Raw genomic sequence first — 60,948 nt, 5'->3', positions numbered from 1 at the left:
TCATCGTCGTGCAGGATGAGGGCTGAGTAGACGCAGGCGAGTTCCGAGACAGAGGCCAAGCTTCGGGCAAGTGTCCAGTGGGAGCTGCCAGGAGCCTGTACTAGTCGCCGGATTAAGTGAAGGCCTCATCCCAACATGGCCTGGCTTCGTCGGAAGGACGGAGAATCTTAGAGGCAACTGAGCAAAGGGCGACATAAACTTTTTTGTTTGTTTGTTTTACAATTGTGGGGGCAGGCTGGAATGCAGTTCAGAGAAGCCCCGTCGCAAACGCATCCGGGAGCAATTACACAAGTTGCAACACCGGGAAGAGACCGGGGAACACCTCTCTAAATGACAGCTCGGCTCCTTCCGGGGCCTTTTCCTATAGGCGGTTCCAGTCACGTGGCGGCATGGCCCCGCCCACACCTCCCAGAGGCCCGCGCGCGGGGCCGGCTGTTCTGCCGCTTCTTTCTGGCGGGACGGGTGCGGCCATGGAGGGCGAGCCGCCTCCTGTGGAGGAGCGGCGGCGGCTGCAGCTGGAGCTTAGCGAGTTCGTGGAGAGCTGCTGCCGGACGCTGGAGGAGGTGACGGCGTCCCTGGGCTGGAGCCTGGATCGGCTGGACCCCGGGGAGGAGGGGGCGGCAGAGGTGAGGGCGGCTTGCGCGCAGGGTCCTTTTGGGGGCTCTCCGCCTGCGGTCTTTTCTGGCGGGGGAGGACTCCGCGTGGGAGCCCCCGCCCGTCTGCAGCGCCGTGGTGGGCGCCCGGGACCCGGCCTGGTGCGCCTCGTCGCCGGCGGGCCTCGGGTGGGGCGCGCGGGAGCCGCCGGAACGACGCGCACCCGCCACCTGTGCGGCGCTCCTAGCGCGGAGCTTGGGTTTGAGGAGGTGAAAATGCGGTGGGTGGGGAGGGGTGGCAGGTCTGGGGTTTACCTAGAAAATAGGGGAGTCGGAGTGCTGCTAGCAGACGTGTTGGCCGTTTGCTTTGTCATCTGTCACATGGATGCCGCAGTTGCACCAGATTCGGCGTCGGGAGAGAGCTTGGGAGTTCAGCTGTCTCTGCCTTAAAGTTGTACGCTTCCGCCTGGGACAGCACCAATTCTAGGATTATTAGAGGATGTCACTAAGAGATGGTGACTAGCAACTCTTTTGAACGTTAAAATTGTTTTTAAAAATGTAGGCACGTGTATGAGAGTGAACAGTCCTGATTTTTGGTTATTTTTCATGGGATGGGAGGAACGGAAGCGCTTCACTGGGATAATTCATGATCTCTAATACTCTTTCTGGGTTTATCGAGCTCTATTAATTTCTCCCAGGTTTAAATTACATGACTGACTCCCCAAAGGCAGTTAGAGTATATTTAGTTTACACACAATTCACGTTTCTTAAAGTCCTGGTGGAAATTTTTAAAAGATTTTTTTTTTTTTTAAAGTTTATATAATTGAGAGAGACAGACAGAGCGAATGGGGGAGGGGCAGAGAGGGAGAAAGAGAATCCCAAGCAAGCTCCCCTCTGCCAGTGCAGAGCCCTAAGTGGGGTTAGAACTCACTAAACTCTGAGATCATGACCTGAGCGGAAACCAGTTGGATGCTTAACTGTCTGAGCCACCCAGGTGCCCCTAAAAAGATCTTTGTTGTTTGTTTAGAGGGGTGTTTGAAGCTGTGAATTCCATTGAGTGGATCCTACCATGCCTTTCCTTACCACTGAAATTTCTAATAACACTTAAATAGCACTTTGCTTATGCTATGTATTATATAGGTTAGTTACCTCGTTTAATGCTTCTAATTACCCTATTAGCCACATGTTATAGATGAGAAAACAAAGCCAGAGAGGTGGTAACTTGTTGCCTAGGACACACTGCTAGTAAAGGGCGATTGGGATTTTGAACCCAGGCATTCTGGCTCCCGAGAGTCTGTGTGTTTAATTGCCATGCTGCCTCTCTAAAACTTCTTTGTAAAATTCCAAAATTATGACAATTAGCTGTGAGTGTACATCTAAATTTTACCGAGCCAAGGTCTGCTATTCAAGACAGTGACTGGTTTAAAAATCCTGGTACGTGATAGTCATCATTCCTGGAATAGGTGCAGTCCAGATAGTTAATGAAGCCTCACTTTTCTGCAGGAGTGTTTTAATGCTGAAGTACAGTGAGCAGTAGTCACAGGTCCTGTCGCAGAGCTTACTGTCTGGGTGTGGTGACGGGGAGTGCAGAGAAATCAGCCTACATTATCGTGTGACTCAGTCTATGACTAGCTGTAGTACAGGTTATTGGAGGCTGTCGTAGGACTGTGGAGGTTTCCTGGATAAGGTGAATTCTCAGCTGATAAAAGTATGCTAAATTAGCTGGGTGAAGCACAGGGGAAGCATCAGCAGCAGGGGAAAAGGATGTGACCAGATCAGGAAACCTAAGGTGGTTAAGGATAGGTAAGCATAGGCTATAGAGAAAGAGGGGGATGATGGTGGGAAGGGTCCAGATCTTAAAGGTCCTTGTGTCAGCCATAGTAAAGAATCTGGATTTTTTTTTTTTTTATGAGCTATGGAAGTATTTTAAGCCATACTATAACATCATATTTGCCATTTAATAAAATAATAATTGCTTACATTTATTGACACTTGCTATGTTCCAGGCTCTGTTTGAATTGTTTTATGTGTATAAACTCGTGTATAACTTATTTAATCTTCACAATAGATCTGTGACAGAAGTCCTGTTTTACCCATTTTTTAGATGAGGAAACTTAGGCAAAGAAAGGTTAAGTACCTGAACCAAGTTCATGTAATCAGTAAGTAGCAGACCTGGAATTCAAAGTAGCTGCATTGTGGAGAGTGGAAGGGACAACAGATCTGGAAGCAGAGCAGTTAGGCAATGGCTGTTGTAATCCAGAAGAGAGATGATGATGTCCTGAAGTGGGGAAGTGGCAGAGAGGATGGATTATGTGGTAGGATTTCAGAGTTATTTAGTGAAAAGGACTAGGTGATTGATTAGATGTGAGTGATGAGGGAGAAGAGACGGTTTTCTACTTGAGGAAGTGGGACCTTTCACTGAAACTGGGAAACCCAAGAGGAATAGGTTTGGGGGTCAGGAGACCATGAATGTAATGAATTTATTTTTGTTATAGTGGATTGTTAGTGTTTTTAGTATAAGGTACTCAGGAGAGAATCCAGATCTAAAGATTTAGATTTTGGGAGTCCTTAGTATATAGTAGAAATTGAAGCCATGAGATCTTCTAGTAAGTGTATATCAAACGGCACAAAGTCACTGGTTTGACTTATATAAAACATCAGCATTTATAGGGGTACAGGTAGAACAAGGAAGGCATCTTTTTTTTTTTTTTTTTTTTTAAATATTTTAATGTTTATTTATTTTTGAGAGAGAGACGGAGGGAGGGAGGGAGGGAGACATAGAATCTGAATCAGGCTCCAGGCTCTGAGCTGTCAGCACAGAGCCCAATGCGGGGCTCAAACCGAAGAACTGTGAGATCCTGACCTGAGCCGAAGTCGGATGTTTAACCGACTGGAGCCACCCAGGTGCCCCAAGGAAGACGTCTTTAGAGGAGACCAAGTAGAAGGAACCAGAGAGGTAGGACATGAAGACTGTATGAGGATGACAGAAATGAACAGTTGGATTGTAACCTTCTAAGAGTTCACATATTTTAAAGAGTCTGACATGTGCTTTGGCTATAGTAGTAAGATGATTGTTAGTAACCTCCTGACTGGTAGTTTGTCTGTAAACAAATCTTTCAAAGAGTTGGTCTTTGAAGGAGTGGAGAAGGGGCTATAAAGGAGAGAGAGATTGAAGGAGGGAGGTTTTTGTTTTTGTTTTTGTTTTTAATGGGCCCATACATCACACAGGGGGTTGGGAAAGAGGCCTCCAGAAGAGATGAATGGATAGTACCACTTAATCGAGTAGTAAACTTTTAATGGTATAATCATTTATTTAAATATTATGTACCCCTTTTTTTGCTTCTGTTTCTTTTTTATAGGATGACGTTGTGATATGCCCCTATGATTCCAATCATCACATGCCTAAATCATCTTTAGCAAAGCACATGGTATCTTGTAGATTGAGGAAACTGGGCTATACCAAAGAAGAAGAGGTACCCTATATTTATTATGTATATATGTCATGTAATTCCTACATTAATAAATTTACAGTATTCGAAAGATATAGTGTGAGGTTTTCTGTCAAAATAATAGTCAGTTGTGGGGTGGAATGGTACTTGCCTAATTTCGCAAACTTTATTAAGAAATATTTAAATGATATAATCTTTTGTTCATGTCAAATCTTAAAATAGTCAATTATCTGTTACTCAACAATACTAACTTTTTTTTTTGTTTTTACCATTTAGGATAAAATGTATAATTCTGATTTTTTCTATGAGAATGTGAAGATACCTTCAATTACTTTGAGTAAGTATTAATTTCATTATAATTTAAATTTTTTTTTTTTTTAACGTTTATTTATTTTTGAGACAGAGAGAGACACAGCATGAACGGGGCAGGGGCAGAGAGAGAGCATGAACGGGGGAGGGGCAGAGAGAGAGCATGAACGGGGGAGGGGCAGAGAGAGAGGGAGACACAGAATCAGAAGCAGGCTCCAGGCTCTGAGCCATCAGCCCAGAGCCTGACGCGGGGCTCGAACTCGCAGACAGCGAGATTGTGACCTGAGCTGAAGTCGGACGCTTAACCAACTGAGCCACCCAGGCGCCCCAAATTTAATTATAATTTAAAAATATCTTACTATAGGCATTGATATTTCATTTTTGAATTATCAAAAGAATCGACTTTTTAGTAGGCTTGTGATTAAGAAGGACATTTTGTACCTTGAGAGAATGTAGGATTAATTAATGTACAGTGAAAGTAGTTTGCTTAATCTGAAATTTAGAGATGAGGCTTTTATTAATAGGTCATGGAAAGCTTTGTACAGTAAGACAGATACTTTCTTTCTTGGTTATAACAAAAATCTGGCCACACAACACAGTTTGCAGACTGAGTATGGAAGTGTGTTCCAGGTGTTAACAGCATAGATAGAGGTTAAAATTTCAGGCTGTAGAATCAGAATGCCCTGATTCAACTCCTGGTTTTGTCACTAATAGATTTGTGACTTTCAGAAAGGTAATTTAACATTTTTGTTGCCTAAATTTCTTCATAAAATGGGGGATGATGATAATAGCACCTTTGGGAGGATTAAATGATATATATGTAAAATGCTTAGAAGAGTGCTTGACACTTAGCTAGAGTCAAGAAATGGTAGCTATTATTGGTTGCTAAAATTTGCAACACCCACTGCAGTATGCCTGATGGTAATGTTTTCTGAACCGCTTGAAGTCTTGTTACTTACTGGGTTCTGGCTAGATCTGAAAGAATTCTGCGTTCAGATTACGTGGGGAGTGATGTGGGTGTTTTGTTCTTAAGATTCTGGAAGATTTGTCAATGTGCCCAAAGAGCTTGGATTAGAAACCAATTAGTTAATTTAGTTGTGGACACTGATGATTCATTCTGTGTTTATGGGTGCTTTTTTGACAGATAAGGACTTACAATTCCAGATAATTAAACAAGCTAGAACTGCAGTTGGAAAAGAGGGTGATTGTTATAATCAAAGTAAGTAGCATCTTAGTTTGAGCTAATTAATGATTCAAACTATTTTTTAAGAACATGTTACTAATTTTTAAGAAAAATCTTGTGCAAACAGTTACATGGGAAAAATTAAGTTTTACATTTAACATTAGGCCAATGTGTTTGGTGTCAGCTTCATTTGTTAGATATTTTCTGCTCAAATATAGCAGAATCTCACTGGGTTGCTGTCTTAGCTAGGGTTTCATGCCTTGGAATCACCTAATAGGTGAGATTATCTTGTAGATCATTTTTATTCTAGTTATTTGGTAACTAAATCCCATTGAGATTGTCTACCCCTGAGATTTCTTTCCTTTCTTGAGAATTAGCCCATTGTTAAATGTAAGGATATTGAAACACAATGTAAAAGGAAAGGCTTAGGCTGAAAGAGAACTTGAGAATAAAGCCCAAACACAAGGTTTTCCATACAGGTTCAGAAAGTTTGTGGACCCCTTCATGCCGAGTCCCTTCTTCCAGGGACTTAACTTAGCAGAGACTAAGTTAGAATTTTTAAGTATGAGCTTTTAGGAAATGAAAACGAAATCCATCCAAAACATAGAAGTAAATGAGTAGATAGAGTTAATAGATTTCTGAACCTAGATATAACATGTAGCCAAAGCATTACTGGCTCCTTCTTATAAGGGTTTCTGAGTTGTCTTTGAACCTTCTAAAGATAGATTTCTCTGGGCATCTTACCTTTTTTTTCCCTCCCCTCATTTTTCTTTCTAGCTCAATTATATTCATTAGCCCGTAGTTAGGATTTGTTTCTCCCTTCCTGAAGTTCAGTCTTTACCCTTTGTTCTAAGCCAATATCTGGACTTGATTTTTTCTTAAGCTTCACTGTGGCTTCAGGAGGAGGAACTCTCTTACCGGTGGTGTATATTACATTGGTTCCATGCAACAGCCAGAAGCACATTTCTTGTATTTCCTGTTTTAAAGCTCCCATTTTTATGTACTTTTTGCCAAATTCTAGGGTTTTTTTTCTTTGAGGGAGACATTTGACTCTTACTTGAAGAGATTACTGAGCTCTGATCAATCAAGCCTTTTTTTGGCCCTTATTATTGATTCTGTCTCTTACCCCCAGTTTAGTTAACAAACCAATAAAAATGTAGAGGATTTTGCTATTGTCTTTTTGGAGGGGTTAATAGTTAAAGGCTTTTTTGACTTTAACTAGTCAGATAGATTTGCTGAATTTATTTAGAGTTGAAAGAGAACTGGAAAATCATCTAATCTGGCATCTGATTTACAGATAAGGAAACAAACCCTATCTGAGAGTAATGATAAGGTTCTGGTGTGTTTGTTCTGAAGGCTCTCAATATTTTATTTTTTTTTAAAGAGATTCTTTTTTAAAGCTGTTTTATGTATTTTGTTTCTCTTTCATAACTAACTTGAGATAATCTGGACAAATATTTTCCCCTCCATATCAGGTGAAGAAATTAGAGACACACAGAAATGGGTTAACACTCCTTCGTTAGATAATAGCAAGTCTTGGTAATAGCAAAGCTGGATTGAGGGCCAAGTTCTGAATTTTGGTACACACTCTGAACTGAGTTACTCTGTTTTCTGTTAGGAAATTTCATTTAGTGAAATTTATGGACTAAGATTCTAGCTGTTGCTCAAATATATTCATTATTTATTGTGTCTATTATAAGTAAGTACAAGGTAATCACAGACTTCAAATCTGTACCTGCTCACTGCTATTAGTAATGTTCATTGTTTGTTCTAGTTTGTAAGCCTATTTTAAGGAAAGAAACTAGTTGCTTGGCCTGGTACAAATGACAGTTTTCCTGAGGTTTTGTTTCCTTTTCTGTAGTATAAAACTATCTTACAATGTTGTTTAAAACAATGGAGATAATGAATGCTAAACTAGCACTAGCTCTAATATATGGTAATTTCTATTGTCTAAGCAATTTAATTTCTAAGCACATTAATGTATAGAAAGCCATATTAAGATAATGAAATGGGTGAGAATTTTATATATGTGGGTAATTTAATGTTCTCAAGTTTTTTAATTTATATTAACTAAGTAATAAGGTGGATTAGACATTGAATTTAGTTCTGTACAGAAGCAAAGAATTACTTTGAATAGTTCTTTCAGTAGAAAAGTTAAGAGGAACTTTTATTTTGTTTTCACACTCCATTAAATTAAACTGTTAAGAATTTTTTCTTAAATGATCTGTAACCCTCTTTTTAAAACTTTTTTCATCTTGTGTAGAGCTCTGCAGTTTCTCAATAGACATTATTTTTGTGACCCACTTATGTCTTAGACATTTTTAAATCTTACAGCCTAGAACAAGAATCTTTTTTAATATGTTACTGATTTATTTACTTTGAAGGAAGAATGACTAACATAAGCAAATTTACATTTTCCCATTTAATTAATATTTTGTGTATCTTGTACTAAGTTGTAAGTTTTTGATAAGTTATATTTATGTTTCCATTTTGTCAGTCGTACCAGGTCTCCACTCAGTGTATAGAATTCTCAATTCATGAACTTGTGAAAGCTTGATGCAACCATGAGATGTACTTACCTATTATCAACCATGAGGTGTTAATTTTATAAACAAGATGCTAATTTTAATCATAAACAATCATTTTACATTTAGTGGCGTATCTTTTTCAGTATTATTTGCTGTATATCAATTTCATGACTATATTTGAATCATGGCCATGATTTGAAGATCAGTGTATTATACTAAACCCTTGAGAGACCCTAGTAGATTGGTTCTAGGCCTAATCTGTTCTTACCACTTGTGTGACTTGGGCAAGTCATTTTACCTCTATGGGCCTTAATTTCTTTATCTCTGATGTTGGAAATTGACTCTGTATGTATTCTTCCTAAAATTCTGAATTTGTATCTTTGAGCCAGTACCTTCTGTTAATGTTTAATATTATATATGTCATACGTTTAAGATGCTCTGTGATGGCAAAAGTGACTAAAAAGAAAGAATTAGAATTACTAAAAAGGTAGATTAGAGTTTCAGTTTGGGTGAAGAAAAACTTCTGGAGACGGACAGAAGTTATGGTTGCAAAACAGTGTAATATACTTAATGCCTCTGAGCTGTACACTTAAAAATGGTTAGATGGTAAATTTTATGTTATATATATTTTGCTACAGCTTTTAAAAGGCTACTACAAAAAAAAGTAGAGGATCATGGAATTTAATGATTACAGCACATCTAGGTGTATTTCTAAATCCTGTAGAAGCTTGTGTTTGAAAAGTTACATTTTATGGAAATGTAAGCTTATTTGTGTTTATCCTTTTTTTTTTTTGTCAGAAATATCTGTGTTCTGAATGATTTGAATGCAGTTTGTTGTTTAACTTTTCCTGTACTTTTTCTTTTTCAGTAATTGGGGTGAGTATAAAGAGGAATTAGGAACCTGAATGTACTCCTTATTTAAAGATATGCAGTATCCTTTTTGCAAATGATATCCTTTTAAAAGTATCACTCAAATTTCTAAACTTGATCTTAACCACTGTCACAGTATTAGAGTCTTTGGAATTTTCGTTGAATTTCAAGGAATTTAAGTATCCATCATCACCATACAGAAATTTAAGATGAATGAAGACAACTCAGAATAATTTAAGGAGGAAATTATATTTCTTTGTCTAAAAATAATAGGCAAAGGTTTATGTGGATCTTGTTTGTAATATATCAGTGTTTTCTAATCTTTGTATTTTTCTCCCAGATTTTTATAAAAGCCTATATTCAAAGGAATTAGGCTTATCAAAGCTAATTCATTTTTATGGTACAAAATTAAATGTTTTCACATCTGCCTTCATAAAAAAGCTTTTCATAGTGTCTACCACAATTATAGTAAAATTGATTGACTTGAAAGGAAACCCTTCAATACTAATTCAAAACCCTTCGACTAATACAAATGACCCTGTATTGTTATCCGTATCTGTTCATGGACTCATATTCAGTGTAGCCCTCCTCCTAATGTAGACAAATGTAAAGTCATCTCTTTTTTTGTGTTGTAGTGCTTAGTTGGTAGTTTGCTCTTACTTGAATTTTTCTTTTGCCTCTTTATCTGGGAAGTTAAGGCTAGACTTTATCAAATAAAAGTATCTGGGAAGAGCTACTGATCTTACTTGTTCTGTGAACCAAAGTTATTACTTTAGGGTAGTAGCTCCTATTTATTGTTTGCATTAGTAAATAATGAAGGCTAGAAAGAATTGTGTTAAAACAATTGCTTTATTTACAGTTACCATAAATTTTTATTTCTTTGAGAAAATTTGAATCTCAAAACAAAAATTTTCTTCAATGTTTAATACATCATATCAAGGTATTGTATTTACTTTCTTTCATTAATGAGCAGATTTTAGAAAGTTCTGTGACTGTTGGGGGGGCAGTGCTCTTAACTCTTTTAAATTAATTTGGTTGTGTCAATATGCTTCCTCTTCCGAAAATTAAAACAAATTTAGTTTCAGTTTTATCTTTCTCTGGTCTGAGGAAGTTTGGGATTTCTGCTACCTAATTAATTGTGTTTTGGTCCCTGGCTCTGAGTCATTGCACAAGTGGGGTATATGTTGAATACAGAGCATCTAACTTGATGTCTCATATAAAAAAGACATTTTTTACACATTTTTCATATTTCTATAATATATTTTCAGAGGGACTACAACGTGTATTACCTATTAAAAGCATTTTTTTCCCCAGCTCTTATGGGAAAAAGCATATAAACAGAAAGGAAGTTACTATTATCATATGGGTAGCCTTTTAAAAATTGTTACCCAGAAGGTTTCCTTATGAGCAAATTATCTCATGGTTATTATTGCTTGCCTTCATGGGATGTGTCTTAATGTTTTTGGAGAGAATAGCAAACATCCACAGTACATGCTTTCTGTGGGTATGGCTTTGAGGATAAAGTCACTGTTTATTATTTATCACACAGACGGATATTTTTCGTATTTTAGGGATTACTGTGAAAACAATTGTGTTAATGTTGCATTATTACAGCGCATGTTTAAAGATAAGGAGTAAATTTTAAGTCCACAATGCTTCATGTATTGTTTATTCTTGTGGTTTTATTTTTACTAGGGATTTATTCTTCATTACCTGTTGAAGTTCCTCTGAATCACAAACGGTTTGTTTGTGATCTAACACAAGCTGATCGTCTTGCCCTCTATGATTTTGTAATGGAGGAGACGAAGAAACAGCGCTCGGATTCTCAAATTATTGAAAATGACAGTGATCTCTTTGTAGACTTGGCTGCCAAAGTCAATCAAGGTTTGAGATGAATATAATAGTTTTATATTTCTTAATTGTCATTTCGCTCTTTGAGTGTTACAAAGATTTAGTTGTTAGGCCATTTTGAGTTGAAAGAGGATGGTTTTGCATTATCCGATATTCACATATATGTTAAGATATTTACTCAGGGCATGAAATTTTGCTCTCTGTCCTTTGTATTAAGCATATTCTCCTTCTATGAGAATGTCACTTATAGCTGTGCTGGTCTTTTAATCTTTGTACCTTAACAATCTTAGGTTCAACTAATGGAGAAAAGGAATGATATAAAACTTAGTCTATTTGTATAATACGGAGTTTTTAGGATGTTTTTGTATGCATGGAAACATGTTGAAATATTGGATGATTGCGGTCTTTCTTCCTGCTAATTAGTAAGAATTTAAAAGCTTCCAAGGATATAATAATTTTGTTTTATTCTTTTATTAGATAATAGTCGAAAAAGTCCAAAGTCTTACCTTGAAATCCTAGCAGAAGTGAGAGATTATAAAAGAAGACGCCAGTCCTATAGAGCTAAGAATGTTCACATAACCAAGAAATCATATACTGAGGTAAGCTTTACATAATCTCTTAGAGCTTTGTTGAGAACAGAATGTCCCTTTGATAGTTTTCTAAGTCTGTTCTATGGATTTCCACAGTTCATAGAGGTTTTTTGAAAGAAAATAGCTTCAAGGTGGCCACCTTGAAATACAAATACCTGATTTGTATTTGCTCCATTACTTTCAGATCCACTGTACCAGGCAAATAAGGCCTTTTCAAGGTACAAAAATCTTTTGTAAAGAGGCCGTACAATCTTAAAAAATACCTACTTTTGAGAAAGCATTGTATCATGATAAGAGCATAGATTTTGGCCTTAGACCTGGTTTTGAGTGTTGTTGTACTCTTTATCATTCGCTATTTGACTTGCACAAATTCTTTGAGCTTTTTAAGTTGCAACTTTTTCATTTTATACATTTTATGTAGATTTTGTGGGGGTGTTATAAGAATTGATTGAGATAATGCATGTGGACACAGAAGTTGGTCAACAAACAGCCGTTGTCTTTTCCTTACAGAAATTTTAGCATGCTTTTATGTACTCTTCTAAATGTTTGGGCTTAAGAAATGTCTGGTATAAATTATTTCTGTATTAATCTCTTGATGTATATCCAAAGTTATTTTCAGATGTCCTTTAGTGGATAGTCAGAGTTGATGAATTTTTTGGTACATGAATTACCTTGCCCAGACTCTACAAATAATCTCCTTATTGAATCTCTAAATTCTTCCCACATTATTTCTTCTCTCTATGATTTCTAAGACCTTCCATAATCTGACCTTATTTTACCAAGCATTTTCTTTTGCTTTAGTCAAGCATGTCTCTTAAACTGTATCTGATTACACACATTTATTCTTATCTACATGTCCAAATAACATGTTTTCTCACCTGAAATGCTCTTTATTGTTGTTTTAAATCTTGATATAAATTTTAAGGCCCATTGTTTCCATGAAGTGCTAGTTGACTCAGTCATTTGTTGATTTATTGTTTTAATGCTTGCTGTACCACATAGCTTAGCATTTAATCTTATGCTGTTCTTATATAATTAAAGTATATGTTTCAGTTTTATCTCTTCCAGTAGAGATCTGGGACCTCGTCATATTACCTAAGTATTTGTACAGTCCCCTCAAATACTTGGTGGTTCGTCAGTTGTTTCTTCTCTGGTCTCAGTACCTTGTAACCAAGGGTTAGTGTTGCTGCTAGTGTTCTTCATAATTTTATGGTTAACCTTTTTTTTTTTGTTTTTTTTGTTTAAAGTTTATTTATATAAGTAATCTCTGTACCCAACATGGCCCTCAAACTTATGACCCAAAGACCAAGAGCCAGCCACACACTTTTGGGACTAAGCTAGATAGGCGCCCTTGTGGTTAACTTTTTATTATGGAAATATTCAAGCATATGCTAAAGTGGGTGGAATAGTCTAATGAACTCTTTTGTCCCTGTCACTCAGCTTCAACAATTATCAACATTATGACCTTGTCCTCACTTGCTACCTCCTTCCTCCACATTGGTAATTTTGGAAGCAGATCCCAAATACCTTTCATCTGTAAAAACTTCAGTGTTTACAAATCTTTCAGTGATTTATCATATTCCTGGTCATGAATTTTCCAACATTTTATCTATTTCTAGCTTCATTCATGTCCTCTATAATTTTTGTTTGGACTAAACCTGAACTTTGTCAAATTTCAGAAAAAAGTTACCTACTGTAGTTACTGTGCATAACACACTGCTGTTGGGTAGGTAAAGATAAATGGCACACAGACACCACCCTTAAGGAGCTTAGAATAGCTTATACAAGTGGAACAGAGCTTTCAAAATACAGCTTGCATTCAGTACTAAAATAAAGTGAGATCAAAGCATATGAGAGAAAAGAGCGATTATTTTTAAAAGATAAGATTGGTATGGGCTTCATAGAGAAGATAGCATTTGAAGGAAAGGGAGAAGCAGGAAGGATAAAGAATGTCTGTTCATCAGCTCTTTCCTATGGCGAATCTGTGCAAGGTTAGGTCTGTGGAAACTGTGTCCAGTAATACTTGGGCTTCACGGAGTTCATGTAGAGCTAGTCAGGGAGTCATGGAGGGCTACTCGGGAAGTGCTGGAGCTAGAATTGGAATTCAGGTGTCTATGACTCATGTCACTCTCTGGATTGTACTTGGACACATCTAAGATTTTCTCAGGAGAATATGGTGGAGGAGGGGAAGTGGTGGATGAGGATATTCCAGGTGGAAGGGTTAGTGTTCCTAAAAATAAATAGAGGTATAGTTTTTGAGATACCCATTAGTAGTCCAAGATGGCTAGCATTTAGGGTTTCTGAACCTCCAGTAGGAGATAAGGCTGGTTTCTGCTATGTGATGTAGTAAAATCATGAAAGGCTTCAAAGGCTCTATTAAGGAATTTGGACATTGTTCCATTTTACTTTGGGAGCCATTGAAAGTTTCCTTGAAGTAGGGAGAAACTCAGTCAGAACTGAACTTTTTAGTGTTTGTCTTTGAGAGTGCCCCTTGTCCCCTGTACCTTCTTAAAACATTTTCTAATTAGGCATGAGGGAAATGTAACCTTCTATTTTAGTTTCATCTGTGCTTCTCAGTTCACTAGCCCTGTGCTTGATGGCATGGATAAATAGGAAAGAAAGAAACTTCCAAATGGTTCTTACAGGTAAGGGGTTTATATTAATCTTATAGGAAAGTATCTGTGAAGTGACTATAATGTTTCATATTTTGTCTCTCATCTTAATTACAAGATTTTAAAAAAGCTTTATTTGTAAATAATCTCAAACATACAAATAAGTTGCAAAACTAAAAATAGTACAAAGAACTCCTAAATATCCTTTACCCTGATCACCTGTTAACATTTTGTCCCATTTGCTTGTCATTTGCACTCTCTCTTAATTTGTATATTTTTCTCTCTTGATCTCTGTCTATGCATTATTTTTTTTTCTAAACTATTTAAGTTTCATAACCCATGATTTTTTTGTCACTAAATACTTAGCATGTATTTCTTAAAAATAGGGATAATTTTCTTAATCATAAGATAGCAATCAACTAGCAAGTTTAGCAACGATTACAGTACTTTCCTTTTTCTTTTTTAACATTTATTTTTGAGAGAGAGAGTGGGGGAAGGGCAAAGAGACAGGAGACACAGGATCTGAAGCAGGCTCTAGGCTCTGAGCTATCAGCACAGAGCCCGATATGGGGCTTGAACTCACAAACAGTGAGATCATGACCTGAGCCAAAGCCAGCCGCTTAACCGACTGAGCCACCCAGGTGCCCCTGTAGTATTTTCATCTACCATTCATGTTGTAATTTGGCCACAGAATTTTTAATATTCTCTAAACTCATATCCCACAGTTCATTCTGTCATAACTCTTAGTAAATATTTGGATGATTGTTAGCAGTGCTTTTTCTAGCTTAATTTTTTGAAAAAACTTTCTTATCTGAGACTGGGTGCTTATCTCTCCTAAGGTGATTCGGGATGTCATAAATGTGCACATGGAAGAACTCAGTAGTCATTGGCAGGAAGAGCAGGAAAGACCAGAGGATGATGCTGAAAAGTATGTCATGGTGTTTAGTGGTAAAATATTCTCTTTTTAATCTGTTACTTTATAATCATTTGACTACATTTTAGCATTTCCAAGACCATTAATAACACACTGTAGTTAATTAATATGCTTAAATTGTTCCATGTTGTCCTTCCTCAAGATTATTATACCAGGGTTTCTCTGTGACATTGCCCTTTGACAGTTTTGGAGAAACAAATATATTGATGAAATATTAAAACAGTAAAATATTTAAGAGCTATATTTCTTTAACTGTCTTCTCATATGGAATATAAGGTTATACCTATTTTTTTTTAATGTTTGTTTATTATTTGAGAGAAAGAGAGAGTGAGAACGAGCAGGGGAGGGGCAGAGATCAAAGGAGGCACAGAATCTGAAGCAGGCTCCAGGCTCTGAGCTGTCAGCATAGAGCCCGATGTGGGGCTCAAACTCACAAACCGTGAGGTCATGACTTGAGCCAAAGTTGGATGCTTAACCCACTGAGCCATCCAGGTGCCTCAGCTTATACCTATTTATATCGATTCTGTTGTTGTTCTGATATAGAATATTCAACTTTAAGCTGGTGTGTCTGTGTGTGTTTGGTGGAGACCAGTGTTTAACTGTTCTGGGGCACCTGGGTGGCTCAGTTGGTTAAGCATCCAACTTTGGCTCAGATCATGATCCCAAGGGTCGTGAGTTTGAGCCCTGTGTCAGGCTTTGTGTTGACAGCTCAGAGCCTGGGGCCTGCTTCAGATTCTATCTCCCTCTCTTTTGTACCCCCCATGCTCATGCTCTGTCTCTGTCTCTCTCAAAAATAAACATTAAAAAAAATTAAAGAATAAAACTGAACTTTCTGTTTTTCAGGAATGAAGAAAGGCGATCAGCTTCAGTAGATTCACGGCAGTCTGGTGGAAGCTATTTGGATGCTGAGTGTTCACGACATAGAAGGGATCGGAGTAGGAGTCCACATAAAAGAAAAAGAAATAAAGATAAGGATAAAAACTGGGACTCAAGAAGAAGGAAAGAGAGGTGAGTCTAACACTGCATCACCTGATGTTGAACTGTTTACTTTTGAAAAGTAAATAGATCTGTCTGTTGTAGAGTATGTTGAGAAAATGGATTATAAGAGTAAATTACAGTACAGAGAGTAAGTAATTGATGAGAATTCATATCATTTGTCTTACGTTAGTTCAAATAACCACAGCTCTGGTGGCATAGTTCTCTATATGCCTGATTGGATGTGGGTTTCCCTCTTTTACTCCTAGTCAGTTTCCTAGTCATGACATATGGAAGTAATGTCTAGGTAGGAGGTTAACTGTCAACAAGGTGTTTGCCTAGATCTCTTTTTTCTGCTCCATCCTCCCTCCTCCCTCCTTTTTCTTATTATTTCTTTCTGCTAATTCTTGAGTTAAAGGGTATATATAGGGTCAGAGAGAAGATCCAAACTTTAATGTCAAGTCAATTTTGCCCTTGTTAATAACCCTCATAGAATTTGATGGCTAGAAAAATATGAACTAATACTAAAATAATAAATGTAAGTCATTTGTGGTCTATTCCTATATTCCACCTGCCTCTGGACATCTTCCTGGATCTCACTTTCATCAGGTCTCTAATTGAACATACTTTTTCTCATTCTGCCCCTCTTTTCCCAGCATTCCATATTCTGATTAATGGGATCATCATCTATTCACCTAAGCAGAAGTCAAGGATTTATTTTAGTGGCTTCTATTTTATTCCTACCATTTAGTTCCTAATTGCTGTCAGTTTTACCTGAAGATACTTTACATGCACCTCCTTGTCTCTGTCCTTACTGCTGTCCATCTGGAAAATGATAGTTTTTCCTAATTGTTCTATCTGCTTGTAAGCTTGTCTTATATGGAGACATCCCTACTCTACTGCCAGAGTGAACTTTCACTCTTAAACTTTTCAGTGTCAAAATTCACATTGTTTAGAATGGCTCTTAAACCCTCCAGGATAAGGGCTCCGCCTACCCATCATTGTATTTTGCCAAAACCCCATGAAATGCCAAAATTATGCTGTAGCCAGCCTGAATTACTTAGAGTTCCTCATCTATACTGTGCCACATTTATATCTTTCTCTGTGAGGTTCTGCTGCCTAATTTTTATTTTTAAAGCCTGCTTGGTGAGCTCTTCCGTGTCCTTTAAGACCCAGCTTAGTCATTTCCATGAAACCTGTTCTCACTGAGGCAGAGCTGATCTCTCCCATTGTGTCAGCACTCTGCTTAGCATGTTCTTTTTATTGAACTTATGTTATTACTCTCCCTACTAGACTGAGCTCCTTGAAGGCAGGTCGATGTCTTACTTAGTAACGTATGCCCAGTGTTTGTCTAATAATGGCCTCTCAAATGATATCTTTTTTCTCTTCAGGGCCAATAGTGATCAGGAATTAGTAATGCTTATTGGTTCAATAATTTTGCTCATCTCACTGTCATTCATTTCATAGGTTTCAAGCTAGCTCTGATTTTATCCTTTTCTTATAAATATGAAGTATTTGCTTAGTAATCCCTTTTGATTCACATAATGAATGGTATTTTATAATAATTATACACAAATTAACTCTTAGTTATCAGAGTTATTCTTTTACTTCCTTATGGTTTGTTCATGCTTCTTCCATTTGAGTAATTCTTGGCATCTCTGGTCAGTTTTTATTGACTTAAATACATTAGCCTCAAATATAAACATGAAATAATTTTCCTTTAGAGAGGATATATTTAGAGTTTAAATATAAACTGAGTATCAGTAGGAAATACATCCTTCTCAGTAGTGTAGGACTAATCTTTGATATCCACACTTGAGGTGGAATGAATTGTAGGGAGCTGAGATAGGAGCCAGCATAAGGATATCAGGCCATTTCTGACTTCAATATTTTATTTGAAATGAATTCTCCCCTTCTCATGAGTGTATATTCAAAATCACCTTTAAAGTGGAACTCCAAAATGCAACTTAAAAAAATCTCATTTTGCTTGTCCCCATGTCAATTTTGTCCCTTGGTTTTAACGTTTAATTTTCTACATTTACTCTTAAACAACTGTTTAGGGGCATCTTGCTGGCTCAGTTGGTAAAGCATGTGAGTCTAGATCTCAGGATCATGAGTTCAAGTTATGTTGAGTGTATAGCTTACTTAATAAAAACAATTACTGTTTAGTTCTAAATGCATGTTATAACTTGTTCTGAAGTATATTACTAGTGAGTTATCGTTTTAACATTGATATTAAAATGTCCATCATTTGTAATATTTTTTTTTCTACTCCTGTCATTTCAGGGATGGGGAAAGACACCATAGTCATAAAAGAAGAAAGCAAAAAATATAAATGAGGTATTTGTGCATGTATTAATTATGCTTATGCCATGATAACCAATATGCCAATATTTTAATTACAATTGCTTTGAGTAAAAGAATGTGTTTCTATGACTTGTTTAGTGCTCAGATTATTGATTTTCAGTAAGTACTTATGTTTCTAACCATGAGTACACTATCATGCCCTATAATTTTGTTTTACTTATATTTTAATAGATGATTGCTTCCTATTACTGATTTTGTTTCATTCTTTGTGATAGTTTATGTATCAGAAAATTCTTTAATTAAAGTCCGTACTTAAGCAATATAAATAATACACAAATACATTTGCATTAAAAAAAAAATTAAACCTTTCAGTTAGGTTAATGTCCCCTTGGAACACCACCTATAAGCCCTGTGGCCACCCCAGGAACTACTATTTACCACTATACTGGTAAATTGTAATAGGGAAAGACGACTTACATATCTGTCAGAAGGGAAATGGCCTGGTTAAATAAAATATGGAATAGTCGTGTGATTACTATATTGGACCTAAAAGAAATAAACTTTATCTAGATTAACATGGATAGATCTCAGAAATATAATGCTGAGTGAAAATAACAAGCTGAAGAAAGATAGATACAAGTTATACTTATGTACAATACAATACTATACATTTTCTGTGACCATATATGTATGTATATACATTTTTAAGGGTTTAGAAGAACCCATACCAAATTCATAATAGTGATTATTTGGGGGAGGAGTTATAGATGGGAGAGGTTGGGAGTGAAAACCAGGATTGAGAAGGTGGTCGAAGAAGATTTTAGCTTTTATCCATAATACATTAATTTTTAAAAATCAGATGCTTATGTTTCACTTGTTAATTAAAATTAGATTTTAATTAAAATTAAAAATACACTGTATTTTCTTTCATGTAAATCATTTTTATTGAGGTTTACTGCTTCTATAAAATAAAATACATCCATTTTAAGTGTTTCATTGACTTTTGACAAACTTTTACCCCTGCCAACAAAATCACCTTAATCAAGATAGAGAACATTTCCATCATCCCCAAAAGTGCCCCTTTTACCAGGCAGTTTCTCTGCCCCCCCCTCTAGGCAACCACAGACTGGTTCTTGTTGCTGTTGATTAGATGTATCTTTTTTAGAATTCATATAAACAGAATCCTACCATACATACCTTCTTCTACTTCACGTGTTTTTAGATCAATCCATGTTGTATGCATCAGTCGTCCCTTTCTTTTTCTTAGTATATTCTGTTGTTATGATGGATCACCCAGGTGAGACTTAAGCATTAAATGTTAATCATCTCATGTCTAATAGCAACATCGTGATTCTTGGATACCCAGGATAAAGACTCCAAGGTGGGTTCCAAATAGAAATGAAACTTTAATTATTTCAATAAGTGACTGATAATGACACAAAGGTTGACTGGATTTAGATCAGATTGGCTGTTAGGCTTCAGGTATGAGAAACAACTCTCAGATTTATAAGTTGGAAATCAACTGTTCACTTGCCAATTTGAAGTCTTATTACTGCTGTTGTACTTAATTTCTAAATATATAAAATTCAGATTTAAAAATCTTAAGGATTTTGGCATTATAATGTTGAACCATGTAAAATTGCTGCTTTTGTGGGTCAAAACCATTTCAATTACCAGCAATTTTATATATTGTAACTTAATTTATCATTTTGTTTTTCAATATGATTTCATTGATTTTGCTGAGTGGAAGAAACTGAAGAGTAAGATTGAAAGGCATACTTGGGTTTCTAGTAGAAGAGAGAAATAAGTGGAAAGGAGAAGTGGGGTGGTGGGATTGGGGAAAAGTAGGATAGTATGGAAAAATGTAACCAGAGTGCCCATTTTAGCAGCACATATGCTAAAATTGAAATAATACAGAGAATAATACAGAGAAGATTAGTATGGTTCCTGGGCAAGAAGGACACGTAAAATGTAACCAGGGTTCTTTACAGATTTTTAAGTATAATATCAACTACTGCGAACTATCCATTAAAATATAGATGTAGATGATAAGAGGCTTTGTTTGATCCTTGCATGTTTTAATTTTCCATGCTTGCCTCTTTATGTTTCAGACTCCTTCACTGGATTATGGCTCCTTGAGAGCAGGTTTTACATTTTTATCAATATAACCCCCCACAGTGGTTGTCAATTTATTATCTTAAATTTTGACAAAAGCATTTGCAAGCCCCTGTCATTTAATATCTAATTTTTGATTCATAAAGTACTGATATTAATAATTACTATAACTGTTACCCATTTTACCTGTTTATTTAATCCTATTTCTGATGGTACCTTCTTGCCTACATTTATGATCTACTGCCTATAACAATATTCTCTCCTGAAGTCTTTTAAAAGCACTAAGGATAGCTAACATTTATTGAGCACTCACTATGTAGCAGACTCTGTTTTGTACATACACACACACACACACACACACACGGTGTACGTAACATAAAATTGATCATTTTAGCCAATTTTTTATGTTTATTTATTTTGAGAGGGAGAGAGAGAGAGAGAGTGTGTGTGTGTGTGTGTGTGTGTATGAGTGGAAAGAGAGAGAGAGAGAGAGAGAGTGTGTGTGTGTGAGTGGAGGAGAGGCAGAGGGAGAATCCCAAGCAGTCTCTGACAGCCTGTGCGAATGGACCCTACGAACTGTGAGACCATGACTTGAGGCAAAATCAAAGGTCTGACGCTTAACCAACTAAGCCACCCAGTCTCCTCTACCATTTTAGCCATTTTCAAGTGTATAGTTCAGTGGCATTAACATTCATGTTGTTGTACAACTGTCACTGCCATACGTTTCCAGAATGTTTTCATCATCCCAAACTGAAAATCTCTACTCATTAAACAGCAACTCTCCGTTTACCCCTTCTCCCAGCCCTTGGTAACCACCACACCACTTTTTGTCTCTAGGAATTTTATTATTCTAGGGAAGTCATGTAAGTGGAATAATAGAATATTTGTTTTTTTGGTGTCTGGCTTATTTTACTTAGTGTTTTCAGGGTTCATCCATGTTGTAGCATGTATCAGCATTTCATTTCTTTCAAGGCTAACTAATATTCCATTGCGTGTATATTCCATATTTGTTCGTCATTCATCTGTTGGTGGATGTTTGGGTTATTTCCAACTTTTGGCTGCTGTGAACATGGGTGTACAAAGATCTGTTTGAGTCCCTGCTTTCACTTCTTGTAAATGTGTACCTAGAATTAGAATTGCTGGGTCATAAGGTAACTGTGTTTAATTTTTTGAGAAACCACTACACTGTTTTCCACAGGGTCTGTGCATTTTACATTCTGACCAGCAATGCTCCAGAGATCCAGTTTCTCCACATCTTTGGCAACAGTTGGTATTTTCTGGTGGTTTTTTGTTTTTTGGTAATAGCCATTCCAATGGGTGTGAAGTGGTATTTCGTTGTGGTTTTGATGAGCTCTTTATATTAAACATATTTAGTTCTCAGAAAACACTCTGACACACCATTAAATACTGATATTATCACCATTTTAGAAATGAGGAAACTGAAGCTGAAGGAACTCAGTAACTTTCTCTCATTCTCAAAGACAGTGGTGGAGCTGGAGTTCTAGTCTAGGCAGTCTTGCCCCAGGGTCCGTGCTCTTTCAGTATTTCTCTCTCATAATTACTCATGCACTGCTTCTGTCTCCGATTAGGTTTTAAAATTTTTTGAAAGTAAAATACATAATGCTTATCTTTGAATCCCCAAAGTGCTTCGTATGATTCCTTGAATAATGTAGGTAATAAATGTTTGTGGATGAGAAAATTTAGGCATAGAGATGCTTAATTATTTTCCCAACATCATACAAACAACACAACAAAGACTGGAACTAGAGCCCCTGCTCTTAACCACTATATAAACTTTTATTTATTTATTTTTTTTATTTTTATTTTTTAAGTAATCTCTACACTCAACATGGGGCCCGAACTCACAACCCCAAGATCAAGAGTTGCATGTTCCATCAACCGAGCCAGCCAGGCACCCCTATACAAACTTTTATTAACTGTGGATAATTTCTAATGGATTCTCATCATGTTAATGTCTGCCATTTCATAGCAGTCTCTGTATATCCACCAAGTTCTCTGAACTCCTTTATAAAGTCCAAAAAAAATGAACATTTTGCCGCCTGCCATTTTGTTAAATTCAAGCTGATCCATAAATGAACTTGCTTTGTATCTTGATACCCTTTAATTGTGCACCAAAGTTCATTGCATCAATCAGCTTTACATTTCACATGAACTCATAAAAATCAAAATCTCACAGCACCTCCCCAAATTAAGACTGCTTGATAGTTAAATGATAGATTCTTAGAGAAATCTTAGCCAACATAAGGAAATTGGAAACAACTGAGGAAAAACTCAGACCTGCTTAATCCCCTGTCTGCTGCTTCCCATTTCCTGCTTATCTTGAGGAGGAGGATGTGGGTATGGTTTTTCAATCTATCATAGGATAATGGTGCTAATGCTGAAACTCAAGAGAGAAGGGATCTGTGAGCAGAAAGAAATTAAGGAAGCTTCTCAAATATTTAGACTTGGTTGCTTTAATGTACTTGTTGTCAAGGTGGCTGCTGTGCAGAGCCCAGGACACTGATTACATTCAATAGGAAACTTAACTCATCACTCAGAATTTAATTAGATCAATGATCTCCAGGTATTGGCCACTTTTGAGTAAGGCTGATTGGATAATCTCAGGCCTTTTAGTGAAAATTAGTTGTCAAATGGTAAATTTTACATAAGATGTTTTAAATTGGCTTTGAAAAATATTTTCTAATCACCTATATATTCTATCACACAGAAATATTAATACTATAAAAGTGTGTGTAGGGTTTTTACCCATGTCTTTGAGGATGCTTTCTTTTAATGTTTAGTGAGTTCATAAAGGTCCAAGAGGTCTGATGTAAAGCTTTGTTGCGTTGAGTATAAAAAAAACAAAATCTACTTGTAGTTGTTTGAGTATATTTATAAAGCTAATTTCTTTTTATGTAGCTTGCTTTTGAGTTGTTACAATTGAGCCAGCAGGTGTGTTAATTACTAAACTAAACCTGACTTATTTGTTACATTAATGATTGTACTTCCTACTCTGGTCACAAATTTGGGAATTTGGTGTAATTGAAAGTCCTCACAGCTTTTGGATATTTAGATTGGGACCAGGATTTGTATTTCTGTCTTTCAGGAAAGAAAAAAGTAAGATTTGTCGGATGTAAGGGGCTGCATGCTAGATTCATCTGTACTGAGTAAGTTGAGTCAGTTTCCCATTCAAAAAACCAGTATGGCCACCTAAGAGAAAGGATGCTGCCATAAAATAGAATGTAAACTTCTAAGCTTATTTTTAGTTCTTTGGTTTAGTAATAAAAGGCAGGAGGCACTTCCACTTTAAAAAGTTGCTGCACATAACATCTGGACACTATTAAATTAAGGAAGGCTGCAGGCTCCAGAGAGTCCTGCCTTCTGAGGATCATACCTTGTGGCACCAATTAAGGGATTTGGGGTTGGGTTGCTTGAGTACTGTGTTTATGAGGCTCATTTCCCATAATCATGGCGCTTTGGTAACCCAAGTTGTTCTTCCAGCTCGAAGTCATGATTCCTCTTTTAGAATGAGAAAGCTAATTAAGGGGAGATATAGGGAATACAGAGAGATGGGCTTTATTTGCTGTTGCTGACACTAATATAAATGAAACACTTTTAAATAACAAATTCTTCACATAATGGAAGGAATACCCTATCAAAGGGACCACTGTGATGAGTCAGATGGATACAGTATAGGTCTGCCTCTTTCTTCACTGTGACCCTGGGTGAATTAATCTTTCCATGCCTTCTATTCCTCATCTGTAGATTGAGAGTAACAGTATGCTCTCAAGGGTAGCTCTGAGGTTTCAAGATAATGAATGTGATTTGCTTCACCTGGTGTCTGATAGATGTTAAGTACTAAGTACCTGCCATTATTATTTGTAGCATACTTGTGAATATTTTCTTTCTGCTCTGCCTCATATGTCTTGCTTGGCTTAGAGACCAACCTCTCTTAGGCCTTCAGAATTCTGTCTGACTATAATATTGGCACATAAGCCAATACATCATTGAAGACTCTGTAAAGAAGTGTATATAGGGAGGTGCTTCACATTACCTACCTCCAGGGTATATATACAGCTGGTACGCACCTGAATGGCTGACCAGTGTAAAAATACTGAAATGCTTCTAAACTGCCTAGTAAATAACTGCTGTCTCCCATTTCACCCTCTTGCCACAGAGTTTCCTGACTCTCTCCTAGGCACCGCCATGATCCAACAAATAAGGGCTGATGTCTAGCACAGCTGTCGGCTTCAGCGTACCCTGCTCCAGAGCTAAAGCTGGTTGGTGGCTGTTCTGATTAATTGTGACTATGCAGTCAGCCTCTCCCCCAAATAGAGATACCATTGTTAGCATGGAATGTATTATTCCATTTCTCACTTTTTCCTATATAGTATGCTCTGTATGTAGGTTGTGGTATTGTGGGAATACCGATCGTGGACATGGTTACACATGCTTGAATCAGCCACAGCTGTCTGTAGACAACAGTAGCACAAGTGTGGAAGGGGGAATTGGAAGTATATTGTTGTAAGGGTTTCACACTGTACATGTATAATAGTATTTGAATACAGACTGTGGTAAGTAAATATATATAATAAACCCCAGAGAAGCTGCTAAATAAATAAGACACAGAGGAATAGCTAATAAACCATAGTGGGGAGGAAACAGAATCATTAAAAACAATCTAAAAGAAGATACAAGGAAGAAGAAGAAAAGAACAAATAAGACAAATAGAAAACAAATAGCAAGAGGGTAGATTTAAACCCACTCATACTGACCTTATTAAACATTAAGTGTAAATATTCTAAATACTCAAAAGACAGAGATCATCAAATTAGATAAAAAGGCAATACCTAGCCATATGTTGTCTATAAGAAACCCATTTTAAATATAAGGATACAAGTAGGTTAAAAATAAAAAGATAGGGAAAATGTGTCCTAACACTAATCAAAAGAAAGTATATTACAATCAAAGTAGACTTAGAACAATGAATGCTACCACAGATGAAAAGGAACATTTCAAAATGTCAAAGAATTCAGCTTATCAAGAGTATGTCACAATCCTAAATATATGTGCACCTCATAAGAGAGGTTCAAAATACCTGCAACAAAGATCGGCAGGACTGAGGGAGAACCAGGCAAATTCACAATTACAGTGGAGATTTCGACTCTCCTCCCTCAGTAATTCATAGCACGGGCAGACAGCACATGAGTGAAGAGAAGAAGAGAAGAGTTGCACAACACTGTCAACCAACCTGACCTGACATTTGTAGAACACTCCATCTGGACAACCAGCAGAATATTCTTTTCAGACACACTTGTGATAGTGACCAAGATCATATTCTGGGCCATAAAACAACTCTCAGTACATTTGAAAGGATTGAAATCATACAAAATATGTGCTCACATAGGACCACAACAGAATTAAACTAGAAATCCATAACAGATATCTGAAGAATCCTCAAACATCTAGAAACGAAACAGCCTACTTCTAAGTAACTAATGGGTCAAAAATTATAAGGCAAATCAGAATGTATTTTAAACTGAATCATTGAAGTTTATGGGAAGGACATTTATGGCATTAAATGCTTAACTAAGAAAAGATGAAATCTCACATTAATGATCTAAACTTCCACCTGGAAACAGTAGAAAAAGATCAAATTAAACAGAAGGAAGGAGACAATAAAGAACAGATGTCAGTGAACTAGAAAACTGAAAAGCAGTAAGGAAAGTAAATGAAACCAAAAGCAGATTTCAGGAAAATGTTGAAAAAAATTGTCAAGCCTCTAGACAGATGGATCTAACCAGATTCTAGCCAAGAGGAAAAACAAAACAAAACAAAAAAACACAAATTACTGATACCAAGAGTGAACATGGAAATGTTGCTATAGATTCTATAGACTTTAAAATGATAAAAAGGAATGGGTACCTGGGTGGCTCAGTTGGTTAAGTGTCCGACTCTTGATCTCCGCTCAGGTCATGATCTCACAGTTTGGTTTATGAGATCAAGCCCTGTGTTGTGCTTTGCTCTGACAGCACAGAGCCTGCTTGGGATTTTCTTCCCTCTTTCTCTACTCCTCCCCCACTTGAACTCTCTCTCTCTGAAAATAAACACTTAAAAAATGATAAAAAAAAAAAAAAAGTATTAATAATATGCTAATAAATTCAACACCTTAGATGGATAAATTCCTTGAAATATACAAATCACTTAGGCCCACTTGAGAAGAAACATCATTTGAAATCATCTTATATCTATTCAGTAACTACATTGAATTCAGTTAAAAACTTTCCAACAAAGAAAACTTTAGTCCCAACTTTCCAACAAAGAAAAGTTCAGTCCCAGGTGGCTTCACTGGTAAATCCTACCAAATATCTGAGGAGGAATAATATCAATTCTTCACAAACCCAGATAATGGAAGAAGGAAACTCCCAGCTGTCCCCCTGATAACAAAATCAGACAAAGATCTTACAGGTAAACTGTTGACCAACAGATCTCATGAGCTTAGACACCTTAACAAAAAGTTGGCAAAGTTTTGCAAACAAATGAATCCAGCAACACATTAAAAAAAAAAAAAAAAAAAAAAGTATGATCAAGTGAGTTTTATTCCAGGAATTTAAGGATGGTATATTGAACATCATTGAACATAAAGGTAATTCGCTATATTGACAGACTAAAAAAGGAAAATCCTATTATCCTCTCTAGATGCAGGAAAAGCAGATAATAAAATTCAGTACCTATTCATGGTTTTAAAAAACAAAACAAAATATTGTCAGCAAACTAGAAATAGAGGAGAACCTCCTCAACCTGATAAGGGACATCTACAAAAACCCTGGATTTAACATCATAATTAATGGTTAAAGAATGAATAATCTCTTAAGATTGGGAGCGAGACAAAGGCATCTGCTCTGCCCTTTCTCCTCAATGTTGTACCAAGGTCCTAATTGGTGCAATAATGCAGTAAAAAGAAAGAAAGTGTATAGATTAGGAAAGATGAAGTAATGTATTTATTCACAGGTGACATAATCATCTATGTAGAATCCTGTAAGGTATTTATTAAAAAAAATCTACTAGAGCTTATTTAGCAAGGCTATATAGTCAATATACAAAAATCTTATAATTTTTGTATGCTAGTAATGAAAATTAGAAATAGCATAAAAAAACATAAAATATATGTAGAGAGGTAAAATGTGTGTAAGACCTGTACACTGAAAACTATAAATCTTGCTTAGAGAAATTAAAGAAAATTTAAATAAATGAAGAGAGATGCCATGCTCATAAATCAGAACACTCTAAATGTAACATACCAATTCTCATTAGATTGAACAATAGATTCAATGCAAGTGCAATGAATTCCCAGCAGGCCCTTTTTAGAAAAAGCATAATGTATTTTTTATTATAAAGTATACATAACATATACCATTCTAACCATTTTTATTTTATATGTTTATTTGAGAGCGAGCACATGCACATGCAAGCAGGAGAGGGGCAGAGAGAGAACCTCAAGTAGGCTCTGCCCTGTGAGTGCCAAGCCCAAAGTGGGGTTCCATCTCAGGAACCTGTGAGATCATGACCTGAGCCGAAATCATGAGTCAGACACATAACCAACTGAGCTACCCAGTCCCCAAACCACTTTTAAATATACAGTTCAGTGGCATTAAGTACATTTACATTGCTGTGCCACCATTATCGCCATCCGTCTCCAGAACTTTTTCATTTTCCCACACCAAAATTCTTGTACCATTAAATAGCTCCCTATTTCCCCTCCCCCAGCATCTGGCAACCACCATTTCACTTTATGTCTCTGACTTTGCTACTCTAGGAATCTCATTTATGTAGAATCATGGAGTATTTGTCCTTTTGTGTTTGGCTTATTGCACTTAGCATAATGCCCTGAACGTTCATCTATGTTGTAGCATGCTAGCAGACTGGCTGGCCTGCTTTGTTTCTTTGTTCCTTTCCTTTTCTCATTCTTCCTTTCTTTCTTCCTTTCCCTCCATTCTTTCTTTCCATTCTTTCATTGAAAGACTGATTTAAAAATTATATGGAAGGGGTGCTTGGGTGACTCAGTCGATTAAGCATTCAGCTCTTGATTTCAGCCCAGGTCATGATCTCACAGTTTGTGAGATCAAGCCCTGCATTGGGCTCTGTGCTGACAGCATGGAGCCTGCTTGGGATTCTCTCTCCCTCTCTCTCTGACTCTCCCCCTGTTCACTCTCTCTCTCTTAAAAAAACAAAAAAAAACAAAAAAAACAAATATATATGTGTGTGTGTGTATGTGTGTGTGTGTATGGAAATGCAGTGGACCTAAAAGAATCAGAACATTTTAGAAGGAAAAAGGATAAAGTTGGAAGACTTATATTACCCAGTTTCAAGATTTATTATGAAGTTACAGTAACTAAGACAGAGTGGTATTGGCATAAGGATAGACATGAGTAGAACAGAAGAGCAAATCCAGAATTAGATGCACAGAGATGTGACCAGTTGATTTTTCAGAACCTACTGAGATTCAGTGAGGAAAGGATAATACTTTCACCAAAATATGCTGGAACAACATGATATCCATATGAAATGTAATGAACCTCAATTTTTATCTCATACCACATCAACCTGAAGTTTATCATAAACTTACATATAAGAGCTGAAATATAAAACTTCTAAAAGGAAACATAGCAGAAGTTATTTGTGACCTTGGGTTAGGCAAAGATTTATTAAATAGGACACATAAAAGATAACAGAGAAAGCCATTAAGTTGGATTTCATCAAATTAAACGTTTGCACTTGAAAAGGCAAACTGTAGAATGGGACTAAGCATTCACAAAACATGTAGCAAAGGACATAGCTAGACTATGTAAAAAACTCTTTAGAAACAACCTCCCAAAAATGGACAAAAGATTTGAGTAGACACTTGACAAAGGAAGATACATGAAAAATAAGCACATGAAAAGATGCTGAACGTCATTACTAAGGGAAATGCAAACTAAAACCACAATAAAACAACACTACACACCCAAGAATGGCTGAAATTAAAAGACTGATAATATCAAGTGTTGCTGAGAATGTGGAACAACTACAATTCTCGTTTAATGCTGGCAGGACTGTATAACTGTACAGTCATTTTAGAAGACTTAGAGTGTTTTTTTCTTCTTTTTAAAAGTTAAATGTACATTTACCATACAGTCCAGCAGTCTTTTTCCTAGACTACTCCTAGAGTGTTTCTGTGTTACCAAGGATGAAACATCCACACTCAGACTTGTTCACAGATATTCATAGCAGCTTTATTCACAGTAGCTCCAAAGTGGAAACAACTGAAATGTCCATCCGCTGGCAGATGGATAGGCAAATTATCTGTCCATTCAATAGAATACTACTCAGCCATAAAAAGGAGTGAACTACTGATACAGCAATGGATGAATCTCAGAAGCATGTTAAGTGAAAGAAGCCACACGTAAGAGTGTATATACTATATGATTCCCCTTATATACAGTTCTAGAAAAGGTAAAACAGTGATAAATCAGTGGTTGCTAGGGGTTGGCGGGAGGAGGAGACTATAAAGTAGCACAAAGAAGCTTTTAGGATGATGGAAATATTCTGTGTCACTATTGTGGTGTTGGTTTTAATAAGACTGAATACATTTGTTAAAACTTTCCAAATCACACACTTAAAATTGGTGAATTTTATTTTATTGAAGCTATGCCTCAGCAATGGGAAGAGAAAAAAAAAAAGGAAAGAAAGAATATGATAGCATCCCCCACCTCCAGGAGCTCCCAGTCTATGTAGGGAGTCAAGATAGTCTGGAAGAAACTTAAGGCAACGAATGATTAGGAGTCAGGTATAGTTCAGTTAAACATGTTCTATCACGCCTAGGACTGGTAGCTGTAACCCCATGCCCTGGGATGGTTATCAGTAATGCTCGGTTAAGCCATGAGGGAAGCAAGTCCAGCTTCCTTCGAGGAAGGAATTTAAGAGACGTTCTTCTTAACAAGTCAGCCTGTCTTACTTTTATCAATCTGGAAGGACCCTGGACTCCCCTGGGTAAGGCAACTTGGAGCAACTGTACTTCAACTGGAATATGTACAGTGTATCCAGCCTGGTGCTGGGAATTTGAAAGAAACACACTTTAGGACAATCACTGGGAGAATAGAAACCAACAGTTGAGAAGTACTGGGAAGTTAACAGTATAGGTGAAGACACAGACTACATGTGGAAAATTGTGTTATTCTACATGAAGAGTATTTGTGGGCATATGCCTGTGGGTCATGGGTTTCGAGTAGCAGTCTATTGGAGATGAAGTACCAAACTTAGTGGTTCTAGTAATAACCCTGAAGCAGAAAGAAACTAACTCTGAGGCCGCAAAGAGAAAGGGATCTAATTTGAGATGGATGCTGAGACTTAAAGAGGTGGAAGGAAAAGAAAGAATTTTCTCCCTGTTACAGGAGATATATGTGGACAACCCACTTGAGAAAATAGCCTCATCACCTAAAAAATATTACAGGTGTAAAGAGTTTGATTTCTTCAGAGAAAAAGTAGAATTTGGAGCCAAGGAGGCAAAATTGATAGCTTTGTTGAATCATGGTTTTATAAAGAATAGATACATTTCCCATAATTTTTTGCCAGGTTAGAGTGTGACTAGTATATACAAGGCAAGTTATTCCAGGAGATTCACGAAAAAAGGTCTGCAGCTTTAGATTGTTTTATTAGAGGTGATCATCAAAGACAATGATTGGGGAGGATGTTGACAGTGAGGGAGGCTGTGCATGCGGGGGTCAGGATGTATGGGAGCTCTATACCTTCGCTCAATTTTGTTGTGAACCAAAAGTGTTCTAAAAAATAAAATCTATTTTTAAAAACAATTATTTGTAAACGTGGCTTTGTTTGACAGGGTAAGAATTGAGTTTGGAAATTTTCAAAAACTTCTTGGAGGTCAGTTTTCTGAGTAATATATAAACATAAAAGGAACAGTGTGCCATGTTTTTCTGGCTCCAGACCCGCTTCTTTTAATGGAAGCACATTAAAAGTCAAAATGAAAGAGCCAAGTCTTGATTTCGGAGCATTGGGCTTTCTGAGTTAGGAGAAGCTGGTGAGCTGGTCTCTGATGAAGGGAATAGCTGCTCCCAGGAGGCTCTCCCGCCATCTCACCCTTCCTTACCTGTCTCACTCGTCAGTGTAGGGCCTGTGGCCCAGCCCCTGTACTGTCTGTGTGAGGAGAGGGGTTGAGCAGCACTGGGTATCATCCGGGTGCCTGAGGGAATTGATGGAGGGAGTGGGGCACAGGTGAGCAGACAGCAGCTAACTGCCTCTCAGAGCTCAGACGGGACAGGCAGGCCTCCAGATTTGGCATCTCTTAGAGGGTCATGGAAGTGTTAACCATTGTTCTTTTACCAGGAAGCTGCAATGAAAAGTGTCAGGACTTCTGGCCTCCTCTTCAGTTCCCCGAAAATTCTCTAGCTATGGGAACATTCCAGAAACTGTCAGGAACATCACTGAGACACACATCTAGACCGGAAGTGGAGGCTGGTAATAACAACAGTAGCAACAACAGCAATGATGACGGCTGTCATTGGGCACTTGTTCTGTCCGAGTACCGTGCACCTAACATGCATTACTTCAGTTAATCCCCACAACACCATACGAGATAGGAACTGCTATCATTCCCACTTAACAGATAAGGACCCAGACTTAGAGCTCTAGGGACATGTCCAAGACTGCGCAGCCACCACAAATCAGAGAAGTGACCCCAACTCAGAAGTGTTTACCTTTGGAACATCTGCCCCTAACCACCGTACTTACTGTTGCAGTCATCTGAAAGTGATCGCTTGCTTTGCTTTGGTCTGGAGTTAAGGTAGATCGTGCCTGATCCGAGGGGACTGGACCAGAGAGAGGGGCTCAGGAGTGTGGAAGGATTCAATGCCCTTGTCAATGGATGTGGGCTGGATGTGACAAATCAGAGGTATTCTCTTATCTCCAGATGTGTCTGCCTCGCCCAAATTCCCATCTTCCCAGCGTGACCTGCAAGCAAATAAATGTCTAATGTCTCATTATCAGAACTCAGAGTGCAGTTGATTTACACGTTTCTAAATAGTATGTGGGGAAGTAGGCAATGACCATACTGTGCTTCTTGTACCCTGTTCAAAGCCTTGCCCGTGTGGAACTGAGCCTTCTCTGGTGATCTGTGAGTGTGGCAAATTCCTGCTACAGAAGGAAGAACGATTTACAGTAATGATGCTAGAGTCTGCTAGAATGCAAGCTCTATGTGAGCAGGGATTTTATTTGTAAAAAGTTGTATCTCCAGGATCTAAAACATGTAGGAAGTGTTCAATACATATACGTTTAATAATAATTACTAACTCTTCAAAGTACTCGTTCATCTACTATAATACTTGAGTAGGAAGGATAGTTTCTTTTTTTCTTTTTTAATTTTTTTGTTCCCTTCGCATTGTTGAGAAGGTGTGAGGAAATTGAGCCTTAGGAAAGTTAAGTGAATTATCTTGGTTCCAATAGCTAATTAGGAGAACTAGACTGGGGCCCTGGCTTCCCATTTCCTATTCTGAGTTCTTTCCTACCATTATCAGTCTTACTGGAATATGTTATTTCTGCCCATAGTGGGTTATGCTTTTATTTCTGTGATTTCTGCTTTGGGTCTACTGGCTCCAAGGTTCAGAGGAAACATGGTCATTTCCTGTGGCCAGTTTTGACTGTGGTGAGCTACACGGGCAATGTTAGGAGTGACCGCCATGGCATAGTGACAGCTGGGCATGCTCATGTCTTTCTGAACAGAATAGTGCTGTACTTCATTGATTCTAATATAAATACCTCTCTTACTTATTTTAACATCTCTGAAACCTGGGGCGTCTGGGTGGCTCAGTCAGTTAAGTGTCCGACTTCAGCTCAGGTCATGATCTCATGGCTTCTGAGTTCGTGCCCCACGTTGAGCTCTGTGCTGACAGCTCAGAGCCTGGAGCCTGCTTCGGGTTCTGTGTCTCCCTCTCTCTCTGCCCCTCCCCTGCTTGCACTCTGTCTCTGTATCTCTCTCAAAAATAAACGTTAAAAAAAATTTGTTTAACTTCTCTGAAACCTGAACAGGTTTGCGATCACTGTTGTCACGAAAAGACATTGAGTTTTTCTAGAGAGGATATGTGTCTGCTTCTGCCAGTGCCCTAGAGGTGCTATCACCCTGAGGTCCTTCAGATTCAATTCTTTGCTTGAAGAGAGCTCAATGCAGACTGTCAGGGTGATTTTTCCCCCTTCCTTCATCCAGTACTGTGGCTGAGCCTTGCTGTCCTATTCTGCAGGAGGAACACTCTTTGGTTGGTGTTTGAGTTCTATCTACGTGGGTGTCACCTATTATTAGACTTGCCATTTGGGATACTTTTCTTTCTTAATGGTACATAAAATAATGGGCCTCCTGTGATTGATGACTCTTAGACTTGATGACATATGGAGCTTCCCTTTACTGAATTCTTCCTATTCATGAGACACTTTGCATACATGTCTTAGGTTCCTTGGGAACAGTGTCTGAGACTGAGATTTGATGCTGAGCGTGCTCTCAGGATCTGCACCTGTGGGATGGGGAAGGAAGCCTGACTGGCCAGAAGGGGAAATTTAACTCCAATGCAGTCAGGACAAAGGCCTTACCTGATCCTAGAGGGAGTAGGGATTCTGAGACTGGGGTGATCCTTCAGAGCTGTCTCTAGCTGGGGCAAGCAGCAAGCAGACCTTTATACTCCCACATCCAGCATTCACTGGGTGCAAGCTCCACCTTCTACCCAACACCCTGGATGGGCTGTAACTTTGGACGCGGTCTCCCTTGGACCAAAGGCAATTTGGGGGAGTATGCCAGATAGTGGCTATCATCTGGTGGCTGGGGAAAATTGCCTCCATTCATAGGGGAGATCTGGGTGGCACACCACAGCCAGCAGCACATATATCATCTCATTCACTCTTCACCCTATGGGAATTACTGTCATCGTCAATATCCAGTATGCAGATGAGGACGCTGAGGCTTGGAGAGATTAAGCAGCTAATGTAAGTTGCTGAAGATTCATATCCGGTCCTGACATTAAGACTCAGCTCTTGACCATGAAGCTTGAGGGCTGCACTCTTGGCATCTCATAGTACATTCATTGGTAGAAAAGAAGGAGGGAAATGTGCATGTCTGGCCATAGTAAGAATTTCTCTGTTGGAATGAAAAAAAACAGTAAGGCTAGGTTTTACACAGAAGTGCACAGGAGGTAGCAGGGACTCACTATGGTAATGAATGGGGGCGGGGGGGTGGGCAGCCAGACTAGCTTATTGCTCTACACTCCATGCAGTCTATGCCTATGTTTTTTAATTTTTTTTTTTACATTTATTTATTTCTGATAGAGACGGAGCACAAGTGGGGGAGGGGCAGAGAGAGGGAGACGCAGAATCCGAAGCAGGCTCCAGGCTCTGAGCTGACAGCTCAGAGCCCGACGCGGGGCTCGAACTCACAAACTGCGAGATCATGACCTGAGCCGAAGTCGGACACTTAACCTACTGAGCCACCCAGGTGCCCCAGTCTATGGCGATGTTTTATCTCCTGCCCTCATATTCATGGAAGGTGCTAGAGAAAGTAGCTTAGTCCACACTTTAGAAGTGAAATCATTAAGGCCAGGGAAGATGGTAGTTTGCCCAGAATCATGCGAAGGGGTGACTTGATGACCAGGGCACAGATGTGTCACCTTGTCCCTGTGCTCCCCATGTGTATCCCAGTGGAGGCTTCTTTTTTTTTCCCCCAAAGATTCTATTTTATTTATTTATTTATTTATTTATTTATTTATTTATTTATTTATTTATTTTGAGAAAGAGCGAGCAGGGGAGAGGGGCAGAGAGATAGACTGAATCACTAAGCAGGCTCCACACTCAGCACAGACCCTAACACAGGGCTTGATCCCACCACCCTGGGATCATGACCTGAACTGAAATCAAGAGTTGGATGCTCAACTGACTGAACCACCTAGGTACCCAAGAAAGATTTTTTTAAGTAATCTCTATACCCAATGTGGGACTTGAATTTACAACCCTGAGGTCATGCTCCACCCACTGAGCCAGTCAGGCACCCCCACCAGTGGAGGCTTCTTAACGGGAGGGTGAGATGTTGTTCTCTTCACCTTTGAGGTGAGCAGAGCGGATGATGGTTAGATGAAACTTTTGTCTCCTCACCCGCTTGGAGAAACCAATGTTGCCAGTCTTGAAATTGTCCATGGGAAGCAAGAAGTAAAGCATTTCAGAGAATTTCTGAAATTTCTAGGGCTCTGTTGGCTTGCTTAATCATTAAGAAGGAGCAGTGTATTTGCAGGGAGGAAAAAATTTCAATGAATCTGATGTGAGAGCCATAAAAGACAACTCTTTTAAATTTTTTTTTTTTTCAACATTTTTTTTATTTATTTTTGGGACAGAGAGAGACAGAGCATGAACGGGGGAGGGGCAGAGAGAGAGGGAGACACAGAATCAGAAACAGGCTCCAGGCTCCGGGCCATCAGCCCAGAGCCTGACGCGGGGCTCGAACTCACAGACCGCGAGATCGTGACCTGGCTGAAGTCGGACGCTTAACCGACTGCGCCACCCAGGCGCCCCAAAAGACAACTCTTTTAGTTGAAAGGAGCGTTCTTTTACTTTATGTAGGAATTTCACTTCCTCAGCTGCTTTGCAAACCAGCTACTTCAAAAAGCCATCTGTGGTATTGCTAGGTAGATAACAGTGGGAGACATTCCTGTTTGGGGAAAGAAGTCACCTAGAAGTAAAGAAACAGGTTAGCTGTTCCCTTTTATTTGATTCTTCCCTATGCCAAGAGGGAAAACAGGTATCAGTTTTCATTGTTTGCTCTAGCTGGTTACAGGCCAGTGATGGGTTCTTTACCTAAGCTCCCTGGGGTGGGTGTGGGGGATTGGGGCTCATTCTACCCTCCTTCTCATTTGTCTTCCTGCACTGTAGAGGCTAAAAGCCATGCTTCTGGTTTGCAGCAAGGGTTAACGATGAGATTGCGGGCTTCCAGTCAGATGGGCCTGTGGGCCATCTGCAGGTAGGAGTGAATGCAGCATAAGCTGGCATCCCAGGCAGGAAGCAGGGCCTGTGTTCTGCAGGTTTGGTTCTTCGGGAGATTTCCTGGTGTTTTTTGAGCCAAGGGCATTTCTCTCTGGAGAAAGCCACAGTAGCAGTGGCTTCCTTATCATTGAATCTCTGCTAAGCCATGTGATCCTGGATCTTTGTCACTCAGCAGCTTCCTGATTCCCCAGCTCCTGGTTGTGGCCAAGGTGGCAATTCTCTTGGTGGGCCAATTCTCGGGTGTTGTTCTGGGATTTATTCCTGAAAAGCCAGCCTGGGGCCTGTTCCTCCAGCCTTTTTCGGTAGTTTTGTAAGCACCTACCCCCTTAATTAATAGCATGCACTGTCTTAGGCCATTCAGGTTGCTGTAACAGAATGCCATAGACTGGCTGACTGAAATAACATTTAGTTCTCACAGTTCTGGAGGCTGGGAGGTCCAAGATCACAGTGCCAGCACATTCAGTGTCTGGTGAGACCTGGCTCGCTGTGTCCTCACATGGTAGGAGGGGCAAGGACTCTCTGGGGTCTCTTTTATAAGGGCACTAACCCCATTCACGAGGGCTCCACCCTTGTGACCTGATCACCTCCCAAAGGCCCCAATGCAATTACCACAAACTGGGGATGAGGTTTCAACATATACATTTTGTGGCAGACACAAATGTTGTCTTTAGCATGCATCTTATGATTGATGCCTCTTAGACTTGAAATATGGTAGCTTCTCTTTCTTGAGTGCTTTCTACTAATGACGCACTTTGCATAGATGTGTTGGGTTAGGTTCCCTAGGAGCAAAGTTTCTTCTGTGGGGTGCCGAACAGCAGCTGAGGCACGGTTGTATTTGACCTTTGTAACTACCCCACGAGACAGGTACTGGCTGGTCCCAGTTTCACAGCTGAAGAAACAGAACTCACATAGCTCGAATGACTTGTCAGTGGGAATGCCGGTTGCAAGCCCAGGTACATTCCCTCCTTACTGCGTCACCCCATCCCGCCTTGCATGGACTACGTGGTCACCTGGTATTTGCTTATCCTGTTTCTGGTATAACATATTTGCGAGAGAAAAATGACAGCAAACTCATCTTCCAAAGTACTTCATTAAAAAAAATTTTTTTTAATGTTTATTTATTTTTGAGACAGAGATAGAGCATGAATGGGGGAGGGTCAGAGAGAGAGGGAGACCCAGAATCCCAAGCAGGCTCCAGGCTCCGAGCTGTCAGCACAGAGCCGGACGCAGGGCTCAAACTCATGGACCACGAGATCATGACCTGAGCTGAAGTCGGACCCTTAACTGAATGAGCCACCCAGGCGCCCCCCGCAGAGTACTTCATTTTGTGTTGTTATTCGAAAAGTATCTTTGAAATGAAATTTCTTAGTTTTCTGCTATAAGCTTCTCCACAATGTATGATACTCATTTCCTCCTGACTGCAATTACATTTTTTGTCTTTCCTTTTAACAGAATCGGGCTCATTCCCTGAGTCCCACCCAGAAGGCTTCCCACTCTCTTCACTGAAACATGAAAACAGCACCTCTATCATCTCATTAATCATTTAGTGTATATTTTCAGCGTTCTTTCCTAGATCATAAACCCTTTGAAAAAAGGAACAATTGCACTAATATGACAGCAATAATATTAGCATCACTGTAGGGCACCTATTTGTGCCAAGCACTTGATGGGCATGACCTCTCCTCCTCCTCATAGCACTGCACAGTGGATGTCATCTTGTGACCTTGTCACTTGGAATTTTGAATCTTACTGGAAGGGGGTGAGTGGGGTTTTGTCATGTGTCAACCCTGTGGAAGCCTCCCTGATCACGTCTCCCTCCTCCCACCCTGCAGACATCCACACTCCTGCCTTCTGTGGTTTCCATGCCCTCGTTTCTCTACTGTTGTTCCAAACATGTGCCCTCAGACATTTTCAGTCTTGGCTTTGAGCTGTTCTGCGTGTCTTCTTCCACCACTTACTTCTTCGCTCAACGGTATGTGGGGTGCAGCCTCGCTCCCGTGCGGAGTGTGCTCACGGTCACTCTGGTCTGTGTCCCGCTGTGTGTGCGTCCACACTTCCTCCTGTTTGGGGACGTTTGGCACTCCTGGTGCTTGCTGCTGCAAACACTTTCCTGCGAGTATTCCCTGCTCATCTCCTGGAACACAGGTGAGCACTTCTCCGGAGCACAGACCTCTGGAACCGCTGGGTCTGCGTGATTCTTCCCAGTTCTGTTTGCTGGCAATTCAGATGCATCTGCACCCCCTCCCTGACCATCCTGAGGGGACAGGAGGCCTTGCTTGTGGCCTGGATGTCTGTGGTCAGGTGCCCTGGGGACGGAGGAGGAGAGGAGGAGGAGAGGAGGTGTGGACGGTACTTCCTGCCGGCAGCCCAGGGAGGCAAAGCAGGGACAGCCTAGCAGGGTGGTGCCCTGGCACCTGCTCTCCAGGGACCTGGAGACCGGGGCCTCAGGCTGCAGCATGGCGACATCACAGAATCCACTGCGTGGTCACTGCTGGGCTGTGGGACACTAGAGGATGTTACATTCGGAGGCCCTTTGGCCTCGGTCCTTCGTGGACCCGCACGCAGTAAGCAAAACCGTGTGGCTCTGGGGGCGTTGTCCAAAGCCTGGCTGCTACTGCGTGCTGCTCTGGCTCCTGCTGCAGGGTCCCAGGTCGTCGGATGTCTGGCCCCGGATGTCAGCCTCGGCCACCCTCTGCAGTCACCTCCCTGGCCTGTGTGCTCCCCCGTGGCCTTAGACACTCGCCCAGCCCTCAAGCCCACGGTTGTCCCGTGACCCCTTTGCCCAGGGCTGGCTTTGACCTTCCTGGAGGAGGAGCCTGTGCCGCTGGCCTGTCACCAGCAGGGACCCCCAACCCCCCACCCTCCAGCTAGGGAAGGGCCAGACTGGGAGGGGGGGCGCTGTGAGCAGAAGAGCCCTGGGGGCTGCCTCTGGGCTGCTCCAGCCTCTCCCTTTGTCGTGGCTGGTGGGGCAGCCGGAGGATGGTCACGTGGGTAAGGGGAGCTCCCCATCCTGGGATCCCCTTCTCCCCCATCTTCCCTCCTTGGCCTTGACTCCGCGCTGAGACCTGGCTTCCCCTTCAGCTGCTCCTGTCGCCTCCCTCTGTGAGGGTGACATGAGGCTCCCATCTGGCCATCCACCTGCTGGCGTCTCTGCCCCTCTTGCAGGCCCATCGTGCAGCCCCTGTGGAGGGTCGCGCCGCCCCTGCAGCCCTTTAGGACCCCCAGGGGCCTGTGCCACTGCTCCCGCGGCCATTCTGCCTCCCCTCTTCCCGGGCCTGGGTGGCTGCTCCCTCCTGGGCCTGCAGATGCGGGGCCTTCTATGCTCATAGCCTGGCTGTGGGGCCTGTGGCCGCTCCTGCTGCTCCTCACAGCGGACCCTCTGCCACAGCTGTGCACTTGGTGACTGCGGGAGGGGTGGTCGCGCTGGGCATCCCATGAGCAGAGTCTGTGTGGGGACACGTGGATTCCCTCCCTCTTCCCTACTGTCCCCTTCCAGCACAGCCAGAAGAGGTGGCCTCGGACAGCTCAGGGAGCATGTGGAATTCAACTTTACCTTTGTCTCCTCTCCATGGAGCCCTCGGCTTATCCTGAGAGGAGGAGAAAGAAATGAGGTCGAGAAGACAGTGAGGCCAGAGCATCTCAGATGGAGAGCATGTAAGGGAAGACCCTTTGAGGCTGTCGAGTCCGTTGTCCTGGGGAGTTCGGGGAGGGCTCCCTTCTGCGGCATGCCCGAGGGGCAATCTTGGACAGCAGGAGAGCAAGACGGAAGGTTCTGCTTGTTCAGCAGGAGAGCGTGAAAGTTCCCCATGAAAATCGTTCACTGTTCTGTTTTGCACATTGTGCTCGTGTCTGTAGAACCGAATCCTACAAGTGAGACTGCTGGTCAGGGGGCGTGCTCATGCACACGTTACAGGTGCCCCCCCCCCCCCCGCCCCCACACGTTGTGCTGGTATGCAGTGTAGGGCAGTCATGGGGAGACAGACTGCAGCTCAGACAAACCAAGGACTTTCTCCTGGTTAAAATGACTCACAACCGCTGAGACTGTCTGCGTCGGGGCAGGAAGTGTTCCAGAAGTGCATGGATGACCAGGGTGTTGTGGAGGGGATTACAACGTTGGGAAATGCAGCTTCGTGTCATGCTCTGGAGAACCCCTAGGACTCTCCAGTGTGGCATGTCCCCCAGGGGTGACTCTAGGCCCTGAGCCCTTTCAAATGCGATACATTTTCCTGGTGGGCCCAACAGGGCTCAGGGGCTTCGCAATATCAGCTGTTGGCCGCATTCCCATCCTCCTGCACCTGCAGACTTACAGCTGAGCTCGGCTTACTCTGCCCCAACAGGCGTGCCTACTGTGTCCTCAGCTGGGCTGGCTTGGCCCTGATGCACCTCCCCTGTGGTCTCAGGTGAGACCTGACCTTGACCTGGCCTGACCTTTCCCCATAGACCGTGAGGTCTTCCTGGTGTCTGAAGCGGGGACACTATTGCAGGTAAGGTACAGCCAGTGACAGACTTCAGGTGTAGCTGCTGTCCCTTATGATTGTGGATGGAGATCTTGAGAAACCTCAAAGAAAGGAGGCTGGTTAGTGCTAAGGTCGTTGTGGAGCCCCTGCCCTGTGGCCTATCGTCTGCTCCTTCGTTGGGCCAGCAGCATGATGTCAGGTAGTGGGTGATGGGGCTGGTCATGTGATGCCCCTGCCGCCATTTATCGCACCCAAAAGTCACTTCCCTCCTGTTGGTCTGAACAAAGTCAAATGTTGGTGCATGCGTGAATATATCTGTCTCCCCTGCCTGGCTGCCTCTGCGGGTTCCCAGGGAGGTGCTGAGCATGTCCACTGCACAGCTGGGGGCTGTGTGATGCAGGGACATCCATCTGTTGCTCAGGACTATTGAGACACTTCTGCATCTGGCTTTCATTTCCCCACAGGGCCTGTGAGAGTTAACTCATTTTCCTCTGGGACCTCAATCCACTGACTGGCTGTGCTCATCTGCCACTGCCCTCTGTGACCTGCCCACCACACAGCCTTTCTCCTCGACCCCTGGCAACAACCTCTTCAGAGCAGGGCCATCACCTGCAAGGTGGTGGGGTGGCAGGCCTCGCCCCTTGGGGGATGCATGCAGGAATGGGATACACATCTATTTATAATCTCTACTTCATTGATGAGAAAATCAAGGTGAAGAGCCACAATTCTGCCTATGTCTCATCATGTCTGAGATCTCTGGGAAGAACCAGAATTCCCTACAAGGGGCTGGAAGTGCCTGGCTATCATAGTTCTGATCCTACTGTGGGTCATTAGTAAATACTGGGTGAACGACCTTTGGTCATTATGTTTTTGTGACCCAGGATTTCAGTGTACAAGAAAGCCAGTGTGGCCTTAGGGTCCTGGTCACTGAACACTGGACCTGTGTGATTTGGTGCCACTTTCCAAACGTTGGCTGGGGGACCTGAACTGGGCTGGCTGTATCAAGATTATAATGGGGCTAATAAAAAATACAGATTTGGGGGCTCCCTCTCTGAAGATCACAATTTACATAAAGTCTGGGATAGGACCTTGGAATCTATATTTTAAGCAAATTTCCCAGATACTTCTGATGTCAGTTAAACTTATCAACTAACTGGATTGAGAAAGCACAGAGAACAAAAGTGGCTAATTAAAGATTGGTAGGAGGGCGTCTGTAGATTATGATGATTTTTCTTTACTCTATGTTAGAGGTTTGCCGACAGAAAGGAAAAAGAGAAGCAGAATTTTATGGTGTCAGCCACACTGCTTGTGTGCTTTTGTTGGTGTTGTTTAATTAAAGTTCACTGACTCTGAAGGGACTGAATGCAAATTCTTAGATAAACTCCATCTTTCAAAAGCACTGCCTACTAAAGCTGTGGTTCACACACCTCCCTACCCCCTTCACATACAATGTGTACCAAATGAATACAGTTTAAGGAGGGAAAACTTTCTGATGAACAAGAAGAGGCCTTGGGTTTGCTTTTTGCAGGTGGAAACATAGAACCTTGCCCTGGGCTTAACCCTCAGGTATTTTTCTTGGAAAGGATGGATGAAATGAGTACTTAAAAAAAAAAAATTTTTTTTAAAGACTTAAATTTTTTTTAATCTTTATTTATTTTTGAGAGAGAGAGTGTGTGAGCAGGGGAGAGACAGACAGAGAGGGAGACACAGAATCCGCAGCAGGCTCCAGGCTCTGAGCTGTCAGCACCAAGCCTGACACGGGGCTCGAACTCACAGACCGCGAGATCATGACCTGAGCCGAGGTCAGACGCCCAACCGACCGAGCCACCCAGGCGTCCCTTAAAAGACTTTTTAAAAGACTTTTTCACATCTTACAATGTTTAGGGCTAGAAAAGCCTTTGGAGTTTATCTCATCATTTCTCCCCCCTCATTTTATAGGTGAGGAAACTGAGGTTGCCTCACATATTAGTCTCTCCTAATGCCGACACACAGACTTCAATGACAGAAATTTATGTTTGCACAGTTCTGGAGGCCAGGGAGTCCAAGATCAAGGTTTGGCTATGTGGTTCCTGGTGGGAGCCCTCTTCCTGGCTTGTTGACAGGTGCCTTCTCACTGTGGCCTCACAAGTCAGAGTGAACTCTGGTGTCTCTTCCTACAAGTGTACGAATCCTATCAGATCAGGGCCCCACTCTTATGACCTCATTGAACCATAATTACCCCCTCACAGGCCCTAACTCCAAATGTAGTCACATTGAGGGTCAGGGCATCAACATTTAGATTTTGGAGGACATTATTCAGTCCCTAGCATCCAGCTGGTGTGGAACAGGACCAGGCCTACAATCCAAGTTTCCTAACTTGAAGTCTCACTCTCTTCTGAATACTCATAAATATTACTTCTCTTGATCACACTATCGAAATGGCACCCTTATAGATTTGAGGGAGTTAGTATAGGCTTCTTTAATCATCCATACTGAATCTACTTCGTTGCAAGGCAGGGGTTGGCAAGCCACTCCCCACAGTCCAAATCCAACTAGACACCTGCTGTTTGTGAGCTAATAATGGTTTTTACATTTTTAAATGGTTGGGGGAAAAGTCAAAAGAAAAATAATATTTCATGACATGAAAATCCTATAAAATTCAAATTTCAGTGTCCATAATGACTATTTCTTGGAACACCATTGTACCTAACTGTTTATATATTGTCTATGGCCATATGGGAGCTGTAAAAGCAGAGTTGAGTACTTGCAACCAAGATAGTATGCCCTCCAAAGCCTAAAATACTTATCATCTGCCCCTTTTTGGACAAAGTTTGCCCACCCCTGATCAAAAAGGTTGGGTTTTGTTTCTAAAAGAATGACTAATTGTGTGTGTGTGTGTTTTAAAATAAGTAACAGCGTCTTCCAGCTTTTATTCTGACAATTTTCTGGGTGTCCTTTCTGGATGTCCATGTAGCATATCCCTATAACCCCAATGCTTTTGTGGGGCTAACCTCGTAGATGTTACATTGAGCCCCGTGCTCAGGAAGAGAATCTGTGCTTGGGGTTCAATGCTCTGCCATTATCGTTCTGAAATTCTTAATAGCTTTTATCATTGAATTTGTGTCTTGTTAGAGTAGTCCTATGGGACACTGGGGCTTAGAGCCCTGGTTCACTCTCACCTCCCACCTCACTGAGACAGCCCCTCATTCCCAAGCCCTTCACCCCAGTGTTCCTATGGGAGTCAACAGTTGACCAGTGACCATCCTCATGACTGAAAACAAATAAAACCCATTATGACGGGTCAAGAAAGAGATCATGAAAGACAGGAAAAATCTTTTTGGTTTGCCTGCTTTTTGAACAAGGGCTCTGCATTTTTATTTTTCCCATGGCCCTGCAAATTATGTAGCTGCTCTGTTCTTATGACTCATAGCCTAGTGGTTTTATTGAATATAAAGAGCTATTTGTCCAAATTAGAGAATGTTATAGCACATAAAAAGGGAGATAAATTACACTTGTCTTTGCTCTTTTATTTCCACTCCCAGTATTAGCATTTTAAAATAATCACTCTTTTGATTTACTAACATTCTTTAATATTTATTTGGCAATGAATCAAGGCATTCGTTTGGGAATTAAAGACTAACATCATCAAAAGTTATGAATTTTCCTCTTGGTGCAGAGTTTAGCCATATTACAGATAATTAATAAATGTTTCTTTTTATGGTCTTTCCATTTAATAATGATCAAGTGATACACGACTTTACTGTTTTGAGAAAAAAATGCAGAAGTTTTAAAAAACAAGTTACTTTTGATGAAATGAACTATGCATAACTTGAAGGACAACTGTTTTTTAATAACAACTTTGATATATTAGAGATCAAACTAAGTGCCTACAGCAGGAGCATAGCACATTTACACATTAATATAATAAGCTCTCAGAATCTCATTGTCACACAGCTTCCCAGGCAATTTTGATGAAAAGGTCTGATAGTTGTTCACTGGCCAGCCTTGGAGAACCACTACCTGATTCATCAATCCATTGGCTTAAAGGGATCATGTTTTAATACAGTTCATCCTTCTTCAGGGGTCTTAAAAATTGTGATCTTTGAGGGGCAACTGTCTGGCTCAGGTAGTGGAACGTGCAACCCTTGATCTCAGGGTTGTGAGTTTGAGCCCCACATAGCCTGTGGAGATTACTTAAAAAAATAAAATCTTTAGGGGCGCCTGGGTCGCTCAGTTGGTTAAGCGTCCGACTTCGGCTCAGGTCATGATCTCGCAGTTTGTGAGTTTGAGCCCCGCGTTGGGCTCTGTGCTGATAGCTCAGAGTGTGGAGCCTGTTTCAGATTCTGTGTCTCCCATTCTCTCTGCTCTTCCCTGCTTGTGCTCTGTCTCTGTCTCTCAAAAATGAGTAAACGTTTAAAAATAATTTGAAAAAAATAAATAAAATCTTAAAAAAATTATGATCTTTGAGGCAATTGTTTGATTAGAGGTTGGGGGAAGAGGGAGAAAGAATTATCTAGAAAAAAACAGCTTGTTTCAATTATTCCTTAGAGGGGAAGGGATGTATAACAAGTAGAGAAGATTTCTCTTCATAAAGGACCCAGATGAATAAACATGGTATGTTTATGCTTTTAACAAACATATGTTTAGATGAGTGAATTTTTAAATAATTTTGAATTTTGGTGTGCCTGGGTGGCTCAGTTGGTTAAGCCTCTGATTTTGGCTCAGGTCATGATCTCACAGTCTGTGAGTTTGAGCCCTACATCGGGCTCTTGTGCTGACAGCTCAGAGCCTGGAGCTGCTTTGGATTTTGTGTCTCCCTCTCTCTCTGCCCCTCTCCCACTTGTGCTCTGTCTGTCAAAAATAAATAAACATTTAAAAAGTTTTCTTTAATAATTTTGAGTTTTACTTTCATGTTAGAAGCTCATATCTTTCTCTATTCATTGGTCTTCCAGGGAAGAAGGCAACAATTCATGAGGATTCTTGATTATTCTTGATTATTAAGCAATTGGGCAATGATTCTTGATTATGGGGCAAATGGGCAATGCTTTTTCATTATTAGACAGTTCAAGATTTTACTAGTCAATTTGTAGTTGATATACATTTCCTGCTTCTACTCCTATAGTGTACTTCACCCCCATCAACATCTCCATCATAAGCAGTGGCAAGGGATTAGAAATGAAATACAAGCACATTCAGTGTTGCTGTGCTCAGCTTAGGGTATAATGTCAGGATGCACTTAATATAATCAGTGTCTTTGTGGTTGTTAATGCTCTCTGGCTTTAAAATGAAATGCAAAGCAAAACTCATAATCAGATAGCAGTCAATCACACTCTAGAGAGAGTTTGCATAAATGTATTCTCTCTGCTGGGTTTTGAAATTTTGGAACATATCCCTCATCATAAAATGAAAGGACTTGCTTACCTTAAAGGTCTTGGGTTTCAGAATGCAGATGATGGTATTGGAGTGGGTTCTGATAGCATAGTAATCATACTACCCTTGCTTAGGCTGGCTCTAAGCCTGCTCTGGTCATTCTGAGGTGTGTAGGGGGAACTGGTTTCTTCTGTCTGTCATCTCTCTGCTTCTGTGAAAGGACCAGGATAGAAGTAGGGGACAGACTTGGATGCTGGAGCATCAGGAGGTAGAAGCCAGTTAGGGCTGGTACCAGCTGTGACCAAGAGCAATTTACCTTTGGCTGTGGGGTAGGTTCGTAGGGAACTCTGGATTGGAGACGTTGGGCCTCTCCGAAAATATGTATTAGCCACATGGCATTAAGAGACACTGTAGTTTTGGGGGCACCTGAGTGGCTCAGTCAGTTAAGCATCCGACTTTTGGCTCAGGTCACGATCTCACAGTTCGTGGGTTCAAGCCCCATGTCCGGCTCTGTGCTGACAGCTCAGAGCCTGGAGCCTGCTTTGGATTCTGTGTCTCCCTCTCTCTCTGCCCCTCCCCTGCTCACACTCTCTCTCTCAAAAATAAACATTAAAAAAAGAGAGAGAGAAAGAGAGAGAGAGATACTGTGGTTTTCTATAAAGTATGAAGGCCAAACAGAAGATTAGGATTTAATTGCAATTCTTTTACCAACTAGCTTGGCTTTAGGCAAGCAGTATGACTTCTATGAGTCTTACTTTCCTTATCTGTTAAAAGGGGAATCTCTAAGATCCTTCCTGATGATATTAGTTTAGGTCTATTATCCTATTAGGAAAACGGCCATTATCATCACTGATCAGAAATACTGTAGGATTAACAGAGCATGAAAAGAAATACTGAAAACATGATTTGTTTGCAAGGTATAATAAAGAATACATCTGGTTTTTGTCCCCACTTCGTGGCATAGAGCTTCAAACCCCTGGGAACTTCCAGAGTGACAGGAGTGTCTTTGTTATGCTAAGGAGACAGTTCCTGGTGGGTCCCAAGGTAGCTTCAGGACAGGATCTGGTCACCAGAAAAACCCACCACTTAAGAGTTGGAACTTTGGGCCAGCCTGTCCTCCACTGGACGGGAAGAGAACTGAAGATTGAGCTCAGTCATGTGGCCAATGATTTAATCAACCACGTATAATAATGAAGCCCCCTATAAAAAACTCTGGACATTGAGATTCAGTAGAGCTTCCCAGTTGGTGAACATGTTGGTGTCCTGGGAAAGTGGCGTGGCTACAATTCCATGAGGAGAAGGCATGGAAGTTCTGTGCCCTGTCCTGTCTTCCCTGTCTTCCTGCCCCCAGACCTTGCCCTATGCGTCCCTTCATTTGGCTGTTTTTGAGTTGCACCCTATATGCTAAACTGTAATCAGAAATGCATGTCGCCTGGGAACCCACCTTGTGGCTGGCATCTGAAGTGAGGGCAGTCTTGTGGAGGATGGAGCCTTTAAGCCTGTGTTAGTGTGATATTAACTGCAGGTAGTTAGTATCAAAATTGTGTTGCAAGACACCCACTTGGTGTTGGAGAATTGGTGTCAGTTTGCTTAGAGTTAACGTGAATTATAATATTTTATGTGGACTTTCCACCTTTGTGCTTTATTTCAGTAGAGCCAAATAATGACTGTATTTGTAACTGCATATGATAATTTATATATTTAATATAAAATTATTTGATTACAGTCCTAGACTCTGTTCATGGATACCCAGCCTTTAGTTATGTTCATTTATTTTGGTCATCTTCTTACATAGTATGTTCATGACTTAGAAAGGAATAAACAAAACTGAGGGAGTGCTTTAAAAAAATTTTTTTTTGGCTTAAAAAAATAATGCATAAGTCCTCAGGTATAAATGCAAAATTATTAATTGATAATTCAGATGGTAGATGTCAGTGTAGAACTAGAAGATAGAAGTGTTTGGAGAAAGAGTCCAGGTTCTGATGATTTGAGAAGGAAAGTGTCTGTGAGAGAGACTAGATGTGTTCATCAAACTCGATTTTTCTCTACTTCCTGGGCACGTGAGAAGATTTCCCAGATGTTTAACGGTTATGTTAGGACCATATGAGTAGCTTTGGCCAATGGGTTATGAGCAGAAGGAACAAGTGTCTCTTTGAACCAGAAGGCACTTAATGAGCAGGTGTGAATGCTCCATGTCACATCAGACTCTGAAGCAATGTTACTATGGTGGCATCATGAGACGCAGATCGTCTGGCAGCCCGGATTGCTGAGTGACTACAGCACGTGGGATGTGCAAATGAGGAAGAAATAAATCCTTGTTATGTGAAGCTACTAATAGTTCAGGATTAATTTGTTACCATAGCACACCCTAGGTTATCCTAACTAATGTAGTGGCTTTGGGTACGTACTTTTTTAGCATTGCTCTGAATACCTGTCCTGGGTTGGGCTCTCGAATGAATCGTGAGATTCTTGGTGGAAGATCTGAGCTGATGTAAAAGAACAAAGAGGCAAATGTTATGATGTGTGCATGTTAGAAATAAGGGGCACTATTTAGCCGGGGTTACATGTTGGTGTTTGACATAGTGACCAGATATTTGAGCTGCAAGGACCCTTAGGGATCATTCAGCTCACTAGCAGACATCACTGGTTGCATCCCTAAGTCCATTCCTCACCCTTGCTTTCCTGCTTACAGAGCCCATGTGCTCAGGGAAGGGACTCCCTGGCTCCTTGGTCTAAGCTAGTCATGTGACCTAACACCTTCCCCCATTGATTTAGGAGTGATCATGTGACTCTGTTCTGGCCAGTGTCACATAAGAGGCCGTTTCCTGGGGGCCTCCTGGGGAAGGCTTTTCTTGCTCTTAAAAAGTGATATGTTAGAAAAAGCACTCACTTTTGTACCTCAGCACATGGCTGTGTGAAGCATGATGCTTGGGACATAAGAAGATGAACCCACATACTGAAGGCTGCAGTGTGGTGAGAGCTTTGGTTCTTGGTGACAGTGTTGAGACTCAGAACGAACCAATCCTGGAAGAGCCCTGCATCTGGACTTCTCAGTAATCGAGATGCAGTATCATTGTTTTTAAGTCATTGTCACTTGCATCCCCAAGCCTACTATCTGGTGTGCCGACTCCCATCACTTGACATTTTACAGGTGGAATCTGCCATGTGTGGACTTTAACTCTGTTTCACTATTTGTAAGTTCTAGAAGAAATCTGTATATAAAATGTTATCACTGCTCTTGGGTGGCTCAGTTCATTAAACATCCAACTTCAGCTCAAGTCATGATCTCACAGCTTGTGGGTTCGAGCCTCGTGTCGGGCTCTGTGCTGATAGCTCAGAGCCTGAACCTGCTTCAGATTCTGTCTCCACCTCTCTCTGTCCCTCCCCCGCTCATGCTCTCTCTCTCTCTCTCAAATATAAATAAACATTAAAAAAATTTTTAATGTTATCACTGCTTAAAAAAACAGCTTTATTGCTACAATTTACATACCATATATAATTCTCCCATTTAGAATGCACAGTTTGATGATGGTTTTTGGTATATTCACAGAGCTGTGCGTCTGTCACCACAATCAGTTTTTGAACATTTTTATTACCCTGAAAAGAAACCCCTGTACCCATTGGTGGTCACTCACAGCTTGGGCTGTCCTAACAAAATACCACAGACGGAGTGGCTTAAAAATAGAAATTTATGGGGGCGCCTGGGTGGCTCAGTTGGTTGAGCGTCCGACTTTGGCTCAGGTCATGATCTCACGGTCTGTGGGTTCGAGCCCCCAGTTGGACTCTGTGCTGACAGCTCAGAGCCTGGAGCCTGCTTGGGATTCTGTGTCTCCCTCTCTCTGCCTTTTCCCTGCTCATGCTCTCTCTCTGTCTCAAAATAAATAAAAAACATTAAAAAAATTAAAAAAAAATAGAAATTTATTTCTCACAGTTCTGGAGACTGAGAAGTCCCAAGATCAAGGTGCTGGCAAAGTAGATTTCATTTTGAGGTTTCTTCTCTGGGCTTGTAGGCACTACCTGTGTGCTCATGTGACCTGTTTGTGCACGCTCAGAGAGAAAGAGAGCAAGCTTCCTGGTGTCTCTTCATAGGAGGACCCTAATCCTATTGTATCAGGGCCCCGCTCTCATGGCCCCATTTAATCTTAGTTACCCCCATCCCAGTCCTAATCTTCAAATATAGTCACACCGGGAGTTAGCTTCCATCTACGAATTTTGGGGGAACACTATTCAGTCCGTGTAGTACTCCGCATTCCTTTCTCCCTGCCCCCGACCCCTGGCATTCACTAACTTGCTTTCTGTTTCCACAGAAACACTGGCCATCCATTGTTTCATAATTGGTATGATTTAGGATCCCGCTGCTCTCCACCCAAATTCAGAACAGGATGGACAGAGGGGCCAGATGGAACAGTAATGTTGGCTTTATTAATGCTGATACTCTAGTGCTCGCTTCGGCAGCACATATACTAATGCTGATACTCTAAGAAAACACAGCTGAAGTATGGGGGACCCCGATGGCATCCCACTCCCAGCTGTCCGCACAGCTGGGCAAATGCACACCCCTCCGTCAGGCCCTGTTCCTGTGGAGCAGACACCTGCCTTGTGCAGGTGGGGAATCCCCAGCTCCTCCTCCTAAGCTCACCCATCCGCCCGGCGTGTCCCCAGGAGGAGTGAAAGGCGCAGAAGGGGACAGAGAATTTCCCATGGAGCCTTCACAAGAGCCACACCCCAGCAGCAGGGGCTATGACAATTTCACTTTTAGAACTTCCCTTGTGTCTTGATTTGTAGTCATTTAAAAACTGTCTCAATTCCATGTTGCAGTAACATTCGCTCCTCTGAGGTGTGTGAAATCCACATTCCTAAAGCTAAAGCTACAGGTCAGTCTGTGGCCAGGACCCCTTTCCTTTCTTGCCGTGGGCAAAGGGTACAGGCATGTCTTTCCCCTCACAACACCTTCAGCCAGTGGTTTGAATTCCATTCAGACGTGGATGCTCTTCCAAGGCCTCTCTATTCTCAGAGATGATACTGCCCGTGGGCGGGGCAGGGGCTTTCCACCCTCTGTCCTGTGCACGCTCGCTCCCAGCGGGCCTCTGAGTGCTTGGGTCCTCATCCCAGCTTTATCTTGTTCCTGAGTATCTGACCCGTGCTAGGAAAATACTGTCATGTGCTGATCTCAGATGGCTGCACGAAAATCCAGAACTAAAAGCAGACACTGTCATGCCTAACACAGCTTATCAGGGTTGATTTTCTGTACACGTATTTATCTATTTGCACATAGTTGTTACCCAGGTCAATCTTGTCCTGGTAGCAAGGCACTTAGGTTCCTCCAGAAGGACTGCTTTGATAAAGAAGAGCGAGGGAGATTAATGAAAAAGGCATTGATTTTCTCTCTTGAGGCAATAATCCCAAAGATTCTTTGTCTCTTGGGGGATGGAGTCATGGTGCTGGCCATAGAAGTGAGGCACAAGAGAGGAAGTCTGGTCTGTGTCTTACACCGCCCTTATTATCTTCACACTCACCCCTGTTATCTCCACATTCACTTCCCCCACACCCACCTCTATTATGTCCACACTCCCACTCCCGTTACCTCCACACTCACGCACCCCCACATCTTCTCACCGTGAATTCTGGAATTGCCAATCCTACAACACGAGCCAAAGAGACTCCGACTCTTCACGCAAATTTAAAAATGCAAGAGGTGGTGGTAACTTTGATAACTTTAACTTTTTCTGTTTACAAGCCATCTTCTTCCTGCTTTCCTGGAGTTATTATGCAGTTCTTGAGGCAGCCTCACTTACACTGAAAGTTGCCTCCTGGCTCAGGGCTGTGGTTTTTCCTCTGCCTTTACGTCTTACAGTTACTGAGTTACTGAGACTCTTCCTAAAGATCAGAATTCCACCTCTGTAATTGCTTGGTGTCATTTAATATTTAATACACACATTACTCAAGATTAATGTGTGTATTATGACTCAATACACTTAATGTGTGTATTAATTACTCAAGATTAATGTGTGTATTAAATATTAAATGTTTCACCCTTACTTTCTGAGTTCACCTTCCTACCTAGTACAAGGGCACCATGTCAATGTGTGTGTGTGTGTGTGTGTGTGTGTGTGAATGTATACACACATATGCACACTCATATACACTGCTGTGGCAGATTTATTAAAATCTTACAGATGGGAGTTCAGGTTGGATTCCTGATAAGGTGCCGGGGCCATCATGATGAGGGAACAGACACTTCTGTTCTTCCTCTGATGACTGAATGTGTCACTTCTCTCCTTCTGCCTCTAGTCCTTTCCCTAAAACACCTTCATACCCACCATTCTCTGTATTCAGAATGTGCTGAGTATGACCAGAGGAAAATGATTCTCCGATCTCCCTCTGAATCTGGCTAGATAAAATTGTCTATCAGGGAGCATCTCCAGTATTGAAATTTAACTCATCCCATAAGGGTCTTCTCAAATGACTCCCGACCTTTTTGGCCAGAGCCATTTCCTGGCGGTGTTGCTTTGTATTATACTCGCCAGAAATCAAAATGCCCTGAACGAGTCTTCATCCTCACGCTCGATACCTCCTTGTCGAATGACGGCAGGGATGTCGTCCCCCCAGACAGAGTCAGTGCCTGGCTCTGTGTCTTGCTCCTTGATGATGCTCGGTTCAGATTTCTCCAAGAACGAGTAACTGTTGACATGGCACCTGCTGATGTTCCGAGCCCTGGAATGAGGGAGAAGTCCCCGTTTGTGCCTCAAGCAGGCTAAGGATGTGAGAGGAGACACAGATACCAAGCAAGGGAACCAAACACGTGGGTGAGCCCTCTTTGCATGATTTCCTCCAAATTTTATTCTTGCGCTGGTTTCATTACGCCACAGAAGCCCTTATTCGTGCAAACTACCTCCTTCTGATTGCCTGATACAAAAAGAGTTTTACGTTACACAAACACCTTTTCCACACATTGTAGGAAAGGTGAGAAATACAAGCAAGGCCCCCCGAAATCATGTGTAGCCTAACTCTGTGTCTCAGAGATTCTACTGCTGTGTGTGGTGTGGTCTTTGTCGCTCCCCCTCTCCCTCCTCCAGCACACACAGCGAGCACCCACTGTGTCTGTGCCTTGTTCCACACACCATTCCGGGGACACCGCAGTGAACCGGAGAAGCTCCCTGCCGTCATGGAACTCACAGTCCACAGACTGGACAAAGAAGAAAACTTTCAGGGCTGCACAATCCTGTGCAGACAATCGGTATGCCGTGATAGTGATGGACTGGGTGACGGCTGTGGTCGGGAAGTGAGGAAGGCCTCCCCCAGGAGGGGACATTTGAGCCATGGCCTGACTGACAAGGGGCTGCTAGCTATGGGCAGATGAGGTGCGGATGACGCATTCCAGGCAGAGACCCCCTAAGGCAGGGACCAAGCTGATGCGGCAGGAGTTCGCTGAGCGAGGGGAAAAGGAGCCAGTGGTGAAGGCTGAGCAGTCCTGAGGGGCCAGACCTTGAAAGGCAGACCGTGACCTTACAGGCTATGGCCCTGAGTTGGGATTGGATTTAGATATTTGAAACATTCTGGTCTCTGAATGGAGAATGAATGGAGGGCAGAGAGGGGTCAGAGAAAATCAGGAGAGGATTGCATTAGCCCAGGTGAGAAAGCAAGGACCACTGTTCTTCTGGTGTTTGAAAGAAAAAATGGACATACTTTTATTTATTTATTTATTTTTATTGTTATTAAAAAAAACTTTTTAATGTTTAGTTTTGAGAGAGAGAGAACTAGTGGGAGAGGGGAAGAGAGAGAGGGAGACACAGAAACCAAAGCAGGCTCCAGGCTCTGAGCTGTCAGTATAGAGCCTGACATGGGGCTCGAACACGCCAACTGTGAGATCATGAGCTGACCTGAAGTTGGACGCTTAACTGACTGAGCCACCCAGGCGCCCCAAAAATGGACATACTTTTATAAACATCTTTGTATAGACTTAAAGTATTTTTGAATGACCTTATGCTGTTTGTATAACTTTTAATCCACCACTAAGCTTCCTATTCATATTAGGAACACATTTCTTTGTCATTTGATGTTCTTCAAGACACCATTATAAATGGCTAGTCATTATATTGATATGTAACCATGATACGCCCCAGCCTCATGAATGGATTTGTGATGACAAAGAGAAGGTGTGCATTGGACTCTCAAGGTCCCATGAGACTAGTAGACCGGGAAAAGAACAAATACATTTAAAGTAGATTCTCAATCACAGTCATCATAATGGTAATAATAGTTACCATTTACTAAGTGATTACTATGTGCCTGGTTCTGTTCCAGTGCTTTACATGTATTAACTCAGCCAGTCCTCTTCAATCCTAATCTCTATGAGGAAGGCACTCTTATTCTCATTTTTAAAAAAAAAAAATTTTTTTTAATCTTTACTTATTTTTGTTTTTTTTTTTTGTTTTTTTTTTATTTTTTTTATTTTTTTTATTTTTTTTATTTTTTATTTTTTATTTAAACGAAAATGAAAATACAACAATCCAAACTCTTTGGGACGCAGTGAAGGAAATCTTTACTTATTTTTGAGAGAGAGAGACAGACAGACAGAATGCGAGCAGGGGAGGGGCAGAGAGAGAGAGGGAGACCCAGAATTCAGAGCAGGCTCCAGACTTTGAGCTGTCAGCACAGAGCCTGATGCAGGGCTTGAACTCGTGAAAGTGAGTGTGTGACCTGAGCTGAAGTCAGATGCTTACCGACTGAGCCACCCAGGGGCCCCCCATTCTTTTTTTTTTTTTAGTGTTTATTTATTTTGAGAAAGAGAGTGGGGGAGGGGTAGAGAGAATCCCAAGCAGATTCCCCACTCAGTGCAGAGCCCCACGCGGGACTCAATCCCACAATGGTGAGATCTACCTGAGCAAAAATGAAGAGACCCTTAACTGACTGAGCCACCCAGGCTCCCCTATTCTCATTCTTATTTTATTGATGAGAGCAAGAAAGCACAGAACAGTAAGTCTGTGTGAGGTATTTATCTTATCAGTTGATCCAAACAAAATTTCGTTTCTTTTTTAAAAAAGCACAACAGCCAGAACGTGAAAGCAACCCAAGCTCCCGCTGACAGATAAATGGATACAGAAAATGTGGCCTTACGTACAACGCAAAATTATTCAGCTTTAAAAAGGAAGGAGGTTCTGACACATGTTACAACATGCATGAAACTTGAGGACATTTTGTTCAGCGAAATAAGCCAGCCACAAAAGGATGAACACTGCATGACTCCACTTACATGAGGTCCCCAAGGAGTCAAATTCACAGAGACAGAAGGTAGAAGGGCAGTTGCCGGGGCTGGGGGCGGGGATGGGGTGGAGGATGGAGAGTGAGCGTTGAATGGATGCAGAGTGTCAGTTTGGGCAGATGAGAAAGTCCTGGTGGCAGTGATGGTTGTATAAAAGTGTGAATGTACTTCATGCCATTGAACTGCCCGTAAAAATGGTTAAAGTGCTTAATTTTAAGTTATGTATATTTACCCACAATAAAAAAAAATGCACACTTCTTTCTCCAAAGGACTTCCTGGCATTTTCTGTCTGAAGCCTTCAAATTGAAACATCACCAAACTTAATAAGAGTGAAACAAATTTGTTTGGCTTAGAGGAGTATTCTTCCATCCTTCCAACATTACTTGGAATACCCTCAGACTGAATATTCTCGGCTTGGAAATGTTTATCTATAAAAGGAAATGTTTTCAGAGGGTGCAGTTTGAAATTAGGGGATGACAAGGAAACCTTTTCCAAACATAACTATGTCGTTTGTTAACTGCGAATGAAGTGGCAAATAGAGGCATTTTTAAAGAATCGTCACCAAAGCATTATGCTGCCCTTGTGTGAGGAAACAACAGACCTGCTTGTCCTGGAACATGAATTTTGGGCTATTGGAACGCGGTGTGCCTGTAGCAGACACCGTTGGTGGCTGACCTACATCTCCCTGGCCTATCCCTGGGGTTGCCTGTGGACGGTTCTTGTACCCGTCCACGGCCTGTGCACCTGTCTTTGCGTCTGCTGGCCTCTGGTGACTGCTTTGCCTGGTACACGCGAGCTAGAAGGGTCAGAGAGTTTAAAACTCCCAGAAAGCATGGGACTGCAGGTGGTGGGTAAAGACTCCAGCCCCCTCACTCTCAGGGGTCCCATCTGAGATGTGCTCTGCTCAGAGAAATTGAACCCAGTCGCCCACAGTGGAAACGCATTGATATACCCCATATTGAATTTTTTCTTCCTTCATTGTTCTTCCTGGGGTTTCCTCCCAAAGCAACTATTTGGATCCATATTCTTTGTATTTAAAAAAAATTTTTTTTAATGTTTATTTATTTTTGAGATAGAGAGAGACGGAGCATGAACGGGGGAGGATCAGAGAGAGAGGAAGACACAGGCTCCGAAACAGTCTCCAGGCTCTGAGCTGTCAGCAAGAGCCTGACGCGGGGCTCGAACCCACAGACCATGAGATCATGACCTGAGCTGAAGTCGGACGCTTAAACGACTGAGCCACCCAGGTTTCCCCGTATTCTTTGCATTTTTGATAAATGTTTCTATTGTGGTAAGATATGCATAACATTAAATTAAACATTTTTACCATTTTTACGTGTACAGTTCTGTGGTATTAAGCTTATGCATAACATGTTCTGACACCACCTGAAATGCTGTCCCATTAAACAGTAACTCCTCATTCTCCCTCCCCAGACCCTGGCCCCTGGCAAGCACACTTCTCCTTTCGGTCTCCATGAAGTTGACCACTCTGGGCACCACATCTAAGTGGAATCATATAGTATTTGTCCTTTTGTGGCTGGCTTAGTTCACTAAGCATAATGTCCTCAAGTTTCATCATGTTGCAGTATATGACAAGATTTTCCTTCCTTTTTAAGGATGGGGAATATTCCATTGTATGTGGACATCGCATTTTGTTTATTGATCCATCATCCAGGGACACTTGGGTTGCTTTGGATCCCCATTCTTATTTCAAGAATATGGAGTGAAACTGAGATGTTTTGAATTCTGTCCAGGAGGGAATGTGACAGTTACTGGAAATTGGAATCAGCTAGTTAAATGGAAGGATCCCAGAAGTCCTTGTGATGTAGACCCCTCATCTCAGCCTGAAAAGGCATCTACACTGTCAATATGTGGACTGTGGAAGCAGAAGTTAAGGAACATGGGTGATGTGCAGAGAAAAACGAGTTCAGTCTTAAATATTGGACCCATTGCATATGACCTTGCAGAGGGTCCAATATTTAAGCAAGGTTATGTGTTAAACTCTGTCAGATGTCAGATGGCTTGTGAATATTTAAGTCCTGAGCTACAGAAGAGGTGTATATGCAAATATCACCGACTAAAAGAATGTAATACCAAGCAGATTTTTCCAGTCAGTGCGATTTTCTTTCACAATATCTAGGATACACTTCTACGAGTGGTTCTCATGGATTTGTAACTATTTGGGACCCAATTACCAGTTCACCTGCATGCCCTTCATCATGGTGTCACTTGCCTTCAGCAAAGGAGGGACCACACTTATAATTCATATGGAGGAAATACGTGACACGGGACATCCTGAAGCTGGTGTTTGCATGCACTAGGAACCGCTGCAGAAGCAGAACCACTTTCACCTACTTCTCTGGTGAATGTAGAAATTACCTTTGCAGAAAGCTGTGCTTGTTTCCTGCAAACATGCGCATGTCCCAGAAAGGATACTTTATGGTGAATACGGACACATTGTGTGCTTGGATTCTCTCTCTTTTGTATCTTACAAGGAACTTGTTTAGAGTGAGGAGTACTTGTGTTCCTGTGCTAGAACCTGAAATAAAACTTCTCTTTGGAAATTTTTTCCCCAGAAAGTGTATTTGTTACATACAGAGAGTTTGAGCTCACATGCCCTTATTTTATTGTTTTTTTTCTACATATCTCATTTTAAACTATTATATCTATACTGTGTTCCAAATCAGAGATTTACAACCTTAAAAAAAAGTGTTTTAAAACTGTTGGCTCTGCCCTGGAAATACCAGTCCCTGTGCACAAGTGGGTGGGAAGGAGGTTACTCACTATGTCAAAAACTAGGAAACAGGAGGAAAAGCTATAGTATCAGAAAGAGGGTTCCCTCTGTGGGTCTTCATACTGGGGAATTCTATGTGGTATTTGGAAAGGACCTGAAATAAAGCAAACTCTAGTAGAACCAGAACTTTCTACCTTCAAAGCTGAACTATTTTTAATTTTTTTAAAACTAAAATTTAAAAAATGATTTCCAGATTAACTGGGATATAGTTGACATATAACATTGTGTAAGTCGATACATTTCTATATTGCAAAGTGATTGCCGCCATAGCATTAGCTCCATCCTGTCACATAATTACCGTTTCTTTCTTGTGCTGAAAATATTTGAGATTTACTCTTAGCAACTTTCAGGTATTATAGTACAGTGGAAGTGTATTGTAATACAGTACTGTGTACAGTATTATGCAGTATTATAATGCTCTCCATTAGATCACCGAGAACTTTAATCTTATAACTGGACGTTTGTACCCCTTGGCCACTATCTCCCCATCTCCCCTCCCCCCAGCCCCTGCGATACCCCACTCTATTCCATTTTTCTATGTAAAGCCAAACTATTTCCCTACTAATTGTACATTGCCTTTTGTTTGACCTTATTTTATATACATATATACTATATAATTATATGGTATATTACTATATATTGATATATATTATGATATTATCATCTTTTAAGGATTTCTTACCAGCCTGCCTCACTTTTGCTAAGCATAAGCATAAGCATGAGCCTGGGTGGTCCAGCAGCAGCAGGAGCTCAGGTGGTGGAGGCAGGGTTAGTTGAAAGGAGAAATCTCCAAGGAGCAGCTGAAACTCACAGGGCTTGGAGCTGCTCCATCACTGGACCCATGGTATCTTCCTTTCAGGACTTCCTGGGTTATTAGAATAGTGGAACCAGCCATATGATCTGGTAAAAGCATCTGTTAAAAACAATGGGCTTCAGGGGCTCCTGGATGGCTCAGTTGGTTAAGCATCCAACTCTTGATTTCAGCTCAGGTCCTGATCTGGTAGGTTTGTGAGTTAGAGCCCTGTGTCAGGCTCTGCACTGGCAGCATGGAGTCCTGCTTGGGATTCCCTCTCTTCCTCTCTCTCTCCTTACCCCTTCCCCGCTCTCACTCACTCTCTTTCAAAATAAATAACATTTCAAAAAAATTAACACACACACACACACACACACACACAAAACCAGTGGGCTTCAGCTAAATTAATTCTGATCGCTTCTTCCAATCTTCAGTCATCCTGCCAGGTTGGAGAGCCACAGGGATGCTTGAATCATGGGGAACTTGTGGGGTACCTATTGACTGTGAGGTAACCAACCAATGTTGGGACTGCAACTCCTCGTCCGCTGGTCCACCATCGAATGAAACGGGGATCACCTATTTTAAAAACATGTTTTCACTAAATCTCCATCCAGGTCTGCTCTCCCACCTGGAGTGCTCTACCTAATTGGCTGATAAAACAGTCATTAAATTAACTACAAATGGTAGTGCTTGGCTGTTTCTGACAATACTGAGATCAGTCTTTGGGTCCCAGCTGTTTAGGAGCAGGGGAAGGAGCGGGAGAGCCTTGGGAGGTGTGGTCCTTCTCTGCCTGCTGACTTAACCTTCCTCATCAGAGCTTCCACAACTGCTGCACCAGACAGCAAATGAAAGGTGACCCAAATGACAAATAAAAGTCAGCAGAGTTTATCTGGAGGAGTACAAACCTTGAGAGACTTTTCATTTGATAAGACCTTTTTCCCATGTAAAATGGGGTCTTGGATACATAGGAATTGCTCAGATTTTATCCTAGAGATTATAAAAAGGAAGCAGAAAATGAGAGTTCCATTTCATTAAAGATGATCACACTGATTTCATGTCTAAAGAAATTGAATTATCAGATTACAAGTCTGTGGGGGGTTTTGTGCTCTTTAAAAAGACTGGGTGCCTTAGAAGAGAATTTCTATTATCTTTTAAGGGCATTTAATACTAAAAAGGAACCAAAAATGTTCCAACCATTGTTGGAACACTACCTATTCAGATGGAACTATCATTTATAATGATTTTTGCTCTCACAAGGACCATCCTGAGTGGCTGTGTTGTGCTGGTGGTCCATGCTGGTGGGAGAGCTCCTTTTTTCCAGCCTCTTTAATTCCTGTGGCTGCATAAATGCACAGCCATCTTGGTGGGAACAAGCCACCAGATGCTGGCACCATCTGGGTGCCAGGGTCAAAGATTGGAGGAAAGAATGAAACACAAAAAGGGGGAAGAGGTAAGAGTGGCATTTATTATTTTTCAGGCTCCAGAGAATTCATTTGAAATAGCACTCCCCACCACCACAAGGCTTTCATGAAAGGGATCTGCAAGGCCGGCCATCAGCTCCCAAAAGCGTCCCTTACTTGGCGTTTTCCATTTGCCTCAGAGCCACGTACATGTGTGCAGGGGGAATGTTTTCCATCCTCTTGGAACATTTGGGATAGTTGAAGTCATTGTGCGGTTAAGTACTGATTGGAGCTGGCAGTAAGAGGAAATTTGCTTTTTAAAAATGGAAAAGAAAACTCCGTTATTTGGAAGCAGCAAATATATTTGAGCAGCTCTGTTCTGCCTGGTCAATGTCTCCAGAAGCGAACAGTCCTGGGATCCATGTTGAAATGGAAATGATGGTCCAAGTCAGGGTGATTCAAGGTCAGGATCAGGACTTGAGACAGTGCCCCAAGTCTGCTGTTTAGAAACCGTGCCC

General features: G+C 41.1%; 1 protein-coding gene and 1 pseudogene across 5 annotated transcripts; both read left to right on the top strand.

Moving 5' to 3' along the window:
• Positions 1–237: 237 nt before the first annotated feature.
• On the top strand, positions 238–32,349 carry SNRNP48 (small nuclear ribonucleoprotein U11/U12 subunit 48). 5 transcript variants are annotated; one of them, XM_058733070.1, is made up of 11 exons: positions 239–626; positions 3,953–4,066; positions 4,319–4,379; positions 5,496–5,570; positions 10,628–10,816; positions 11,261–11,382; positions 14,825–14,913; positions 15,763–15,927; positions 18,181–18,234; positions 19,542–19,582; positions 20,313–20,714. In XM_058733070.1, exons 1-9 carry the CDS (start codon positions 390–392, stop codon positions 18,227–18,229), a joined length of 1,101 nt encoding a protein of 366 aa, XP_058589053.1. In that variant the 5' UTR covers positions 239–389; the 3' UTR covers positions 18,230–18,234; positions 19,542–19,582; positions 20,313–20,714. The 5 variants fall into 5 exon arrangements, with proteins under 5 accessions (XP_058589055.1, XP_058589053.1, XP_058589054.1 ...); XM_058733071.1 differs by lacking the exons at positions 19,542–19,582; positions 20,313–20,714 and adding an exon at positions 31,976–32,349; XM_058733069.1 differs by having other exon boundaries at positions 19,542–20,714.
• On the top strand, positions 20,075–20,198 carry LOC131515598 (U6 spliceosomal RNA; annotated as a pseudogene).
• Positions 32,350–60,948: the final 28,599 nt, after the last annotated feature.

The sequence above is a fragment of the Neofelis nebulosa genome, chromosome 6 (assembly GCF_028018385.1).
Source record: "Neofelis nebulosa isolate mNeoNeb1 chromosome 6, mNeoNeb1.pri, whole genome shotgun sequence".
NCBI classification, from domain to species: Eukaryota; Metazoa; Chordata; class Mammalia; order Carnivora; family Felidae; genus Neofelis; species Neofelis nebulosa.
Note: the sequence above shows the minus strand (reverse complement) of the source record. Positions and strands in the feature narration are given on the sequence as shown.

Excerpts from the sequence above, each read along its gene's own strand:
- SNRNP48 (XM_058733071.1), top strand. The coding sequence starts at position 390 with ATGGCCCCGCCCACACCTCCCAGAGGCCCGCGCGCGGGGCCGGCTGTT. Across the intron at positions 5,571-10,627 it reads GGGTGATTGTTATAATCAAA|GGATTTATTCTTCATTACCT; the intron begins GTAAGTAGCATC and ends TATTTTTACTAG. Across the intron at positions 15,928-18,180 it reads TCAAGAAGAAGGAAAGAGAG|GGATGGGGAAAGACACCATA; the intron begins GTGAGTCTAACA and ends CTGTCATTTCAG.